The sequence below is a fragment of the Somniosus microcephalus genome, unplaced genomic scaffold (assembly GCF_052327205.1).
Source record: "Somniosus microcephalus isolate GS21.2 unplaced genomic scaffold, FLI_Smic_1.0 unresolved_chr1, whole genome shotgun sequence".
NCBI lineage: Eukaryota > Metazoa > Chordata > Chondrichthyes > Squaliformes > Somniosidae > Somniosus > Somniosus microcephalus.
This window is the reverse complement of record NW_028225179.1, coordinates 139128563-139200651: the sequence shown is the minus strand read 5'-3', so window position 1 is coordinate 139200651 and position 72089 is coordinate 139128563. Positions and strand designations below refer to the sequence as shown.

The 72089-nt window shown below is 45.4% G+C and overlaps 2 protein-coding genes and 1 pseudogene across 2 annotated transcripts in view; all 3 read right to left on the bottom strand.

Moving 5' to 3' along the window:
* LOC147096011 (uncharacterized) overlaps window positions 1–9676 on the bottom strand; it is a 13618-nt gene extending 3942 nt beyond the window's left edge. Inside the window, exons 1-3 of the mRNA XM_085973754.1 lie at window positions 9666–9676; window positions 8637–8710; window positions 3858–4127 (exon numbers count right to left, since the gene is read on the bottom strand). Coding sequence (XP_085829880.1) covers window positions 3858–4127; window positions 8637–8710; window positions 9666–9676 — 355 coding nt within the window. The remainder of the gene's footprint in view (window positions 1–3857; window positions 4128–8636; window positions 8711–9665) is intronic.
* Window positions 9677–26060: 16384 nt separating this feature from the next.
* LOC147096009 (natural cytotoxicity triggering receptor 3-like) lies at window positions 26061–47186 on the bottom strand. The gene is made up of 6 exons (XM_085973753.1): window positions 47111–47186; window positions 34610–34948; window positions 32589–32708; window positions 27385–27422; window positions 27247–27290; window positions 26061–26866 (listed from the first exon to the last, which is right to left on the bottom strand). Exons 1-6 carry the CDS (start codon window positions 47184–47186, stop codon window positions 26860–26862), a joined length of 624 nt encoding a protein of 207 aa, XP_085829879.1. The 3' UTR covers window positions 26061–26859.
* Window positions 33922–34032, bottom strand: LOC147096010 (U2 spliceosomal RNA; annotated as a pseudogene).
* Window positions 47187–72089: the final 24903 nt, after the last annotated feature.

Sequence of the window (72089 nt, the reverse complement as noted above, 5' to 3'; positions counted from 1 at the left end):
GCAGTCTCCCTTGCTGGCGGGCACTCTTCCCCATCGGATTTCCTGTACTCACCGGGAGTCATTTTAACTTTGAGCGAGATAGTAAAATGGGCGATATTGAAATTTGCGCCCAATTGCGCTCTGCCTGATTTTACCTTCTATTGACTTCAATGGAAAGGAGAATCAGCGGTTGTGTGTAATGGGCTGCTGCTTCGATATCGCCCATTTAACACTTTCGCCCAAAGTTAAAAGTAACCCCACCCTGCTTAGAACATCCAATACACCCTGTGGCATGAACATAAATGTCTACTCTACAGTATTGTAAACTGGAGGAGGAAATCCCACGGCTGTCCAACATAGAATGAGTGTTTGCAGCCCCAGGCAATGTTGTCAGAGAAATTAATAAACAGGTTACAGCTACTGCTGCACGGCGAAGTGTCAACTGAAGATCAGCTGCAAGTCAGCGTGGTGGGAGAGTGAACACGGTTATTTGAGAGGAAACGTTCTCCCAGAAAATAAAAGGAGCAGGAAGGAATTCTTGATGGTGGGATCATGTTGTATGTGCAGGAAATGTCATAGGCGAATCTTGCCAATGTGGAGGTTGAGGGTATGGAAGGTCAGACAAGGAGTGAAAGGAGGGACCAGGGATGATAGCAGAACAGTGACCGTAACATAATACGCTTTAAGATGATAATAGAGAAGGACATACGTATGACAAAAACCAGGTTAATAGATTGGAGACAAGCTGATTTTGAGGGGCTGAGAATAGAACTTGGGAAGATAAAATGGGCAACAATATTGGCAAACAATGATGTAGAACGACAATGGGAAACATTTAAAACGGTGTTCAACAGAGTGCTGGAAAAATATATTCTGCTAAAAGGAAAGAACAAACTAAACACTAATGAGACTCCATGGATGAATAAAGACATAAGGGAAAAATTGAGGGTAAGGAAAGAGCCATACATTAAGTACATAGACAGCAGGGGAGTGCATGATAAGAGAGAATATGAAGGGATTAGGAGAGAAGTAAAAAAAAACAATTCGGAAGGCAAAGAGAAACTATGCAATTAATTTATCAAGGAACATAAAACAAAATAGTAAAATACTTTACAGGCATATCAATAAAAAAAAGAAAGGTTGGGATGGGAATAGGGCCATTAAGGGATAGACAGGACAATACCACAGGTAACAATAGGGAGATGGCAGAAATATTAAATAATTATTTAGCTTCGGTATTTACCAGGGAGATAGAACAGGTGGACATGATATTGGATGATGAGATGAGTAATGAGATAAGTGCATTTAAAATTAAAAAGGGGATATATTAAATAAACTAATGAAACTCAAAGAGGATAAAACCCCCAGTCCGAATGGATTGCATCCCCATATTTTAAAAGAATCTAGGGAAGAGATAGCAGAGGCATTACTACACATCTTTAATAATTAGTTTGAAAAAGCTGTACTGCCAGGCGGATAGCTAACATAATACCTATATTTAAGAAGGGGGATAGAACATGTCCAGGGAACTATAGACCAGTCAGCTTAACATCGGTGGTAGGAAAAATAATGGAATCCCTACTAAAGGATAAAATAGAAGAACATCTAGAAACAAAAAGTATAATAATGAATAGTCAGCATGTATGTCAAAAGGGAAAATCTTGCTAGACCAATCTTATTGAATTTTTTGAAGAGTTAACAGAGAGGGTAGACAATGGTAATGCAGTAGATGTAATATATCTAGATTTTCAAAAGGCCTTTGATAAGGTACCCCGTAATAGACTGATGAACAAGGTCAGAGAATGTGGTGTCCGGGGACAAGTAGCAGAATGGATTGCTGGCTGGCTTCAAGACAGAAAGCAGAGAGCGGGAGTAAAGGGTAGCTATTCACAGTGGCAGAAGGAGGGTAGTGGTGTTCCACAAGGATCAGTGCTGGGACCACTGCTGTTCACAATTTACATTAACGATTTAGGCTTTGGAATCAAAAACAAAATGTCTAAATTCGCAAATGATTCCAAATTGGGGGGTGGGGGATAGTCAATACTGAGGAGGACTGCAACAAATTACAAGAGGACATTAATAAACTTGCAGAATGGGCAAATAATTGGCAAATGAAGTTCAACACAGATAAATGTGAGGTATTACATTTTGGTAGGAAGAATAGGGAGGTAACGTATCACTTGGAGGGTGCAAGTCTAGGTGGGGTAGAGGAAAAGGGATCTTGGGGTACAAATCACTAAAAGTTGCGATACAGGTCAGCAAGGCCATAAAAAAGCAAACCAAGTACTAGGGTTTATTTCTAGAGGGATAGAATTGAAAAGTAGAGAAGTTATGCTAAACCTGGATCGAACCTTGGTTTGACCACACTTAGAGTACTGTGTACAGTTCTGGTTGCCATATTATAAAAAGGATATAGAGGCACTGGAGAGGGTGCAGAGAAGATTTCCAAGGATGATACCAGAAATGCGAGGGTATAAATAGCAGGAAAGGATGAACAGGCTGGGTCTCTTTTCTTTTGAAAAAAGAAGGCTGAGGGGTGACCTAATGGAGGTCTTTAAAATTATGAAAAGCTTTCATAGAGTGGATACACAGAGAGAATGTTTCCACTTGTGGGGAAGAGCATAACTAGAGGCCATCAATATAAGATAGTCACCAAGAAATCCAATAGAGAATTCAGAGGAAACGTCTTTACCCAAAGAGTGGTGAGAATGTGGAACTCACTACCACAGAGAATGGTTGAAGCGAATAGTACAGATGCATTTAAGGGGAGGCTGGACTAGCATATGAGGGAGAAGGGAATAGAGGGTTACGCTGATAGATTTAGATGAGGCAAGACAGGAGGAGGCTCGAGTGGCGCATAAACGGCGACATGGACTGGTTGGCCGAATGGTCTGTTTCTGTGCTGTATATCCGATGTAATCCTATGTAACAATGAGAAAGAGGGTCAGCGCTAAGCCTCCACGTAAGAACTGAGACAACAGAGAAATATCAGTTCAGAGAGTGGTGGATGAGAATGAGTAAGGGGATTGTAAATACATAAACCACCGATGTCTTTGTGATAGTTATTGACGAAGAGATCCAGGGCAAGCAAAGCGGCAGAGAAAGAGGTCCAGGAGAATGGAGAAAAGACCTCCTCTTGCTCAAAGCTAGCGCAGCAGCAAAAGAATATCTCCGCATCAGATCCAGCTTGGAGTTCATTGAAACGTATCAGGATGAGAAAGGGTAACGTCAAAGGGAATGGTCAAACCCTGGTGAGCAGATGTCTTACTACAGTTAGATTAAATGGAGAGATATGTTTAGAAGAAAGTGAAGGGGAAGCGAGATGTTGGGGGGGGGGGCGGTGAAGGGGGGTGGGTGGTGTCAATTTCAAGAGCTGCTTCAATTTCTTGTACTTGACACCATTAACGTCTCTGCGATTGAAATAACAACAGGAAACGCTGAAAAACTCAGCAGGCCAGGCAGCGGTGGAGAGAGAAACAGAGGTAACGTTTCAGGTCGATGACCTTTCGTCAGAACTGGATAAAAAGCGATTGAAATGCTTCTTCACTCGCTTCTTTTTGTTCAATGCTATTACACGAGTTGATCATCTTTCGGGTTTCAGTGCCTTCACGTAAGAGGTTACCCTGTCCTTCCTCCTTACAGATGCTGACAGACCTCCTAGGTGCTTGCAGCAATTACTGTGTGTTTATTTTTTATTTTCTTGAGAAAATTGCTTGTTAATTGTCATCATTCAGCTACATAAAATAATAGTAACAATTAGAAATTGGAAACCAAATTTATTATGTGACCCATACATGGATAATAGCACGAAAAAATTCCAGTGACGCCCACATCCCATAAACAATTTTTTAAAATCATTATTTTCAATTACTACTTACATTTAATTTCTAGCGTGTTGCTATTGTCGACACTTTGCCTCTCTCCTGCTATGTGACAGTAATAGGTCTCTGAATCTTTCTCCGTCAAGCCAAAGTTTTGACTGCAAATTATTTCGTTGCCAAACGCCTCCTGGTCTGCTTTCTGCAAGCGCCCTTTATACATTGAATATTTGTCCAGATTTCCGTCAGTCGCTTGACCTCGTGTCCATTGTGTTACTTTGAACTTTCTCTCGGAATGCACGGAGCAACTTAGTGTTACCGACTGGGTCTCTGTTGGGGTTATAAAGGGAGAGAACTGAAAAATGTCACATGCCTCTAATGTTTAATTTTAAATGCCGCCAAGTCTATAATTTACATTAGCCAACTATATATCTATAATATGGGGATAGAAATATAGGAACATAGGAACGGGAGTAGGCCATTCAGCCCCTCGAGACTGTTCCGCAATTCAATGACATCGTGGCTGATCTGTAACCTAACTCCATATAGCCGCCTTTGCCCCATGTTCCTTAATACCTTTGGTTAACAAAAATCTCCGATTTAAAGTTAACAATTGACCCAGCATCAATTGCCATTTGCGAAAGAGAGTTCCAAACTTTCACCACCCTTTGTGTGTAGAACTGTTTCCTAACGTCACTCCTGAACAGTCTGGCTCTAATTTTTAGACTATGCCCCCTAGTCCTAGACTCCCCAACCAGAGGACATAGTTTCTCTCTATCTACCCTATCAGTTCCCCTTAATATCCTGAAAATTTCAATCAGATCACCCCTTAACCTTCTAAATTCTAGGGAATACAACCCTAATGTGTGTAATCTCACCTCCTAATTTAACCCTTGTAGTACGGGTATCATTGTGCTAAATCTACCCTGCACTCCCTCCAAAGGCCAATATTTCCGTCCCAAGGTGTGGTGCCCAGAACTGCCCACAGTACTCCAGGTGTGGTCTAACCAGGGTTTTGTATAGCTGCAGCATAACTTCTACCCACCTTGTATTCTAGTCCTCTAGATATAAAGGCCAGCATTCCATTATCCTTTTTTGATTATTTGCTGTACCTGTTCATGACATTTTAATGATCTATGTTTATTTATATATATGTATATTACGTGTATTATTAAAATAGCATCTATATATATAAATATATAAATGCTGTGCTAATAATCATCTACTATATATTAAAGTTCGGCTCTTCCCTGTCTGCCATGTTCAAGGCCGCTGACGCATATGTAAGGAAATTCTGCATCACTAGCCACCCTTTAATTGACTGAAATAGCTCAGCCCTGTCTGTTGAACCCGAGAGCTGCTGGAGCAGAAGCGTCGCGCCCCTCCTTCAAAATGTCACATTTTGTTACCAAAACAAAAACAATCTTACCAAACAATTTTACTTCGGAATTGGCCATGAATTGTCCTCAGACGTTTACACCAATTTACTGGATGTGGCTAGTCAGACAACTAGAATCACAGAACGATACAGCACAGCAGGGCACCATTCGGCCCATCGTGCTTTTGCCGGTTCTCTGAAAGAGCGATCCAATTAATCCCACACCCCTGCTCCTTCCATGTAGCCCTGCAAATTTCTCTCGTTCACGTATTTGTCCAATTCCCTTTCGAACGTTACCAGTGAATCTGCTTCCACCGCCCTTTCAGGCAGCGCGTTCCAGATCACAACAACTCGCTGCGTTAAAAGAAATTCTCCCTATTTACTCAATCAAATCCCCCCCCCCGCCATAATTTTGAACACCTCTATTAAATCTCCCCTTAACCTTCTCTGCCCTAAGAAGAGCAATCCCAGCTTCTCTAGTCACTCCACATGACTGAGGTTCCCAGTCCCAATACCCCTCAGGGATAATACAGTAGATGTGCTATAGAAACAGAAGTGTTAAATGCAGTTCCATCTTGGCACTAAACATCACAGTTGTGCTCCAGACTCCAGACTACCCTTAAACAACATCATCAAACTGTAATCTGTAAGCATCTTGCTCAGAATAAATAATTACAGGCGGGTTCTGCGCCTCTGCATATTGGCCGCAACAGAGCGCTCTCCAGTCGAATGGAGCGTACGGCAGCTGCTTAACTCAAATGTCGAAAACACATTCCGTTGGCTAATTGGGTGCAATTTACTTATATATTTGATTGATGTGACATTTTATAAATATTTATGCGTCTTAATGCTCTTCCTCCTCCCCTCATCAACTGAGGGTCGATATCAATATTCGTCACATTTTGCAGCCTCTCCTACTCAATCTTTCACCAGAAATTAAAACCGTGATATTCCTGACTTTCCACGGGTTCCCCCTTCCTCCTTCAATCAACGGACTGCCACGAACCAAGCTCGGCATCGCCAAATCATTATCAAATGATTTTTCTTCTCATTTCTCCTACCCGAATCTCTCCCATGATGTTCTGCACTAAAACCATTCGCCTTACAGCTCTCAAACAATTCTCGGATTCTCCAGTAATAGTTTGATGATTGGGAGGTGGGGGGATTATTTCTCGCGGCTGTGAGCAGCTTTTTACACTGGCGGCAATCCTCATTTCAGCCAGTACAGTAATAATATGGACAGTGTAAGAAGGATCTTCTAGAGTTTCTAGTACCTGAACTATAGCTTTCCCGGTAGGAACCTTTGAGAATAGAAGCATAGAAACATAGAAGATAGGAGCAGGAGTAGGCCATTCGGCCCCTCGAGCATGCTGCACCATTTAATGAGATCATGGCTGATCATCCAAATTCAGTACCCTGTCCCTGCTTTCTCCCCATATCCCTTGATCTCTTTAGCCTTAAGAAATATATCTAACTCCTTCTTGAATATATTTAATGAATTGGCCTCCACCGCCTTCTGTGGTAGAGAATTCCACAGGTTCACCACTCTCTGGGTGAAGAAATTCCTCCTCATCTCAGTCCTAAATGGCTTACCCCTTACCTTTAGACTGACCCCTGGTTCTGGACTCCCCCGCCGGGAACATCCTTCCTGCATCTAGTCTGTCTAGTCCTGTTAGAATTTTATAAGTTTCACTGAGATCCTCTCTCATTCTTCTAAACTCCAGCGAATATAAGCCTAATCGACCCAATCCCTCCTCATCCGTCATTCCTGCCATCCCAGGTATCAGTCTGGTTCCCAGGTATCAGAGAATGATTCCACGCACGCCACCCGCCCCCCCCCACCCCCCCCCCCCCCACCCCCACCCCCGCCCCTGGTCTCCGTGTTCCTACGTTTTACAATGTTACTAGAAATTCGACCTCAGGAGTCTTTTGGAACTGTTTACCGCAGAATAGAAATGAATGTTTTAGATATTCGCGCGCTTTAATGGTTAATATGGCGTCTCCTTTAAAATAGCGGATTGAGGAATGCCTTAAACCCTAATACCGCTCAGATTAATTTCAGGATTCCCTTCCCCGGGCGAATCCCAGTAAAGTACATTGTCAACAGACTCTGCGGGTGTCTCAGAAGAACACACATCATGATTGATCTATGTATGCATGTCACAGACGCGAATTGGATGAAATAGTTGTGGGTGCGTTCTTTTGTCAGCATCTACTCGACTTTGTGCACCGGTGCGACTTAGTGTTGTTATGCGGGATATATCGTGGGTTTCAGAAGACCCGCTGGAAGATTTCCACGTTCAGTGACAGAATGGAGATTTTTTTTCGCCTCCTACAGCTATCTGAAGCTACAGGTGAAGGATCCAATCCCCCACGCAGCATACCTGAATAGGATGGAGACTGAACTGTTCAAAGCTGAACCTCTCTAACGCATATCTATAAAATAAACCCAACACATTTATTATCAGGATGCTACCGTGGAATCCTAAAATGGTGGGACTTTCTCTATTTAAGCATTAAATGCAGGATGCTTTGGTAGAAGCTCCCATGCGACTATCCAACGCGAGGGTGGCTTATCGGGAAATCGCGGCTGTACTGCGCAGGATATTCCTAAAATTCGTGTCAATGGACCGACAAATCAGAGACCCCGAAATTGGCGCTCGAAAATATCCGCTCAGTGTTCCAAGGTAGATGTAGGGCTGGAAGGTTTTGATAGTGCTCCCCTGTTCGTGTTTATCCATCGCCGAACAGAAGTAATCGTACCCGGAGATCTATACTGAGGATTTATTTTGGCTATTATCTGCGTTGGAATTCTGCTGGCCAGAATTCGTCTTATGGCGATTCTGGTTAAATTTATGTCTGCATTAATGGCAGTAGCTTACTGTCAGAAAAAGTAAACGCTCGACATTTTTTTGTGGCCCACGTTTTTCGCATTTAGTGCCCGCTTCACCTGGTGCCACCCTCTGGTGTTTGGTTAAATTTGAGGAGGGGGGAGGAGGGCTCAAAATAGTACAAATGAAGATTTACTTGTAGTGCATTCATTACGGAATTCTAAACATATACTTCCGCATACGCTTATTTAAAAATGTTCAGCATTAGTAATGACAATAGTGCTGCATACATCTTAAACACAATGACATTATAGAAATGGTGCAGTTCAATTGCGAATCAACACAGGACTTACTGACATTGTGAACTGGTACAGGATGCCAATTTCTTGATGAAACTGACACTGAAGTCCACAGATGAAGCTCATCCCAGAAGCGGTCAAATCAAATATTTCCATGTTGGCATTTTTATATTCAATTAAGGTTAAAGTGCCAAAGCGATTTCCTGGCGAAATCGTCTCAACATTACCATAGGAGACTGCAAATAATTCCCAAATGGTTAAAACCTGCAATTGAAAGTTATTGTATTCGCTGCATTGTACAATTATAACCAAGGAGAATAAGTGAACTCACCAGTGCAGAGTGCAAAGGGAATCAGTTGCATAAAGGCAAATCGCTGGATGAATTTAATCTTCTTTGTGCACACTCTAAAGGTATGTAGGATGTGATGCAGCCCCCAGATGGACAATCTCAGTATAATAAGTGGGCGTGAATGGAATCATTTGCGGTCTCTCTATTTGGGTACACAGAGCTCCTGTTATTGTTCGATGCGATTGGAAAAGTTTAGACCCCAGGATGGCCAATATAAAAATAAACTCCAATGCCGTCTAAAAAAAAATGTTTAGAGACAATCTCCGTTGGCGCTTGTTTGGGAGTTCCGAGGGTAGAGGGAAGGTTACAATGCAAAATATGTCCTTATCAATATATAATCGAACAAATTGTGCGCTTTTGATGTACGCCAACGGCGAAAAACAGAAACATCGTTCACTCTCTGTTTTTAATGGACGGAAAACCACACATTCAGGGGGCGCGGAATTTCGCTGTATTCAGTCCAGACGGGCTACAGGAGCGCACTTTTTAAAAATTCGTTCATGGTATGTGGGCATCGCTGGCAAACCCGGCATTTATTGCCCAGCCCTAATTGCCCTTGAGAAGGTGGTGGTGAGCCACCTTCTTGAACCGCTGCAGTCCGTGTGGTGAATGTGCTCCCACAGTGCTGTTAGGAAGGGAGTCCCAGGATTTTGACCCAGTGACGATGAAGGAATGACCAATATATTTCCAAGTCAGGATGGCGTGTGATTTGGAGGGGAACTTGGAGGTGGTGTTGTTCCCATGCGCCTACTGCACGTCCTTCTAGGTGGTAGAGGTCGCGTCTATCGTGGACTCTGTGCTCATATTCTGCCGCCAAATAAAGAACACAGAGACAAGAATTACATTGCTTGCTATGCGTGCCTACATTCTTTTTAAATGCTTTTGAGGATCTCACTGCAGACAGCGCCCTAATCTCTGCAAATAGCTTCAAAGCAAAAACACATCACAGAAAGAAGCGATTGGATAGATTATACCCATGGCAGCCAACGCCATTAGCTATTGTCGTCATACGTTCCGTTCATGCTCTCTTGACCCTATTTCTGCTGAAGTGCTGACCACCCAACTTCCATTCCTAGCCCGCTCCTCAAAAAAAAATCCTTGACTCCTCTGTCCTTGAAGACCACCTCCCCATCTCCAAGACTAGGCAGTTCGGAATTTCAAATGATAGCAAAATACTGCGGATGCTGGAAATCCGAAAAAGCAACAGAAAAATTCAGCAGGCCAAGGCAGCATCCGTGCAGAGACGGAGTTAACTTTTCAGTCTCTGACCCTTCGTCAGAAATCGAAAAAAAGCAGGAAGAGGGATACATTTTAAAGCAAGTGGGGGCTGGGAAAAGGGGGCGGGGATGAAAGAACAAAAGGGAAGGTCAGAGATAGGATAGAAAGCAGGAGAGATTGAGAGGCATTGAGAGACATTAAGAGATATTCAAGGAACAAAGGATGGCTCTAGATGAAGTGTGAATGGTCCTGGCAGAATGAAGGACGGCTGCCATGTGGGAGGGAAGAAAAAAGCCTTTCGTCTGGAATTTGAAATGCCGTTGTAAGTGACTTGGCGAGTTTTTTTTCCAGCAAGTCAATAAAGAAAAACAACTCGATCAATCATCGCTCACGCTGCACTCAGACAGTTGACAGAAAAAGCAAAGTGCCTAAAATATAACCCGATGAAAGGAGACCTAATTGACTCCACAGCGTTTCAAAGTAAAAAATTCAACCGCATGTGTGAGAAATGTTCAAGCAAAGCTGTTTGCACCAGAGTGATCCAATTAGCAAAGGAAGCACGTTTGTTTGTTCCTGGTGAGGTTGAAACATGTTTCAAGCTTTAAAAAGATGTCCACGTGATACTAAATGTCATGAATGAGATACCAACCACAATCACAGTGCTTATAGAGTCATAGAGTCATAGAGTTATACAGCACAGAAAGAGGCCCTTCGGCCCATCGTGTCCGCGCCGGCCATCAAGCCCTGTCTATTCAAATCCCATTTTCCAGCACTTGGTCCGTATGCTATGGCGTTTCAAGTGCTCATCTAAATGCTTCTTGAATGTTGTGAGGGTTCCTGCCTCTACCACCCTTTCAGGCAGCGAGTTCCAGATTCCAACCACCCTCTGGGTGAAAAAGTTTTTCCTCAAATCCCCACTAAACCTCCTGCCCCTTACCTTGAATCTATGCCCCCTGGATATTGACCCCTCTACTAAGGGGAACAGTTCCTTTCTATCTACCCTATTTATGCTGCTCATAATTTTGTACACCTCAATCAGGTCCCCCCTCAGCCTTCTCTGCTCTAAGGAAAACAACCCCAGCCTGTCCAGTCTCTCTTCATAGCTGAAGCGCTCCAGCCCAGGTAACATCCTGGTGAATCTCCTCTGCACCTTCTCCAATTCAATCACATCTTTCCTATAGTGTGGCGACCAGAACTGCACACAGTATTCCAGCTGTGGCCTAACTAGCGTTTTGTACAGCTCCATCATAACCTCCCTGCTCTTATATTCTATACCACGGCTAATGAGTAGCCCATATGCCTTTATAAATAATTATCTACCTGTCCTGCTGCCTTCAGAGATCCATGTACATGCACACCAAGGTCCCCCTGATCCTCTGTCCTTCCCTTGCCTTGTTAGACCTCCCAAAATGCATCACCTCACACTTTTCAGGGTTAAATTCCATTTGCCACTGTTCTGCCCATCTAACCAACCCATCTATATCGTCCTGTAGCCTGAGGCTTCCCTCCTCGCTATTTACCACTCCACCAATTTTCGTGTCATCTGCAAATTTATTGATCATACCTCCTACATTCATATCTAAATCATTAATTACACTACAAACAGCAAAGGACCCAGCACCAATCCCATGCGGTACACCACTGGACACAGGCTTCCAGTCACAAAAACAACCTTCGACCATCACCCTCTGCCTCCTGCCACTAAGTCAATTTTGGATCCAATGTGCCAAATTGCCCTGGATCCCATGGGCTCTTACCTTCTTGACCAGTCTCCCATGTGGGACTTTGTCAAAAGCCTTACTGAAGTCCATGTAGACTACATCAATTGCACTACCCTCATCCACACACCTAGTCACCCCCTCGAAAAATTCAATCAAATTGGTTACACATGATCTCCCCCTGACAAAGCCATGCTGACTATCCTTGATTAATCCTTGCCTCTCCAAGTGGAGACTAATTCTGTCCCCCAGATTTTTTTGCAATAATTTCCCTACCACTGATGTTAGGCTCACTGGCCTGTAATTCTCTGGTTTATCCCTATTACCCTTCTTGAATAATGGTACTACGTTAGCTGTTCTCCAGTCCTCTGGCACCTCCCCTGTGGCCAGAGACGTTCTGAACATTTGTGTCAGAGCCCCTGCAATCTCCTCCCTTGCCTCACACAGCAGCCTGGGATACATCTCGTCTGGGCCTGGGGATTTATCTACTTTCAAGTCCGCTAAAACCGCTAGTACCTCCTCCCTCTCAATACTAATTTGTTCAAGTCTATCACAATCCCCCTGCCTGATTTCTATGCCTACATCATCCTTCTCCATAGTGAACACAGATGCAAAATATTCATTTAGAACCTCACCTACATCTTCTGGCTCTACACACTGATTGCCACTTTGGCCCCTAATGGGCCTTACTCTTTCCCTGGTTATGCTCTTGCCCTTAATATACTTATAAAACACCTTGGGATTTTCCTTTATTTTGCCTGTCAGTGTTTTTTCATGCCCCCTCTTCGCTCTCCTAATTTCTTTTTTAAGTACCCCCCTGCACTTTCTATACTCCTCTAGGGCTTCCACTGTTTTTAGTCCTTTGTAGCTCCCAAAAGCCTCCCTTTTTTTTCCTAATCCATTCTTGTATATCCCTTGACATCCAGGGTTCCCTGGGCTTGTTGGTCCCACCCTTGACCTTTACGGGAACATGTTGGCGTTGTAATCTCTCTATTTCCTTTCTGAAAGACGCCCACTGCTCTGATGTGGATTTTCCTACAAGTAGCTGATCCCAGTCCACTTTGGCCAGATCCTACCTTATCATATTAAAATCGGCCTTCCCCCAATTTAGAACCTTTATTTCCGGTCCATCTTTGTCCTTTTCCATGACTACCTTAAATCTCACTGAATTATGGTCACTGTCACCAAAATGCTCTCCTACTGACACTTCTACCACTTGCCCAGTTACATTCCCTAGAATTAGGTCCAGTACCACCCCCTCTCTTGTAGGACTTTCTAGATGCTGGCTCAAAAAGCTCTCCTGGATGCACTTTAAGAATTCTGCACCCTCTAAGCCTTTCACACTCGGACTATCCCAGTTACTATTGGGGAAGTAGAAATCCCCTACTATTATTACCCTATTTTTTCTAAACTTCTCTGAGATTTGCCTACATATCTGTTCCTCTATCTCCCCCTGACTGTTTGGGGGCCTACAGTACACTCCCAGCAAAGTGCCTGCCCCTTTTTTGCTTTTAAGTTCTACCCACATGGCCTCGTTAGAGGAACCTGCTAAGATATCATCCCTCCTTACTGCAGTAATTGACTCCTTGATTAATATTGCGACCCCCCCTCCTCTTTTACACCCCTCTCCATCTCGCCTGAAGATTCTATACCCCGGAATATTGAGCTGCCTGTCCTGCCCCTCCCTCAACCATGTCTCTGTGATAGCAACAATATCATACTCCCATGTGTTCATCAACACCTTCAATTCATCTGCCTTTCTCGCAAGAATCCTTGCATTAAAATCAATGCCATCCAGCCTTGCCATACTCTCTTGTGCCGTTACATATTTGCACTGCCTTCCAGGCTGACTTGTTTTTTTCTTCTATATTTGGCTGTGCATCACCCCCTACTATAGCACCACTCCATATACCGTCCCCCTGCCAAATTAGATTAACCCATCCCCCCTCAACAGCATGAGCATACCTCCCCGCTTCACCGGTGCATTCGGGTGCATGCTGTTGGCTTGATGAAATCTCTTCATTAGTGCAATTTTAAAAATGCATCCCTGTAGTTACATCTCTGTTATGTTGGTGTTTGTTTAATTCAGAGCCATGCCAGTTGCCCCTGCCATATGAAAAGTAGATTAGCACTGAGTCAAATGATGTCATTCGGAGATGTAAAATAATCATTTTGAGTACCATTCCTCAAATAATGAGCACCTCGCATTTTTTAATAATATTGCAGTATTAATTTTATAAGCTCTGCCATATGGACCATGATCTTCAGTATGTAAAGCGTGCACAGTCCATTTCATACATCCGTGACCTATGACATTATTGGCTTGTTTACTCGGTTTCCAAACATGGGTTTATAATCCTGTAATCCTCATAATAGGAATTTAAAAGTAGAAATTGTTGTATGTCATATGAATCTACAATTGCTTTGCGTGTATTTTATTCCTTTACCTTTTTTGTATTTGTTCATGGCTAGCAAGGCCGGCATTTATTGTCCATCCCTAGCTGCCCTTGAAAAGATGGAGCATTCTTCTTCAACTGCTGCAGTTCCTGTGGTGAAGGTAACCCCACAGTGCTGTTAGATAGGGAGCTCCAGGATTTTCACACACTGAAAATGAAGGAATGGCAATATATGTCCAAGTCAGGATGGTATGTAACTTGCAGGGGAACTTAGATGTGATGGTGTTCCCATGCGCCTGCTGCCCTTGTCTTTCTAGGTGGTAGAGGTCGCGGGTTTGGGATGTGCTGTCGAAGAAGCCTTGGCGAGTAACTGCAGTGCATCCTGTAGATGGTACACACTGCAGCCATGCTACGCCGGTGGTGGAGGGAGTCAAAGTTTAAGGTGGTGGATGGGGTGCCAATCAAGCAGGCTGCTTTGTCCTGGATGGTGTTGAGCTTCTTGAGTGTTGTTGGAGCTGCACTCATCCAGGCAAGTGGAGAGTATTCCATCACACTCCTGATTTGTGCATTATTGGTGGTGGTGGAGATGCTTTGGGGAGTTCAGAGGCTAGGCATTCACCACAGAATACTCTGCCCCTGACCTACGCTAGTAGCCATGGCATTTATGTGGCTAGTTCAATATTCTGTGCCAGAATATTGATAATGGGGGATTCAGTGATGGTCAAACCATTGAATGGAGGTGGTTCGGCACTGTCCTTTTGGAAATAGTGATTATCTGGCACTTGTCCTTGCTACTGATCAGCCCAAGCCTGGATGTTGTCCATGTCTTGCTGCATGTGGGCTCGGACTGCTTAATTACCTGAGGAGATGTGAATGCAACTTAACACTAAGCAATCATCAGGGAACAGACTCACTTCTAACCTTGTGATGGAGGCAAGGTCATTGATGAAGAAGCTGCAGGTAATTGGGCCTAGGACACTTTCTTGACGATTTCCTGCAGTGATGTTGTGGGCTGATATGATTGGCTGCTTACAACCACAACCATTTCCTTTGTGTCAAGTATGACTCCAGCCAATGAAAAGGTTTCCCCCTGATCCCCATTGACATCAGTTGTACAAAGGCTCCTTGGTGATACATTTGGTTGAATGATGCCTTATTGTCGAAGACAGTCATTCTCACCACCTCTGGAATTTAGCTCTTGTGCCTACATTGGTGATGAGGTCTGGAGGCAAGTGGTCCTGGCATAACCGAAACTGAGCAGGTTATTGGTGAATATGTATTGCTTGATTTTACTGTTGATGAATTGTTACATCACTTTGGTGATGGTTGAGAGTAGGCTGAAAGGGCAAATATTAACTCGAGTGTCCTCATCCTCGAGTTAATTTTCCTTCATGGCCTCGCTGCTCCCTATCTCTGTCACCTCCTTCAGCCCTATAACCCTCAAAGAGCTCTGTGTTCCTCCAACTCTGGCATTTTCATCTCCCACATCCATCGCCCCACCATTGACAGCTGTGTATTCCACCGTCTAGGCCATAATCTCTGGAATTCCCTCCCTAAACTTCTTGACCTCTATGCTTCTCTTTCCTCCTTTAAGACCCTCCCTAAAACCTATCTCTTTGGCCAAGTATTTAGATACCGTCTTAATGTCTCCTTCTTTGGCACTCTGTCAGTTTTTGTCTGAGGCATTGGGACCGATTCTGGGGAAGGTGGGATCCGTACAAGCTGGACGGGTTACACCTCAGCAGAAACGGGACCAATATCCTCGCGGGGGGTTTGCTAGTGCTGTTGGGAAGGATGTAAACTAGTTTGTCAGGGGGCTGGGAACCTAAGTGTGGGCCCAGAACGGGGAGAATCAAAGCTGGAAGTGCAAGTTAGAAAAGTAGTCAGCAAAACTAATAGGGAGCAGAAACAAAGGCCAATAGTAAAGAGGGTCAAAGCGCAGAAAAATATTAAACAGGCAAAGTTGAAGGCACTTTATCTAAATTTACGCAGCATTCGCAACAAGGTGGATGAATTAATGGCACGAATAGAAGTAAATGGGTATGATGTAATTACCATTACAGAGACATGGTTGCAGGGTAACCATAGCTGGGAATGAATTTTCCATGGTACTCAACATTTAGGAAGGACAGACAAAAAGAAAAATGAGGTGGCATAGCGCTGTTAATAAGGGATGAGATCGGTATGGTAGAGATAAAAGATCTTGGCTTGGCAGATCGTGATGTAGAACTGGAATCAGTTTGGGTGGAGCTAAGAATCAGCAAAGGGCAGAAAACATTGGTGGGAGTTGTGTATAGGCCACCAAACAGTAGTGGTAATGTAGGGCACAGTATCAATCAAGAAATTAGAAGTGCATGTAACAAGGGCAATACGGTAATCATGGGGGACTTTAATCTACAGCATGACTGGGCAAATCAAATTAGCACTAATGGTGTGGAGGACCAATTCTTGGAATGCATGCAAGATGGTTTCCTGGATCAGTATGTGGAGGAACCAACCAGGGAACAGGCTATTCTGGATCTGGTACTGTGTAATGAGAAAGGGCTAATCAATAATTTTGTGGTAAAGGGGCCGTTAAAGACAAGTGACCACAATATGATTGAATTTTACATTAAGTTTGAGAGTGCTGCTGTCCAATCTGAAACTAAGGTCTTCAATCTAAACAGAGGAAATTGCAAGGGTATGAGGGACAAGTTGGCCATGGTAGATTGGGACACTAAACTAAAAGGTATGAAGGCGGACGTACAATGGCTAACATTCAAGGAAATAATGCATAATTTGGGCGTAAAAACCCAAAAGGAAAAGTGATCCAACCATGGCTAACAAAATAAATTAAAGCTAGTATTATGTCAAAGGAGGAAGCTTATAAAGTTGCCAGAAAAAGCAGTCAGCCTGAGGATTGGGATCTTTTTAGAAATCAGCAAAGGGGGACCAAGAAATTGATAAAGAAAGGGAAAATGGAATGTGAGCACAAACTAGTGAAAAATATAAAAACGAATTGTAAAAGCTTCTATAGGTGTGTGAAAAGGAAAAGACTGGTGAAGGTAACTTTAAGTCCTTTACAGTCAGAGATGGGAGAATTTATAATGGGGAATGAGGAAATTGCAGAGAAATTAAATAAATACTTTGTTTCTGTCTTCACGGAGGAAGACACAAAAAACCTCCCAGAAGTACGAGAAAACCAAGGGTGTGGCGAGAATGAGGAACTTAAAGAAATTATTATTAGTAAAAAAACAGTACTAGCAAAATTAATGGGACTAAAAGTTGATAAATCCCAAGGACCAGGTGACCTACATCCCAGGGTTTTAAAAGCGATGGTCATTGGGATAGTGGATGCATTGGTTGTCATCTTCCAAAATTCTATAGATTCTGGAATGGTTCCTGCAGATTGGAGGATAGCAAATGTAACCCCGCTATTTAAGAAAGGAGGGGGAGAGAAAACAGGGAACTACAGACCTGTTAGCCTCACATCAGCAGTTGGGAAAATGCTGGAATCTAATATAAAGGATGCAATAACTGGGCACTTTGAAACTTATAGTAAGATTGGGCAGAGTCAACATAGATTTATGAAAGGGAAATCCTGTTTAACAAACCTATTGTGTTCTTTGAGGATATAACTAGTGGAGTAGACAAAGGGGAACCGGTAGATGTGGTGTATCTGTATTTTCAGAAGGCCTTCGATAAGGTCCCACACAAGAGGTTGGTGAAAAAAATTAGGGCACGTAGAATTGGGGGTAATATACTAGCATGGATTGAGAATTGGTTAACAGACAGAAAACAAAGAGTAGGGATAAATGGGTCTTTTTCTTGTTGGCAGGCTGTGATGAGTGTGATACCGCAAGGATTGGTGCTTAGGCCCCAGCTATTCACAACCTATATCAATGATTTGGATGAGGGGACTAAATGCAACATTTCCAAATTAGCTGATGATACAAAGCTAAGTGGCAGTGGCAGTTGTGAAGAGGATATGAAGAGGCTTCAAGGAGACCGCGACTGGCTCAGTGAGTGGGCGAGAACATGGCAGATGGAATATAATGTGGATAAATGTGAAGTTATCCACTTTGGTAGAAAAAACAGAAAGGCAGAGTGTTTCCTAAATAGTGAAAGATTGGGGAATGCAGATGCTCAAAGGGACCTGGGTCTCCATGTACATGAGTCACTGAAAGTGAATGTGCAGGTGCAGCAAGCCATTAGGAAGGCAAATGGTATGCTGGCCTTCATTACAAGAGGATTTGAGTACAGGAGTAAAGAAGTCTTACTCCAATTATATAGGGCCCTGGTGAGACCACACCTGGAGTACTGTGTACAATTTTGGTTTCCTTACCTAAGGAAGGATATACTTGCCATAGAGGGAGTGCAATGATGGTTCACGGGATTGATTCCTGGGTTGGCGGGACTGTCGTATGAGACGAAATTGAGTAAACTAGGCCTGTATTCTCTTGAATTCAGAAGAATGAGAGAGGATCTCACTGAAGCATACAAAATTATTACAGGGCTTGATAGGGTGGATGCTGGGATAATATTTCCCTTGCCTAGAACCAGGGGCCACAGCCTCAGGATAAAGGGTAGGCCATTCAGGTCAGAGATGAGAAGACATTTTTTCACACAGAGGGTGGTGAATCTTTGGAATTCTCTACTCCAGAGGGCTGTGGAGGTTCCGTCATTGGGTATATTCAAAAGAGAAGTCGATAGATTTCTGACTAGTAAGGGCATCAAGGGATATGGCGATAGGGCCAGTGAATGGAGTTGAGGCAGAAGATCAGCCATGATCTCATTGAATGGTGGAGCAGGCTCGAATGGCCGAATGGCCTACTCCTGCTTCTATTTCTCATGTTCTTATCTAGGCCATAATCTCTGGAATTCCCTCGCTAAACATCTTGACATCTACAGTTCTCTTTCTTCCTTTAAGACCCTCCCTAAAACCTACCTCTTTGACCAAGTGTTTAGATACCCGTCCTAATGTCTCCTTCTTTGGCACTCTGTCAGTTTACATCTGATTACACTCCTGTGAATAAGCTTGAGATGATGTCCTAAGTTAAAGGCGCCATATAAATGCAACTTGTTATTACTTTAATAGGGTCATGAGTTTCACAGGATGGTGCAGTGACTGATCGTTAAGGGTTAATTTCTTTAAATTATTTTGGCGTGAAAAGGCAGCCTTATTTTTGCTGAGCCTACGACCGATGGCATGGTAACCTTGAGACAATATTATGCACATGAAGTGCTCATTAGTGATTCATGTAAAGAAGTCTGACATATATAGAAACATTAAGGAGTGAAATTGGTCGTGGGCAGCATCCTAACTCGTACCAAGTCCCATTCATTCATCATCCCTGTGCTCGCTGACATACATTGGCTCCCAGTCCACCAACACCTCAATTTTAAAATTCTAATCCATCCATTCAATTCCCTCCATGACAAGGGTCCTCCCTATCACTGTAACCTATTAAAATAATAACCTTTAACAACCATGCACACGTCCACGTACTCTACATCCCTCCAAATCTGGCCACTTATTTATCTCCCCCTTCGTTCCACCCACCATTGGTGGCCATGCCTTCAGCTGCCTAAGCTCTAAGCTCTGGAACACCCTCTCCAGAACACTTCAACTCTTCACCTCTCCCGCTTCCTTTTACACCGTGAATGGTAGTGTAGTGGTGATATCACTGGGCTAGTAATCCAGATGAGCGGGCATCCAGAGAAGTGAGCTTAAATCCCACCACGCCAGCTGGAAAATTTAAATTCAGTTAATTAAAATAAAATCTGGAATAAAAAGCTAGTATTAATAATGATAACCATGCAACTATTGGATTGTCATACAAAACCCATCTGGTTCACTAATGTCCTTTAATGGAAGGGGACCTGCCTTTAGGAAAAGAAAATCCAGACCTTTGGACCCAATTAAGCGTCTTTAGGATTTGGCACTGGGCTAGTAATCCAGATGAGCAGGCATCCAGAGACGTGAGCTCAAATCCCACCACAGCAGCTGGAAAATTTAAATTCAGTTAATTAAAATAAAATCTGGAATAAAAAGCTAGTATTAATAATGATAACCATGCAACTATTGGATTGTCATACAAAACCCATCTGGCTCACTACTGTCCTTTAATGGACGGGGACCTGCCTTTAGGAAGAGAAAGTCCAGAACTTTGGACCCAATTAAGCGTCTTTAGGATTTGGCTACCACAAACGTTAGTTGAAAGTGAACGTCTGAGAAATATGCCTGATCTGGGGTAGCCCTAAAGGGGCTAGGACTAGTAATTATCCCTTCATTGGGACTGGCTATGGGCACGGCAATGGCGCACCCAGCCCAGTCAACCCTGCAAAGTCCTCCTCACCAACATCTGTCGACTTGTGACAAAATTGGGAGAGCTGTTCCACATACCAGTCAAGCAAAGTTATACTCACAGAATCATACCTTTCAGCCAATGTCCCAAACTCCTCCATCACCATCCCTGGGTATGTCCTGTCCCACCGGCAGGACAGACCCACCAGGGGTGGTGGCACAGTGGTATACAGTCGGGAAGGAGTGTCCCTGGGAGTCCTCAACATTGACTCCGGACCCCATGAAGTCTCATGGCGTCAGGTCAAGCATGGGCAAGGAAACCACCTGCTGATTGACACCTACTGCTTTCCCTCAGCTGACGAATCAGTACTCCTCCATGTTGAACGCACACAACACCAGGTTATAGTTTTAATTGAAATCACAAGCTTTTGGCGCGCTGCTCCTTCATCAGGTGAAGTGGAGAGATGCATAAAGACACAGCTTATAAAGTCAGAGAATAATGCCAGATGATTACAGGTAATCTTTCTAACTGCCATTTATCACACCCCGGCAGAGAGATAATCTCAGCAATCAAAGGTGTGAATGGTATCCAAACAGGTTCGTCAGGAAAACATACATCAAAGAACAATGAGGTGGGGTCACAAGGGCTCAAATGTTGCAGATGCTGGGGTCTGTATGAAAAACAAAAACAAATTTTTTTTTTGCTGGAAATCACAGCAGGTCCGGCCGCATCTGTGTAGAGAGAACAAGCCAATGACGACTCGAGTCTGGGTGACCCTATGTCAGGTGGGGTTACATGTAGTGTGACATGCACCCAAGATCCCGGTTGAGGCCATCCTCATGAGTGCGGAGCTTGGCTATCAGTTTCTGCTCTACGATTTTGCGTTGTCGTGTGTCTCGAAGGCCGCCTTGGAGAATGCTTACCCGCAGATCGGAGGCTGAATGTCCTTGACTGCTGAAGTGTTCCCCGACTGGGAGGGAACACTCCTGCCTGGCGATTGTTGTGCAGTGTCTGTTAATCCGTTGTCGCAGTGTCTGCATGGTCTCGCCGATGTACGCATGGTCTCGCCGATGTACCATGCTCTGGGGCATCCTTTCCTGCAACGTATGAGGTAGACAACGTTGGCCGAGTCACATGAGTATGTACCATGTACCTGGTGGGTGGTATCCTCACGTGTGATGATGGTATCTGTGTTGATGATCTGGCATGTCTTGCAGAGGTTGCCGTGGCAGGGTTGTGTGGTGTCGTGGTCACTGTTCTCCTGAAAGCTGGGTAATTTGCTGCGAACGATGGTCTGTTTGAGGTTAGGTGGCTGTCTGAAGGTGAGTAGTGGAGGCGTGCGAATGGCCTTAGCGAGGTGTTCATCATCATCAATGACATGTTGAAGGCTGTGAAGAACACGGCTTAGTTTCTCCGCTCCAGGGAAGTACTGGATGATGAAGGGTACTCTGTTGGTTGTGTCCCGTGTTTGTCTTCTGAGGAGGTCTATGCGATTTTTTGCTCTGGCCCGTCGGAACTGTCAATCGACGAGTTGAGCATCATATCCCGTTCTTAAGAGGGCATCTTTCAGTGTCTGTAGGTGTCCATCGCGTTCCCCCTGAAAAGACTACACGATGACATCAACAAGTTCCATCCCACCATCAAACTCACCATGGACTACTCCTCAGAATCGGTTTTATTCTTGGACACACGAATCTCCATCAAAGACGGACACCTCAGCACTTCACTCTACCGCAAGCCCACGGACAACCTCAGGATGCTCCACTTCTGCAGCTTCCACTCTAACCATATTAAAGAAGCCATCCGCTATGGACAAGCCCTGCGAATACACAGGATCTGCTCAGACGAGGAGGAACGCGATGGACACCTACAGACACTGAAAGATGCCCCCGTAAGAATGGGATATGACGCTCGACTCATCGATCGACAGTTCCGACGGGCCACAGCAAAAAATCGCATAGACCTCCTCAGAAGACAAACACAGGACACAACCAACAGAGTACCCTTCGTCGTCCAGTACTTCCCCGGAACGGAGAAACTACGCCATGTTCTTCGCAGCCTTCAACATGTCATCGATGATGATGAACACCTCGCTAAGGCCATCCCCACGCCTCCAGTACTCACCTTCAAACAGCTGCCTAACCTCAAACAGACCATCGTTCGCAGCAAATTACCCAGCTTTCAGGAGAACAGTGACCACGACACCACAAAACCCTGCCACGGCAACCTCTGCAAGACATGCCAGATCATCAACACAGATACCATCATCACACGTGAGGACACCACCCACCAGGTACATGGTTCATACTCATGTGACTCGGCCAACATTGTGTACCTCATACGTTGCAGGAAAGGATGCCCCAGAGCATGGTACATCAGCGAGACCATGCAGACACTGCGACAATGGATGAACGGACACCACGCAACAATCGCCAGGCAGGAGTGTTCCCTCCCAGTCGGGGAACACTTCAGCAGTCAAGGACATTCAGCCTCCGATCTTCGGGTAAGCATTCTCCAAGGCGGCCTTCGAGACACATGACAATGCAAAATCGTAGAGCAGAAACTGATAGTCAAGTTCCGCACTCATGAGGACGGCCTCAACCGGGATCTTGGGTTCATGTCACGCTACATGTAACCCGACCTGACGTAGGGTCACCCAGACTCGAGTCATTGTTGGTTTGTTCTCTCTACACAGATGTGGCCGGACCTGCTGTGATTTCCAGCAAAAAACATTTTTTTGTTTTGTTTTTCATACAGACCCCAGCATCTGCAACATTTGACCCCTTGTGAAACTACCTCGTTGTTCTTTGATGTAGTGTTTTCCTGACTAACCTGTTGGGACACCATTCACACCTTTGATTGCTGTGATTATCTCTCTGCCGGGGTGTGATAAATGGCAGTTAGAAAGATTACCTGTAATCATCTGGCATTATTCTCTGACTATATAAGCTGTGTCTTTATGCATCTCTCCACTTCACCTGATGAAGCAGCAGCGCGCCGAAAGCTTGTGATTTCAAATAAAACTGTTGGGCTATAACCTGGTGTTGTGTGACTTCTTACATTTGTCCTCCCCAGTCCAACACCGGCATCTCCACACCATGTTGAACACTGCTTGGATGAAGCACTGAGAGTAGAAAGGGCACATAATGTACTCTGGGTGGGGGACTTCAACGTCCATCACCAAGAGTGGCTCGGTAGCACCACTACTGACCGAGCTGGCCGAGTCCTGAAGGATATAACTGCCAGTCTGGGCCTGCGACAGGTGGTGAGTGAACCAACAAGAGGGAAAAACCTACTTGAGCTTGTCCTCACCAAATTACCTGTCGCAGATGCATCTGTCCATGACAACATTGGCAGCAGTGACCACCGCGCAGTCATTGTGGAGACGAAGTCCAGTCTTCACAATGAGAACACCCTCCATCGTGTTGTGTGGCACTACCACTGTGCTAAATGGGATAGATTCAGAACAGATCTAGCAGCTCAAAACTGGACATCCATGAGGCGCTGTGAGCCATCAGCAGCAGAATTGAATTCCACCACAATCTTTAACCTCGTGGCCCAGCATATCCCTCACTCTACCATTACCACCAAGCCAGGGGACCAGCCCTGGTTCAACAACGAGTGTAGAAGAGCATGCAAGGAACAGCACCAGGCGTACCTAAAAATGAGGTGCCAACCTGGGGAAGCTGCAACGCAGGACTGCATGCATGCTAAAAAGTGGAAGCAGCATGCTATAGACAGAGCTAAGCTAAGTGATCAACGGATCAGATCAAAGCTCTGCAGACCTGCCACATCCAGTTGTGAATGGTGGTGGACCATTAAACCACTAACAGGAGGAGCAGGCTCCAAGAATATCCCCATCCTCAATGATGGTGGAGCCCAGCACGTGAGTGCAAAAGACAAGGCTAAAGCGTTTGCAACCAACTTCAGCCAGAAGTGCCGAGTGGATGATCTATATCAGCCTACTCCCGAGGGCCCCACCATCACACAAGACATTCTTCAGCCAGTTCGATTCACTCCACGTGACATCAAGAAACGGCTGAATGCACTGGATACAGCAAAGGCTATGGGCCCCGATAACATCCCAGCTATCATGCTGAAGACTTGTGCTCCAGAACTAGCCACAGCTCTAACTAAGCTGTTCCAGTACAGCTACAACACTGGCATTTATCCGACAATGTGGAAAACTGCCCAGGTGTGTCCTGTCCACAAAAAGCAAGACAAATCCAACCCAGCCAATTACCGCCCCATCAGTCTACTCTCAATCATAAGCAAAGTGATGGAAGGTGGCATCTACAGTGCTATCAAGCAGCACTGATGCTCAGTTTGTGTTCTGCCAAGACCACTCGGCTCCCGATCTCATTGCAGCCTTGGTCCAAACATGGACAAAGGAGCTGAATTCCAGAGGTGAGGTAAGAGTGACTGCCCTTGGCATCAAGGCAGCATTTGACCGAGCCTGGCATCAAGGAGCCCTAGTAAAACTGAAGTCAATCTGAATCAGGGGGAAAATGCGCCACTGGCTAGAGTCATATCTAAAACAAAGGAAGATGGTTGTGGTGGTTGAAGGTCAATCATTGCTGCAGGGGTTCCTCAGGGCAGTGTCGTAGGCATAACCATCTTCAGCTGCTTCATCAATGACCTTCTCTCCAACATAAAGCCAGAAATGGGGATGTTCGCTGATGACTGCACAGTGTTCAGCACCATTCGCAACTCCACAGATAATGAAGCAGTCCATGCCCGCATGCAACAAGACCTGGACGACGTTCAGGCTTGAGCTGATAAGTGGCAGGTAACATTCGCACCACAGAAGTGTCAGGCAATGACTATCTCCAACAAGCGAGAGTCTAACCACCACCCCTTGACATTCAATGGCATTACCATCGCCGAATCCCCCACTATCAACATCCTGGGGGTCACCATTAACCAGAAACGTAACTGGACCCGCCACATAAATACTGTGGCAACAAGAGCAGGTCAGAGGCTAGGTATTCTGCGGCGAGTGTCTCACCTCCTGACTCCCCAAAGCCTTTCCACCATCTACAAGGCACAAGTAAGGAGTATGATGGAATACTCTCTACTTGCCTGGATGTGTGCAGCTCCAACAGCACTCAAGAAGCTCGACACCATCCAGGACAAAGCAGCCCGCTTGCTTGGCACCCCATTCACCACCTTAAATGGTCACTCCCTCCACCACCGGCATACCGTGGCTGCAGTGTGCACCATCGACAAGGTGCACTGCAGCAACTCGCCAAGGCTTCTTCGGCAGCACCCCTCAAACATGCAACCTCTTCCACCTAGAAGGACAAGGGCAGCAGGCGCATGGGAACACCACCACCTCCAAGTTCCCCTCCAAGTCACACACCATCCTGACTTAGAAGTATATCACCGATCCATCATCGTCGTTGGGGCAAAATCCTGGACCTCCCTCCCTAACAGCACTGTGGGAGTACCTTCACCACACGGACTGCAGGACTCAAAACTGAAAGCTCCTGCTCACCATCACCTTCTCAAGGGCAACTAGGGATGGGCAATAAATGCTGGCATTGCCAGCGACGCCCTGATCCCATGAACGAATAAAACATTTTTTTAAAACATATCTATTTGAACAAGCGTTTGATCAGCTGTCCTAATGTCTACTTCTTTGGATAGATGTCAATTTTTGGTTGATTAAGCTCATGTGAAACGCCTTGGGACGTTCTACTGCGTTAAAGTCGCTGTATAAATGTATAAATGAAACGTGTTGTTGTCATTTAATCCGTTTTTATTTTACAAGTAGCCCCTTTTTATTTCAAATCAATTCGACTTTTACCTGTAACATTAAACAACTATTTAAAAAAATAACATTTACCTATACGAAGCATATAGCTTAACTAATAGATAGTATAGAAGGCTTAGTTTGAAATATTTATATTTGTAAAGCATATTGTCAAACGGCTTGTAATATCTAAAACTTTAAAAATATTGCGAAACATCGTGTAATATTTAATTATTCTAAAATACATATTAAAACAGGAAACTCAGGGCATTTATTGTTTGACCTCTGAACATCCCCGAGAGAATGCACCCAGCACAGAAGGGATGGATTTCCTTCCCCCTTGGGACAGTAGGACTCAAAACTGAAAGCTACTGCTAAATATTTGTACTCTGCTGGAAGCGTATAGTGTCCTCGAACAAAATAGTCATAAAAACAAGGCAGCGATTCGGATTATTATTATTCGTTCGAAAATCTCCCGAGCAATTTACTTTCCCTGTTCGGCTCTGATTTACGGTTAAGGAGATACATTTTTTAAGTAAAAATAGTCCGGAAGTGATTCACAATCCCTCAAACTCCTTTTTGTTTTTCGTCTGGTTTTGAAGGCGCTGGGGCCTCGACCATCTCTGGGTGCATGTTACATTTAAACAAGGAAGGATGGCATCTACTCATTTAATCAAGACAGCAACCTCTTACTCTCAGTTTCCAGACACGTTTCCTGAATTCAAAGATTGCCTGATTGTTGACTGACTGAATCTTGGTGCTGTGGGAATATGCATTTGTTCTGTTATGTTCGTGACAAGCCAGTAACACTTCGATGGAGCAGCAATTCTGTCATTTCCTGTTGGAGCATGAGAAGTGGGAATACGATTAATAAATAGAATTGAACCTAGTCAATTGTTCGTGATTTTCGACTATGCCGTTTAATGAATAATTTTGCTTCAAAGTCGGTGTCTACCAGCCCTACTACCTCTAGACCATGCTGCTAGTGGATGACAGGGAATATTAAACCAAGTACCTCAGTTATATATTTTTAAAAATTTACTAAGCAAATTACTCTCAGCATAAACTCAGCTTTCCTGATGTCTGCCTTTAAAACAAATCACTTTAGCTCATACACTGTTCCCCTCGGAACATTGGTTGAGACATGCATCATATGAAGAGGCACCTTGTATTTCTTGGTATATGTTTGATTGCTTGCAGAGTTGTGCGAGACCGTACCTGGGCAGTTCACTGTAGGAGTCCACGCCTTTCAGCTCCACGCCCTTTTAAAAATACAACAAATCTGTATTATTTCAAACTCTTGTTTCAAAAAGGTGTATTTTAATTTATTCAGGGCATTCTGTTAATATATTTTACCATGTCAGTGTGATTGCCAGTTTCATTCTGGTTGACACCTGCAGCGAAAAAATAACACCAGATAACCTTGAATATATACATTCCCAAAGAATGTACTTAGACCAATAACCTTTACAATTTTACAAATACATCTACTTGTTAAGATTTCCGATTCTATGATCTGTCTTTTTCTCTGTCACCCTGTCTATCTCTCTGTCTGCTTTTCTATCTATCTATCTATCTATCTATCTATCTATCTATCTATCTATCTATCTATCTATCTATCCATCTACCTATCTATCTATATATCTATCTATCTATCTATCTATCTATCTGTCTGATTGTCTGTCTGCCTGTCTATCTGTCTGTCTATCTCTCTATCTTTCTATGTCTATCTATCTGTCTCTCTATCTATCTATCTATCCATCTATCTCTATTCCTATCTATCTGTCCAACTATCTATCTATCTATCTATCTATCTATCTATCTATATATCTCTATTTCTATCTATCTGTCCAACTATCTATCTAACTATCTATATATCCATGTATCTATCTATCTATCTATCTATCTGACTGCCTGTCTGATTATCTGTCTGTCTGTCTATCTGTCTGCTGTCTGTCTATCTATCTCTCTGTCTATCTCTCTATCTATCTGTCTATCTGTCTGTCTCTCTGTCTATCTATCTATCTCTATTTCAATCTATCTGTCCAACTATCTATCGATCTATCTATCTATCTACTATCTATTATACAAATTAGTGAGTGTTAACTATAAAATATGCCATGACATTTCTCAAAAATGAACTCTAAACCCAACAATGTGCGTCAAAGACCGTTTAAACTTCCATTGGCCGACAGCTACAACAACAATAACAACTTTTTAGCGCCTTTAACTTAGTGAAGCGTCCCAAGGCGCTTCACGGGAGTGTTATAAAACAAATTTGACACCGACCACAGAAGGAAAAATTAGGGCAGATGGAGGCAGGTTTTAATGGGTGTCTTAAAGGAGGAAAGAGAGGTAGCGAAGCAGCTAGATTTAGGCAGGGAATTACAGAGCTTAGTGCCTAGGCAACAGAAGCCACGGCCTCCAATGGTTGAGCGATTATAATCAGGGATGCTCAAGAGGGCAAAATTAGAGGAGCGCAGAGATCTCGGGGGTTGTGGGACTGGAGGAGATTACAGATATAGGGAGAGGCGAGGCCATGGAGCGATTTGAAAACAAGGATGAGATTTTTTAAATCGAGGCTTTGCTTAACCGAGAGTCAATATATCGAGCACAAGGGTGATGGGTGAACAGGGCTTGGTGTGAGTTAGGACACTGGCCCGAGAGTTTTGGATGACCTCAAGTTTACATAGGATAGAACGTGGGAGGGCAGCCAGGAGTGCATTGGAATAGTCCAGTCTAGAGGTAACAAAGGCATGGATGAGGGTTTCAGCAGTAGATGAGCTGAGGCGGGGTGGAGTAGAGCAATATTATGGAGGTGGAAAAAGGCGGTCTTAGTATGTGGTTGGAAGATCATTTCGGGGTCAAATATGACACCAAGGTTGCAAACAGTCTAGTTCAGCCTCATGAAGATGATAGGGAGAGGGATGGAGTCGGTGGCTAGGGAACAGAGTATGTGGCGAGGATCCAAGGCAATGACTTCAGTCTTCCCAGTATTTATTTGAAGGAAATTACTGCTCATCCAGAACTGGATGTCGGACAAGCAGTCTGACAATTTAGAAACAGTCGAGGTGTCAAAGGGAGTGGTGGCGAGGTAGATCTCGGTGTTGTCAGCACACATTTGGATGAGAAATAGGAGGGGGTCAAGGATAGATCCTTGGGGACACCACAGTTAACGATGTGGGAGCAGGAAGAGAAGCTGTTACAGGTGATTCTCTGGCTATGATTAGATAGATAAGAATGGAACCAGGCGAATGCAGTCCCACCCAGCTGGACAATGGTGGAGAGGCGTTGGAGGAGGATGGAATGATCAACCATGTCAAAGGCTGCAGACAGGCCAAGAAGGACGAGGAAGGATAGTTTACCTTTGTCACAGTCATTTAGGATATCATTTGTAACTTTGATGAGAGCCGTTGCGGTACTTTGGCAGGGGCGGTATCCTGATTGGAGGGATTCAAACATGAGGTGGCAACACGGTCAAGGACTTTGGAGAGGAAAGGGAGTTTGGAGATGGGGCAGTTGTTTGCAAGGACGGAGGGGCCAAGGGTTGTTTTTTTAGAGGAGGTGGTTGATGACGGCAGATTTGAAGCAGAGGGGTACAGAACCTGCAGAGAGAGAAGCTTTAACAATATCAGCTACCATGGGAGCCAGAAAAGGAAGTTGGGTGGTCAGCAGTTTAGTAGGAATAGGGTCAAGAGAGAAGGAAATGGGTCTCATAGACAAGATGAGCTCGGAGAGGGCATGAGGGGAGATCGAAGAGAAACTGGAGAAAGATGCAAGTCAGGGCTAGGGCAGGGGGGAACTTTAGAAGAAGTTTGGCCTGGTGGGCTAGGGGAAGGAAGGGAAGTGGCAGAGGCAGCTGATCAGATGATCTCAATCTTAGGGACAAAGAGGTCCATGAGCTCCTCACACTTGTTATTGGAGGTGAGAGTGGAGGAGGCTGAAGAGAGGGGTTTAAAAAGACGGTTTGCAGTAGAGAATAGAAGCCAAATGTTATCTTTGCATTCCAGAATGATCTTGGAACAGTGAGCAGTTTTGGCAAATGTGAGCAGGACCCGATAATGCTTATGTGGTCCAACCAGGTCTGGCCGTGAATGGCTAAACCAGTTCTCCGCCATATCCGTTTAAATCTGCATCTCTTGGACTTAAGGGAGCGTAGAGGGTTGTGCTGGGGGAACAGCCAGGGTGAGAGAGAGTAATGGTTTTAATAGGGACTCGGGCATCAAAGGTGGTGGTCAGCGTGTGGTTGAGCAGATCAATAGCTGCAGAAATGTCATAGTGAATGGAGGGCCAAAGGCTGGAAATTTGCGATTATGTAAGTGCAGTTGTTAGTACGGTTATTTGAAGTTGTAAGTGTGGACACATACTTGCTTATAGCAACATACTAGACGTAGTGTGAAGATTTACTGGGTTTGCGATTGCTAGCGTTGTGCTAGGGATGTTGTAAGTTTACAATTTCTACAGATATCACAATGGAGGAAAATGGTACTGGTCGTAATGTTTTGTGACATGCAAGGAGAGTCAAGATGGCGGCCGTGATGGTCCGGTGCTGAGCGTGCTCTCCCTGCTTCGGGCGGCCAGCTCTCGCCGCTCGCTCCCGCAACCGGAGCGAAGTGCTCGGCGAGTCGGGCAGAGGTAGCGCAGCACGGCAACCAGCAGCAGCGGCCACGTCGACCCGCTGGAGCACGTCGGCCGGCAGCTCCTCGGCGGGAAGGAATTCCGACTGGGAGGAGGGGAGCCAAGCATGGCGGCTAGAGACCAAACCGTGAGAGGGAGAAGCAGGCCCCGGGCTGTCAGACCGTGGAGCCGGCGACGGTGAGGAGGAGGCCGCAGCGACCGCAGCATTCACACCCCGACGATGTGTTCAGCAAGTCAGGCGGAGGCAGCGCAGCGAGCAGTAGCAGCAGCCATGACGACCCGCTGCAGCACGTCAGCTGGCAGCTCCATGGCGGGAAGCTCGCAGTCCGACTGGGAGGAGGGGAACCGGGCATGGCGGCCAGAAGTCGGATCGTGGACGGGAAAGCAGGCCACCACTTGGAGCCGGCAACAGTGAGGAGGAGGCCGCGGTGACGAGGAGGACGGAGCGGCTGAGGGACATCGTGCTCCCACTGCCACGGGAAGCCATTGTATTGACTTTCTGAACGCGGCGCTGTATGACTAGCTGACGCGTCCCTACGGGGAGTAAGCATTCCATTCTAATTGTACTTGTACTGGTTACATATGGCAAATAAAATTGAATTGAATTGAAAAATAAATTTAAAAAACACGGGGCATTGCAAATATTACAACCCTGTTCAACAAAGGGGAGAGGGATAAATCTGGTAATTACAGCCCAGTCAGCCGAACAACGAGTGGTGGGAAAACTACTAGAGACCATTGCCAAGGGCATAAATAATTCTCACTTGGAGAATATGGGACTGCGTGCATGGATTTCTTAAAGGCAAATCGTGTCTGACTAACCTGATTGAGTTATTTGTTGAAGTAACAGAGAGGGTTGATGATGGCAGCAGATGCTGTATTTGATAAAGACTGACTTGGAAAATAGAATCACATGGCATTAAAGGGATGGTGGTAACTTGGGTACATAATTGGCTACGGGATTGGAGGCAGAGAATAAGGTGAAGGGATTGTTTTTCTGACTGCAGAGAAGTATGCAGTTGGGTCCACCAGAGGTCGTTATTATGACGATTGCTTTTCTTGTTATATTCAAAGAGCCGACACAGACACGACGGGCCGTATGGCTTCCTTCTGGACTGTAAGGTTCTATGATTCGATGTTTATGATGCCGCTATACATAACAACCAGGGCAATTCTTCCCCCAGATGAAATCTCTCTGTTATGTTTCAGACTAAGTATTGGCGGCAGGGGGATTCTTCCTGCCTCGTGTCACCTTGACCAGTGAATGTCAGAGGGTGATGTTGATATACATTCCACAACAATAAATGATCATTTAAACTATTTCTGTCGAAAGTCAAAGAATTGTTGAACCTGATGACCAATGTCAAAAGTTAAACAAGCAAAAACTAAAACAATATTTACTCTGGTTTTAATACAACAATGCACTTTACAATCTTCTCTATAGATTCCAAGATATGCCATTGCAACACTTGAATATTGCATTTTTGCATTCGTCATTTCAGTTTTAGAGCATTATTCCCAACACTTAAGAACACTGTTTCCTTCCCTTAGTTTTCTTCAGGTCGCAAAGTGTAAAAACTCGAGTTCCAGTCACCCAGTGACTCTTTCTTCATGAACGTCTATCCCGTTGTAATCTTTTCAATTTATTTTCTTAATCAGCGAATCATAGAGTAGTACAGCACAGAAGGAGCCCATTCGGCCCATCGAGTCTGTGCCGGCTCTTTCGAAGAGCAATCCAGTAACACTCGCCTTTTTACAATGAATGATTCGTTAAGCCGTGCATAATTGCATTGTCAATTATGCTTGCAGCTTCATACTGTGTATCGGTGTTGGACATGATAATGATTTAAATGAACCATAATAGCGCGCATTATCGGAGAGTGGCCCTTAGATGGCGATATTCCATTTACAAAGATATTTACCATTGCATTTCCATTTCAGTTTGCAGGCTAGTATTATCATGATTACGACAGCCAGCGAGGCTAGTGCGCTCCACAGTACAGGTGCTAAACAAGTCTCCGGGCCCTGGAATTCTGTCCTTCCTGAAATAATGAAATGAAATCAGTGTTTTTGTTTCTATTCCCAGCTTAAAGCTTAGGAACGAAGGTGGCTGTCCTACAAAAGGCAGTACAAATATTTTCTAATGAATCTCTGTATAAACAGCAAGGTGTAAAAATATTGGCGAACGTGTTTTCATTTTTATTGTCTCTCTCACACACACACACGTCATTCACCTCTGTTCGAAAGGGCAGAAATATGAAAATAAACAGTTAGTTGTTCATTTTAACCCTCTACAACATTACAATGATTAGCCCAGAGACAGTAGCACCTTGTAACCAACAGTGATGTCTGTTACATTGAGACGATGTTTTTTGGAAAGCATTATTTCTAAAATCAACTCCTGCCTCATTTGCAGTTTGGTCTCATTCCCGTCCCTTTCACACTTTCCCCATTCCCTCATTGCGGCGGCTATAGGGACCTAAGCCTGTCCCTGTCCCATCAGAGGTTTTAGTAAGCGTTCTCCTAGTGTCAAACAAGTAAGCGAGTGGCTGCCCCCATCGCGGAGGGAATCGCATTTTAGCCTAACCCTGTCTTCAGCGATGTCCACTTTCTGCACTTTGCACCAGGTCTGTGAACCCTGCATGATCAACCCCTCCCCAACACTTGCGGTGCCCCAGCTGACAGCTCATTTAAAACAGACCCGAAGTCGAACGGGGGCTTTTCTTGCTCAGTATAACTCGGATACTGCACCCGTATTTGGAAAAATGTTTTTAACATGTTGAATAGTACGCTGCATGAAATGTTGGCGTGACGGAAAATATGAGAAGGAATGAGAATATAAAGTGAAAAAGAAAGACTTGCATTTCTACAGCGCCTTTCACGACCACCGGACGTCCCAAAGCGCTTTACAGCCAATGAAGTACTTATTGAAGTGGAGTCACTGTTGTAATGTAGGAAGCGCGGCAGTCAATTTGTGCTCAGCAAGCTCTCACAAACAGCAACGTGATAATGATCAGGTAATCAGCTTTATTTAGTGACGTTTATTGAAGTATAAATATTGACCAGGACACGGAGAGGACTCTCCTGCTCTTCTTCCAAAGAGTGCCGTGTTTTTTGTTACGTTCAGCTGAGAGAGCAGACGGGGTCTCATCCGAAAGACGGCACCCCCGATAGTGCAGCACTCCCTCAGCCTAGATGTTTGTGCTCATTGTACCTTGGAGTGGGATTTGAATCTACAACCTTCTAACTCACAGGTGAGAGTGCTACCCACTGAGCCACGACTGCCATGATAGCTAAGGGGCCTTATCAGATAACTGAGAAGAACAGATAATATTCTTGCTCTTAGCCAAAAGGCCGAGAAGCCAAATAGTATCGCAATATTTAAACCTTACACTTGAGTTGCTTAACACACTTAGAGCAATAAATGGATGTAAATGTATGAACTTGTCAGTGGTGTCCATGATGGTGATGTTTAGGCGGTTGTAAATACAGCTGTAATGTAGGAAAATGTATGAATTACTTAATGAACAGTCCCTCCACTTTGACTCTCTTGGGGTGAAAACACATGGCGCAATAATAACGCATGCCAGTTTAGGTACGAATTTCCTTAGCCCGCTATTGAAAGTCAGACATTTATTTATTTACAACAAATGAAATCCAATGTTAAAATTTGCGTTGGGGGTTGGCAAACTAATGTGCCAATATCTGATTTTGCCTCACCTGCTTTACTTCTTCTGTCACCCACACACAACACTATCTGTGCCGAGAGAGACGCGCCACTAGGCTGCAGCTTGTTGAGTATTATAAACAAAGCATTGCACTGGCATGCGCTAAACTAATACTACAGCAATTAAGACAGAGAAAAAGGAATCATACCAATCTTACAACTGTAAAGTTAGAACACATTTTTATTAATCAAGGACTGTTTGTTCTTGCAACTTACGCCTCACTTCCAATTTGGTGCCATTTCCGTCTCTCGCTCCTGCTTGCATTAAGTATATCCGGCAGTAATAGGTGTCTGAGTCTTTCTCAATCAAGTCGGAGATATTAATGAATATTCTGTTGTTGAAAAATGACTCGCTGTCCGACCTCTCTAGCCGCTCTCCATAAAACGGACTGTCGTCCAGTTTGTACCCATTTGGTTTACCCCGTGTCCAATGAGCGGTGCCGATCAGAGAAAGGTTTCCTTCAGAAGCCACGGCACAGTTCAGTGTCACTGACTCCCCCTCTGTTCCAGTTATAAAGGGAGGGAACTGGTAAACGGTGGCACTCACCTTCCCGCCTGCTGAACAATGAAATTTTAACTTTAAACTGGATAAATACTGCACTCGACACCTGTCTAACGCTGATCAGTTTTTTGACCTTAAATGTAATCAGTCGGTTCACATCATATAAATACAGAGATCAAAAGGGAAACTTGAAAATGCTGCAAATACACAAATGCTTTAAACTAAGGGGCACTTTGTAAATATACAAATAATCAGAGCAAGTAATTTGATCTAAAGGGGTAAACTAAAAAAAATAAGTTGAGGATACCAACATTAAAGGAATCCAAATTGCAAATAAAAATCATACACAAATAATTAAATAATAATTGGGAGTAAGGGGGATGCTAAACTAAAACATATATATATAATAAATAAATAGATAGATGTTTAAGTAAAATGATGTGCCAGCTGAGACCCGTTGCCTACAATTCCTGTGCCATGTGGGAATCCCAGGATGCTTGGTGTATCCTGGATAACCATGTGTACAGGAAGTGCCTCCAGTTGCTCGGTCTTGAGTTCAGGGTTTCTGAGTTTGAGAAGCGGCTGGAGTCAGTGGGCAGGGTACACGAGAATCTGATAATTTCCTGGCGCACACGTTCCAGGAGGTGATCACCTCGCAGCTGCAGAGAGTGAAGGAGAATAGTAAGTGGGCGGCCATCGGCAGGATAGGAAGAGGCAGAGAGTGCAGGAATCCTCCGGGAGTGTGGCCCTCTCAAACTGGTTTTCTGTGCTGAATAAATACTGTGGCAACAAGTGCAGGTCAGAGGCTAGGTATTCTGCGGCGAGTATCTCACCTCCTGACTCCCCAAAGCCTTTCCACCATCTACAAGGCACAAGGAAGGAGTGTGATGAATTACTCTCCGCTTGCCTGGATGAGTGCAACTCCAACAGCACTCAATAAGCTCGACACCATCCAGGACAAAGCAGCCCGCTTTATTGGCACCCCATCCACCACCATAAACATTCACTCCCTCCACCACCGGCGTACCTTGGCTGCAGTGTGTACCATCTACAAGATGCACTGCAGCAACTCACCACGGCTTCTTTGGCAGCACCTTCCAAATCCGTGACCTCGTTCCACCTAGAAGGACAAGGGCAGCAGGTGCATGGGAACACCACCACCTCCAAGTTCCCCTCCAAGTCACACACCACCCTGACTTAGAAATATATCGCCGATCCTTCATCGTCGCTGGGTCAAAATCCTGGAACTCCCTCCCTAACAGCACTGTGGGAGTACCTTCACCACACGGACTGCAGCGGTTCAAGAAGGTGGCTCACCAGCACCTTCTCAAGGGCAACTAGGGCTGGGCAATAAAATGCTGGCATTGCCAGCGATGCCCAGATCCCATAAACGATTAAAAACTTTTTTAAAAAACGGTGAGTGCAACAACACCTTGGGGGAGTGCAGTCTACAGCACATCCACGGCACTGTGGGGCAAGTGACTGTACAGGTGGGGTACCACAAAGTGGAGCAATGCAGTGGTCATAGGGGATTCGATAGTCAGGGGAATAGACAGGCATTTCCGCAACCGTCGACATAAGTCCCAATGGTGTGTTGCCTCCCTGGTGCCAGGACAAAGTAGATCACTTAGAGGGTGCGGAACATTTTGAGGGGGAAGGGCAACAGCCAGATGTTGTGGTCCATGTGGGAAGCGATGGCATAGGAAGGAAAAGAGTTGAGGTCCTGCAGTCAGAGTTTCGGGAGCTTGGGAGGAAATCAAAGAGCAGGTCCTCAAAGGTAGTAATCTCGGAATTACTCCCAGTGCCACGTGCTAGTGAGTATAGGAATAGTAGGGTAAGATAGGTTAACACGTGTCTGGAGAAATAGAGCAGGAGGGAGAGCTTCAGACATCTGCGATATTGGGACTAGTTCTTGGGGGGGGTGGTGAGGGGGCTGGACAAGCTGGAAGGATTGCATCTCAACAGAACTGGCAGCAATATCCACATGGGAAGGTTATCTAGTACTGTGGGGGAGGGTTTAAACTAAATTTGGCTGGGCGATTGGCATCAGGATGAAGCATTAGAGAGAAGAAAAAAGGTGCACATGGGGACTAGGAGAGGCAAATAGCATTAGAGTAAAGAATAGTTCATAAATAGAAGGGATCAGACAGGGGGGAAAGCTAGGCAGACTAAGATGGGTATGGAGTGCATGTGCGTAAGTGCACGTAACGTGGTACATAACGTCTATAAAAGGAAATAAGTGGTGCAAAGAGAGAGTATGAGAACAGATTAAAAGCTAACATAAAAGGGGACCCAAAAGTGTTTTATATACACATAAATTGTAAAAGGGTAGCTAAAAGAGGTGTGGGGCAGCTGGACCTAAATGTAGATATTCTTGTGGAGGCAGAGGGCAGGGCTGCATTAGTAAATGAGTACTTTGCAGCTGTCTTCACTAGAGAAGAGGATGGTGCCAAGTAAATGAGGAGGCAGTAGCAATATTGGATAAAGAGAAGGTACTTAAAAGGTTGGCAGTCGTAAAGGTAGAAAAGTTACCCGGTCCAGACAGGATGCACCCGAGGTTGCTGAGGGAAGTAAGGGACTAAATTGAGGAGGCTCTGGACAAAATCTTCCAATCCTCCTTAGATATATGGGAACGGTGGCAAAGTCTGGAGGATTGCAAATGTTACACCCTGTTTAAAAAAAGGGAGAGGGATAAACTCGGCAATTACAGGCCAGTCAGCCTAACGTCGGTAATGGGACAACATTTAGAGATTTATTAAAATGGAACAAATGAATTGGCATTTGGGAAAGTATGGGCTAATAAATGAAAGTCAGCATGGATTTGTTAAAGGCAAATTGCGTTTGACTAACTTAATCAAGTTCTTTCATGAAGTATCGTAGATGATTGATGGGTGTAGTTCAGTCGATGTGTATTTGGACTTTCAGAAGGCGTTTGACAAAGTTCAACATAATAGACCTGTTAGCGAAATTAATGCCCGTGGTATTAAAGGGGCAGTGGTAACATGGATACGAAATGGGCTAAGGAACAGAAAGCAGAGAGTAGTGGTGAACGGTATTCTTTAAGACTGGAGGGAGGTATACAGTGATGTTCCCCAGAGGTCAGTATTAGGACCACTGCTCTGTTTGATATATATTAATGACCTGGACTTGGGTATACAGGGCATAATTTCAAAGTCTGCAGATGACAGGAAACTCGGAAATGTAGTAAACAATGAGAAGTATAGTAACAGACTTCAGGAGTACATAGACAGACTGGTAAAATGGGCAGACACGTGGCAGATGCAATTTAACGCAGATAAATGTGAAGTGATACATTTTGGTAGGGAGAATTAGGAGTGGCAATATGAAGTAAATGGTACAATTTGAATGGGGGTGCAGGGAGAGAGAGACCTGCGAAGTCGGAATCGAGTCAGTCCGGAAATCAGTAATTCACAAAACGTTCGCCTAAATATGATTTAATCGGTCCTGCATTGTTTATGTAGTTATGTCAGGTCTATAATCTGTCTGAATTTAAGGTGTATTTTTCGAGCTGCGCTTCAATTACTTTACAATGAAAATACACAACATTAATCCCAACATAAGTATTACCAGCAACATACATGTTTTGTGAAATGCTTACAGTTTCTGCAGATGCCTGGGCAGTTTTGTTTAATTTCTTGTACCATTAGAGCGGATACCTGTGATAAGTGGCCGGTGTAACTGGCCCCATTAAAAAAAATATCAGAGAACAAAAGCTGCAGCCTTTAATAACAATGCAGTAAGAATTCTATCTGTTTGCAACATGGTTGAGTGCATTCAGAAAGATTTTTCAGAAACTGTGTAAGGTAAAATTAACTCTTTACGAACATGCTTACCATGTCGCTTACAATTAGTGTTCAGAGGAATTCCTGCTCTACAAATTTAGGAAACCCAATGGAATTAATTCAGATCAATGCCCAGCTATGAGGTGCCAAATAAAAAGAAAGCATAAACGGATCGAATATTATCTTTGGAGTGTACCGGGCATAAAGATAACTCAAAGCAAACAAGCTAACATCCATTTGAAAGCGACACAAATGATAAAAAAGAGAAAATCAGGAATGCTAAAATCCTGATAACTGTCTAAGCATAATGACACCATCACTTCACATTTTGCGAAATAACCTTACCCTTCTGTGTTACAGCGAAGTCCCTGTAAGATAAGATCGGATGGCACGTTTGCGACTATATCATCTTAATAGTACATTCACCGATCATTCCCAAAACTCTAATTGTGTGCAAAGGATTCCATTTATATTTATTTCAATATTATATTTAAAATTATATAGTACTGTATAGTAACGACGAGAATAAGTTAACTAGAGCATTACAGAGTAGCGGGTCCGCTAACTTAACTAGAATATCACATAGTACCGACTGGTACAAGTAGAGAATTCTATAATAACGAATAATATAAGTTTACTAACCAGTGCTTAGCGGAAAGAGAATCAGCTGTATAAAATGAATTTGTTGAATTAAAACCATCATCGATGTGCACACGGCAGGAGGAATTAGATGTGATGCTGCTCACAGACGAACACTGACAATACTTTAAGTGTTAACTAAACCAATGACATCATTTGTGGTCTTTGCATTGACGGCACAGCGAGCGCAGACTCCAGTGTTGCAGGTAATGAAGCGGGTGTTGGCCTTCCTTCAGCGCAGATTTTAAACATTTAACAAGTTGCATGAAAATTGTACAGGCGATGCTATGCTGTAAATTGAGAGCTGATACATGCAGAATGCTGCACGTTTCAATAATGACTCACTATACTGATGTATTTCCTGTTCTATGCTTGGAATATGGACGCCACACTGCCTCCATATCCACAGAACTGTTAGACCCGTCAGAATAGCTTCCATCTTGGCCATCACTGAATTAAGGGAACCCAAAAGGCAAATGGAGAATTGATAATTCAGCTGAGGAACATAGGAACAGCCCCTCGAGCCATTCCGACATTCTCTTTTAAATGTTCTGATAGTTGCTATACACCGCCCTGTAATTTTAGATATCCAGTCTAAAGAGATATTTATTTAATTTTGTATTTGAAAACTTGGAGAAGAATGAGACAGTAGAGGAGAGGGCAGCATGTGTATAGTAGCCCCAGTGGCCTAATGGATAAATGTAAGAAGTCACACAACACCAGGTTATAGTCCAACAGCTATAACCTGGTGTTGTGTGACTTCTTACATTTGTCCACTAATGGATAAGGCATTGGCCTTCTAAGCCAGGGATTCTGGGTTCGAATCCCAGCTGGGACTGTGAGCTTATAGTATCAGCCGTGGCTTAATGGGCAGCACTCTCACTTTTGGGTCAGAATGTTGTTTGTTGGTCCCACTCCATGAACTGCAGCACAAAAATCTCACCTGTAGCTTCAGAGTTTCATAGGAACAGGAGTAGGCCATTTAGCCCCTTGACCCACTTCCACCATTCAATGAGATCATGCCTGCCCTGCGATCTAACTCCATGTACCCGCCTTTGGCCCCTATCCCTTAATAGCTTTGGTTATCAGAAAACTATCAATCTCCAATTTAAAAATAACAATTGACCCAGCATCAATTGTTCTTTGCAGAAGAGAGTTCCAAACTTCTACTACCCTTTGTGTGTAGAACTGTTTCCTAATTTCACTCCTGAAAGGCCTGGCTCTAATTTTTAAATTCCCAACCAGTGAAAATAGTTTCTCTCTATCTACCCTATCTGTTCTCCTTAATATCGTGAAAACTGCGATCAGATCACCTTCTAAATTCTAGGGAATACAACCCTAATTTGTGTAATCTCTCCTCATAACTTAACCCTTGAAGCTTACATTTTAAATGCAGCTTAAATTGTATCTTTCAGATGAAATGATAACACAAACTATGAACAAGCACTGAAGGTACTGAGAATGAGATAGCAAGGTTTAGTGAAAAAGCACGGTATATTCTTGGATAAGGGTACAAGGGTGCAGCCCAAACATCTTAACAAAAGATAATGTTGCCGTGTAATGTACAACTGCCTAACATTTGCTGAATTAGTGTTGTTAGTGCCTTGGCAGCGGCGTTGGACTCGTAACAAAGAGCAAGTAGTAGGCTGTATTGATGCCTGTCTTGGAACTGCCATTAAGCAATAAAGAGAGTGAATCTCAGGGTCGTTATCCAGCCTGTTCTAATCTCAACTGAAGCATTTAGGGAGGTCAAATAGATCCCTGATGAACCTCATGGTTCTCGTGCCCCTGCTTTTCAAAATGAACAACGACTTCTTGAGCGAAGCAGTGTGGGACGATAGTCAATCACCATTGAAACACTTGGAATATAGGAATTGCTGGATGCAAAAATGTAAGAAGTCACACAACACCAGGTTATAGTCCAACAGCTTTATTTGAAATCACAAGCTTTCGGAGCGCTGCTCCTTCTTCAGGTGAAGTGGAGAAATGCATAAAGACACAGCTTATATAGTCAGAGAATCATGTCAGATGTTTACAGGTAACCTTTCCAACTGCCATTTATCACACCTCGGCAGAGAGATAATCACAGCAGTCAAAGGTGTGAATGGCGTCCAAACAGGTCAGTCAGGGAAACATTACATCAAAGAACAATGAGGTGGGGTCACAAGGGGTCAAATATTGCAGATGCTGGGGTCTGTATGAAAAACAAAAAAACAGACAAAAAACATTTTTTTTGGCTGGAAATCACAGCAGGTGCGGCCGCATCTGTGTAGAGAGAACAAGCCAATGTCGACTCGAGTCTGGATGACACTGCATCAGGTGGGGTTACATGTAGCATGACATGAACCCAAGATCTCGGTTGAGGCCGTCCTCATGGGTGCGGAACTTGGCTATCAGTTTCTGCTCGACGATTTTGCGTTGTCGTGTGTCTCGAAGGCCACCTTGGAGAATGCTTACCCGAAGATCGGAGGCTGAATGTCCTTGACTGCTGAAGTGTTCCCCGACTGGGAGGGAACACTCCTGCCTGGTGATTGTTGCGCGGTGTCCATTCATCCGTTGTCGCAGTGTCTGCATGGTCTCGCCAATGTACCATGCTCCGGGGCATCCTTTCCTGCAACGTATGAGGTAGACAACGTTGGCCGAGTCACATGAGTATGTACCATGTACCTGGTGGGTGGTGTCCTCACGTGTGATGATGGTATCTGTGTTGATGATCTGGCATGTCTTGCAGAGGTTGCTGTGGCAGGGTTGTGTGGTGTCGTGGTCGCTGTTCTCCTGAAAGCTGGGTAATTTGCTGCGAACGGTGGTCTGTTTGAGGTTAGGCGGCTGTTTGAAAGTGAGTAGTGGAGGCGTGGAGATGGCCTTAGCGAGGTGTTCGTCATCATCGATGACATGTTGAAGGCTGTGAAGAACATGGCGTAGTTTCTCCGCTCCGGGGAAGTACTGGACGACGAAGGGTACTCTGTTGGTGGTGTCCCATGTTTGTCTTCTGAGGAGGTCTAGGCGATTTTTCGCTGTGGCCCGTCGGAACTGTCGATCGACGAGTCGAGCGTCATATCCCGTTCTTACAAGGGCATCTTTCAGCGTCTGTAGGTGTCCATCGTGTTCCTCCTCGTCTGAGCAGATCCTATGTATTCGCAGGGCTTGTCCATAGGGGATGGCTTCTTTAACGTGGTTAGGGTGGAAGCTGGAGAAGTGAAGCATCGTGAGGTTGTCCGTGGGCTTGCGGTAGAGTGAAGTGCTGAGGTGTCCGTCTTTGATGGAGATTCGTGTGTCCAGGAATGAGACTGATTCTGAGGAGTAGTCCATGGTGAGTTTGATGGTGGGATGGAACTTGTTGATGTTATCGTGTAGTCTTTTCAGTGATTCTTTGCCGTGGGTCCATAGGAAGAAAATGTCGTCGATGTATCTGGTGTATAGTGTTGGTTGGAGATCCTGTGCAGCGAAGAAGTCTTGCTCGAACTTGTGCATGAAGATGTTTGCATATTGGGGTGCGAATTTGGTCCCCATGGCTGTTCCGTGTGTTTGGGTAAAGAACTGGTTGGCGAAGGTGAAGACATTGTGGTCAAGGATGAAGCGGATGAGTTGTAGGATGGCGTCTGGAGATTGGCTGTTGTTGGTGTTGAGTACTGAGGCTGTCGCAGTGATGCCGTCATCGTGGGGGATACTGGTGTAGAGTGCCGAGACGTCCATCGTGGCGAGGAGTGTTCCTGGTTCAACTGGTCCATGGGTGCTGAGCTTCTGTAAGAAGTCTGTAGTGTCACGACAGAAGCTGGGGGTTCCCTGTACGATGGGTTTCAGGATGCCCTCGACATATCCAGAGAGGTTCTCACACAGGGTTCCGTTGCCTGATGCGATAGGACGTCCAGGTGTGTTGGCTTTGTGTATCTTTGAGAGGCAGTAGAAGTCTCCCACGCGGGGAGTACGTGGGATGAGAGCATGTAGGATGCTTTGAAGGTCTGGATCGAAGGTTTTGATCAGTCTGTTGAGTTGGCGGGTGTGTTCTTTGGTCGGATCTGCGGGTAACTGTCTGTAGTGTTCCGCGCATATCGACACAGACATCAAGTTTCTACAGAGATGCAAGAAGGCAGACAAGACCCCGAAAGGACTACAGATCACTAGCCCACTCAAGTCAACCTACAACACAGACTACGCTGAGAGACTCTGCCGTCGTACCTCTCGCACACTCCTCAACCATCTCGTACACCAGCTCTACAGCAGACGCCGCAACCTCGAAACCGAGATGGAGTCCATGTTCTCAGCCTGTGCTCAGGACACAGCAGACCAGCTAGGAGACACCGCCAAACAAACAAGGCAACGGAACTACGCTACCTACATGCACACCAAGAACAGGAAGCTTGAGAAACTTGGCATCACCAGCAGCAGCAACCAAGCCTCCCCCGGTACCACGGTTGAAACCACAGGGAAATCCATTGTCAACCTGTCTGACCACACCCTTCAACCAGACGAAATTGAAGTTCTCAGCCAAGGGCTCAATTTCTGCCCCACCACCAAAATGGACCCCATCGGTCTCACGGCAGACACAGAGGAATTCATCAGGAGAATGAGGCTCCAGGAATTCTTCCACAAATCCCAAGATGTCAGCAGCGAACCCAATGAGGCAATCAATGATCCGGAACAGCAGACAGAGGGATCCGCAGTGCAGCAACCGAAGAAGAAAGAGTCAAATTGGACCGCTCCGGAGGGTCGTTGCCCTAAGCTTGACATGTATGCTCAAGCTGTCAGGAGATGCATCAACGCCAGATTCATCAGCCGCACTCACAAGACAGTCCAGAATGTCACCCGAGTACAACGCAACACCATCCACGCTCTCAAGACCAACCGCAACATCGTCATCAAACCAGCAGACAAAGGAGGTGCCATCATCATACAGAACAGAACGGACTATTGCAAAGAAGTATACCGACAACTGGACAACCAGGAACACTACAGACAGTTACCCGCAGATCCAACCAAAGAACACACCCGCCAACTCAACAGACTGATCAAAACCTTCAATCCAGACCTTCAAAGCATCCTACATGCTCTCATCCCACGTACTCCCCGCGTGGGAGACTTCTACTGCCTCCCAAAGATACACAAAGCCAACACACCTGGACGTCCTATCACATCAGGCAACGGAACCCTGTGTGAGAACCTCTCTGGATATGTCGAGGGCATCCTGAAACCCATCGTACAGGGAACCCCCAGCTTCTGTCGCGACACTACAGACTTCTTACAGAAGCTCAGCACCCACGGACCAGTTGAACCAGGAACACTCCTCGCCACGATGGACGTCTCGGCACTCTACACCAGTATCCCCCACGATGACGGCATCACTGCGACAGCCTCAGTACTCAACACCAACAACAGCCAATCTCCAGACACCATCCTACAACTCATCTGCTTCATCCTTGACCACAATGTCTTCACCTTCGCCAACCAGTTCTTTACCCAAACACACGGAACAGCCATGGGGACCAAATTCGCACCCCAATATGCAAACATCTTCATGCACAAGTTCGAGCAAGACTTCTTCGCTGCACAGGATCTCCAACCAACGCTATACACCAGATACATCGACGACATTTTCTTCCTATGGACCCACGGCGAAGAATCACTGAAAAGACTACACGATAACATCAACAAGTTCCATCCCACCATCAAACTCACCATGGACTACTCCTCAGAATCAGTCTCATTCCTGGACACACGAATCTCCATCAAAGACGGATACCTCAGCACTTCACTCTACCGCAAGCCCACGGACAACCTCACGATGCTTCACTTCTCCAGCTTCCACCCTAACCACGTTAAAGAAGCCATCCCCTATGGACAAGCCCTGCGAATACACGGGATCTGCTCAGACGAGGAGGAACGCGATGGACACCTACAGACACTGAAAGACGCCCTTGTAAGAACGGGATATGACGCTCGACTCGTCGATCGACAGTTCCGACGGGCCACAGCGAAAAATCGCATAGACCTCCTCAGAAGACAAACACGGGACACAACCAACAGAGTACCCTTCATCGTCCAGTACTTCCCCGGAGCGGAGAAACTATGCCATGTTCTTCGCAGCCTTCAACATGTCATTGATGACGACGAACACCTCGCTAAGGCCATCCCCACGCCTCCACTACTCGCTTTCAAACAGCCGCCTAACCTCAAACAGACCATCGTTCGCAGCAAATTACCCAGCTTTCAGGAGAACAGCGACCACGACACCACACCACCCCGCCACAGCAACCTCTGCAAGACATGCCAGATCATCAACACAGATACCATCATCACACGTGAGGACACCACCCACCAGGTACATGGTACATACTCATGTGACTCGGCCAACGTTGTCTACCTCATACGTTGCAGGAAAGGATTCCCCGGAGCATGGTACATAGGCGAGACCATGCAGACACTGTGACAACAGATGAATGGACACCGCGCAACAATCACCAGGCAGGATTGTTCCCTCCCAGTTGGGGAACACTTCAGCAGTCAAGGACATTCAGCCTCCGATCTTCGGGTAAGCATTCTCTAAGGTGGCCTTCGAGACACACGACAAAGCAAAATCGTCGAGCAGAAACTGATAGCCAAGTTCCGCACCCATGAGGATGGCCTCAACCGAGATCTTGGGTTCATGTCACGCTACATGTAACCCCACCTGATGCAGGGTCATCCAGACTCGAGTCGACATTGGCTTGTTCTCTCTACATAGATGCGGCCGGACCTGCTGTGATTTCCAGCCAAAAAAAATGTTTTTTGTCTTTTTTTGTTTTTCCTACAGACCCCAGCATCTGCAATATTTGACCCCTTGTGACCCCACCTCATTGTTCTTTGATGTAATGTTTCCCTGACTGACCTGTTTGGACACCAGTCACACCTTTGACTGCTGTGATTATCTCTCTGCCAAGGTGTGATAAATGGCAGTTGGAAAGGTTACCTGTAAACATCTGACATGATTCTCTGACTATATAAGCTGTGTCTTTATGCATTTCTCCACTTCACCTGAAGAAGGAGCAGCGCTCCGAAAGCTTGTGATTTCAAATAAAGCTGTTGGACTATAACCTGGTGTTGTGTGACTTCTTACATTTGTCCACCCCAGTCCAACTCTGGCATCTCCACACCATAGATGCAAAAAGACCAAGGTCCATCTAATTCGCCTTCTGCCACCCTGGTAGTCGCATGATACAAAGATAATGGAGTTTTTGACTAGTCATAGCCATCCATGTCCAGGTATTAGTCTACAACAGACCCAGACATGACACGAGGAAAACCCCAGTGGTGGAGAGATTTGGGAGCCATAGATCCAAACTCCAAAGTTATTATTTTCCTCCCAAGCCTTACACTAACCACACGTCATCTCTCCAATTACACAAATACTGTATCCCAAAATGTAATTTTGTGAAATAAATCTCACTAATATGTATTTTCATGAGTCAATACTAACTGCTTTCACCATATCCTAGGGAGTCTGTTCCATAGATTGAACACTCGTTCACTGAAATGTTAAGTTTGAGTTTAACCGCAGGCCATGTCCTCTGGTTCTACTGTGCTGGACAAGATATAATAGCTTATTATGCTCTAAATTGTCTGATCTCTTTAGAATCTTAAAAACAGCCATCTTTTCAGCCCACAACCTTTTATTTTTCAATTTACATGTCGCTCCTCATAATCCAATCTTTCCAACTCCTCAATCATTCTGGTTGCTCTCTTCTGCACCCTTTCAAAGGCTGCAATATCCTTCTTGCAGTCTTTTTTCATTATGCTTACCTGAGTGCATCTGCTGTAATGGGATGAAAGCACCATTGAGCCGAGCATAATGTAGTGTATAGAACAATGTACACATTTCCATAAGAACATAAGAACCAGGAGCAGGAGTAGGCCAACAGCCCTTTGAGCCTGCTCTGTCATTCAATAAGATCATGGCTGATCTTCTACCTCCTCTCCACTTTCCTGCACTATCCGCATATCCCTTAATTCAAAAATCTATCGACCACTGTCCTGCGAGAGTTTGGAGCTACTAAAGCAGTGGGAGCCCAGGAGAATGCGAGACCTCGGTGCTACTAAAAGCAGTGGGAGCCCAGGAGAGCTCGATAGTTTGGCGGTGCTAAAAGCTGCAGGAGCCCAGCAGAGCGTGAGAGTTCAGTGGTACTAAAAGCAGCGGGAGCCCAGGAGAGCACAAGACCTCAGCATTATAAAAGATGTAATAGCAGAGCACTTGGAAAGCAGTGACAGGATCAGAGAAAGTCAACATGGATTTACAAAAGGTAAATCATGCTTGACTGACCTACTGGAATTTTTTGAGGATGTAACTGGTAAAATAGATAAGGGAGAACCAGTGGATGTGGTGTATTTGGACTTTCAGAAAGCTTTCGATAAGGTCCCACATAAGAGATTAGCGTGCAAAATTAAGGCACATGGGATTGGGGGCAAGGTATTGGCTTGGATAGAGAACTGGTTGGCGGACAGAAAGCAAAGAGTTGGAATAAACGGGTCATTTTCTGAGTGGCAGGCAGTGACTAGTGGGGTACTGCAAAGATCGGTCCTAGGACCCCAGCTGTTCACAATATATATTAATGATCTGGACGAGGGAATTGGATGTAATATCTCCAAATTTGCAGACGACACAAAGCTGGGTGGGAGGGTATGCTGTGAGGAGGATGTCGTGAAACTCCAGTATGATTTGGACAGGTTGGGTGATTGGGCAGAAACATGGCAAATGCACTATAATGTGGATAAATGTGAGGTTATCCACTTTGGTGGCAAAAACAGGAAGGCAGATTATTATTTGAATGGCAATAGATTGGGAGAAGGGGAAGTGCAAAGAGACCTGGGTGTTCTTGTGCACCAGTCGCTGAAGGTAAGCATGCAGGTGCAGCAGGTGGTTAAGAAGGCAAATGGTATGTTGGCCTTCGTAGCAAGAGGGTTCGAGTACAGGAACAAGGATGTCTTGCTACAGTTGTACAGGGCCTCGGTGAGACCGCACCTTGAGTATTGTGTGCAGTTTTGGTCGCCTTACCTGAGGAAGGACGTTCTTGCCATGGAAGGAGTGCAGCGAAGATTCACCAGGCTGATACCTGGAATGGCAGGACTGACGTATGAGGAGAGATTGTGTCGATTGGGCTTATACTCACTGGAGTTTAGAAGATTGAGAGGTGATCTCATCGAAACCTATAAAATTCTGTCAGGCCTGGACAGACAAGATGCAGGAAGGATGTTTCTGATGGCCGGGGAGTCCAGAACCAGGGGTGATTCTTTAAGGATAAGGAGTAAACCATTTAGGACTGAAATGAGGAGCAATTTCTTCACCCAGAGAGTGGTGAACCTGTGGAATTCACTGCCACAGAGGGTGGTGGGGGCCTGTTCATTAAATATATTCAAGAAAGTGTTGGATATATTTCTTGAGGCTAAAGGGATCAAGGGATATGGGGAGAAGGCAGGGACAGGGTACTGAATTTGGATGATCAGCCATGATCTCATTGAATGGTGGAGCAGGCTCGAGGGGCTGAATAACCTACTCCTGCTCCTGTCTTCTATGTTTCTATGTTTCTATGGAACTTACAGCAGCGGGAGCCCGCGAGAGCGTGAAACCTCGGCGGTACTTAAAGCAGCGGGAGCCCAGGAGAGCGCGAGACCTCGGCTGTACTTAAAGCAGAGGCAGCCCAGGAGAGCGAGAGACCTCGGCAGTACTTAAAGCAGCGGAAGCCCAGGAGAGCATGAGATCTCAGCGGTACTTAAAGCAGCGGGGGCCCAGGAGAGCACGAGACCTCGGCGGTAACTAAAGCAGCGGGAGCCCAGGAGAGCGCAAGACCTCGGCGGTACTTAAAGCAGCGGCAGCCCAGGAGAGCACGAGACCTCGGCGGTACTTAAAGCAGCAGCAGCCCAGGAGAGCATGAGATCTCAGTGGTACTTACAGCAGCGGGAGCCCAGGAGAGCGCGATATCTCGGCGGTACATAAAGCAGCGGGAGCCCAGGAGAGCGTGAGACCTTGGCGGTACTTAAAGCAGCGGGAGCCCAGGAGAGCGTGAGATCTCGTCGGTACTTAAAGCAGTGGGAGCCCAGGAGAGCGCAAGACCTCGGCGGTACTTAAAGCAGCGGGAGTCCAGGAGAGCGCGAGATCTCAGCGGTAATTAAAGCAGTGGGAGCCCAGGAGAGCGCGTTATCTCGGCAGTACTTAAAGCAGTGGGAACCCAGGAGAGCGTGAGATCTTGGCGGTAGTTAAAGCAGCGGAAGCCCGGGAGAGTGCGAGACCTCGGCGGTACTAAAAGCAGCAGGAGCCCAGGCGAGCGCAATATCTCAGCGGTAATTAAAGCAGCGGGAGCCCAGGAGAGCGCGAGATCTCAGCGGTACTTAAAGCAGTGGCAGCCCAGGAGAGCGTGAGATCTCGGTGGTACTTAAAGCAGCGGGAGCCCAGGAGAGTGCGATATCTCGGTGGTACTTAAAGTAGCGGGAGCCCAGGAGAGCGTGAGATCTTGGCGGTACTAAAAGCAGTGGGAGCCCAGGAGAGCTAGAGAGTTTGGTGGTGCTAAAAGCAGCAGGAGCCCAGGAGAGCGCAAGACCTCGGCAATACTAAAAGCAGCGGGAGCCCAGGAGAGCGCGAGACCTCGGCAATACTAAAAGCAGCGGAAGCCCAGGAGAGTGCGAGATCTCGGCGGTACTTAAAGCAGCAAGAGCCCAGGAGAGCGCGAGACCTCATGGTACTTAAAGCAGCGGGGGCCCAGGAGAGCGCCAGACCTCGGCGGTAATTAAAGCAGCGGGAGCCCAGGAGAGTGCGAGACCTCGGTGGTAATTAAAGCAGCGGGAGCCCAGGAGAGCGTGAGACCTCGGCGGTACTTAAAGCAGCGGGAGCCCAGGAGAGCACGAGAGCTCAGCGGTACTTAAAGCAGCGGGAGCCCAGGAGAGCACGAGACCTCGGCGATAGTTAAAGCAGCGGGAATCTAGGAGAGTGCGAGACCTCGGTGGTACTTAAAGCAGCGGGAGCCCAGGAAAGCGCGAGACCTCGGCGGTAGTTAAAGCAGCGGGTGTCTAGGAGAGCGTGAGACCTCAGCGGTACTCAAAGTGTGACATCGCCAGAAAGCAGGTAAGTGAATGGTTGGTGAGTATTTCTATATTTCCTGCTTTCTTTTCCCAAACATGGGCATCTAAATTTAAGTGCCTTGGTATAGATTAAAAGATATACGTGTTCCAAATTTTAAAACTAATTAATTAATTAATTGAGATGGGAGACAAGGCAATGTGTTGTTGTTGCATGTTGGAGCTGGTGGACACCATTGAGGTCCAAGGCGAACGCATCTGCAGCAAATGTTGGCTGCTCAAGGTTCTTCGGCTCAGAGTTGATGAGCTGGAGTCCGAGCTTCAGACACTGCGGCACATTAGGGAGATGCAACGTTACTCGGACACTAAGACTGGAGACAGTCTCACCCACTAGAGTAATTACTTCCAAATTGGCTCATGGTCAGGGACAGGAGGGTGTGAATACAATTGAGGCAGGTATTGGGATCCAGGAGGTAGTGATGGAGGAGCCTCAGCAAATTTGGCCTTGTCCAACAGGTACGAGATTCTTGCTCCCTGCGTGGACAAGGGCAGGGACTGCAGGGAGGATGAGCAATCTGACCAAAGCACCGTGGTACAGGGAGACATTCAAGTGGGGGGAGGAAAAATAAATGTTGTAGTGATAGGTGACAGTATTGTTAGGGGGATAGATACTGTTCTCTGCAGCCGAGAGCGTGAGTCCTGAACGCTGTGTTGCCTGCCGGTGCCAGGATTAAGGACATCTCCTCTGCGCTGGAGAGAAACTTGGAGTGGGAGTGGGAGGATCCAGTTGTCATGGTCCATGTAGGCACCAATGAAATAACTAGGCCAAGAAAGAGGTTCTACTGAGAGATAATGAGCAACTAGTGGCTAAAATAAAAAGCAGAACCACAAAGGTAATAATCTCTGGATTACTACCTGAGACATGAGCGAATTTGCATAGGGTAAATAATATCAGAGAAATGAATGAGTGGCTCAGGTAGTAATCCAGAGACTGTTGTGGGAGAAATGGGTTTCGATTTGTGGGGCACTGGCACCAGCACAGGAATAAGAGGGAGCTTTTCCATTTGGACGGGATTCACTTGAACCATGCTGGGGCTAGAGTCCTGTCGAATTGAATAACTAAGGCTGTAAAGAGGGCAATAAACTAAATAGTGGCGGGGGGGGGAGCATCCAGGTGAGCGGGCATTCAAAAAGTCAACGAGAAATGAGAAAGCGATAGAGCAGGATAGAGATGGGGCAAATAACAACCAGAGTGTGACAGGAAGGGACAGAATGTTTAAAAATAAGAGTGGAACAGAAAATGGGGCCAAACAAGGAGAAATGGTAAAAAGACAAAGTTAAATGCTTTATATCTGAATGCATGCAGCATTCGTAACAAGATAGATGAGTTGAAGCCACAAATAGATACAAATGATCTGATCAGCATTACAGAGACGTGGTTGCAAGGTGATCAGAGCTGGGAACTGAATATTCCAGGGTATTTGACAATTCGGAAAGGATAGACAGAAAGGAAAGGGAGGTGGGTGGCTTTGTTGGTAAAGGATGGGATTAGTGCAGTGGTGAGAAGTGATATTGGCTCAGAAGATCAAGATGTAGAATTGGTTTGGGTGGAGATAAAAAATAATAAAGGGAAAAAGTCTCTGGTGGGCGTAGCCTACAGGCCCACAAACAGTAGCAATACTGTTGGACAGAGTATAAATCAACAAATAATGGAGGCCTATAAGAAAGGTACAGTAATAATCATGGGTGATTTTAATCTCCACATTGATTTGACAAATCAAATTGTCCATGATAGCCTTGAGGATGAGTTGATAGAGTGCATCCAGTATGGTTTTCTAGAACAGTATGTAATGGAGCCAACCTGGGAGCAGGCAATCTTGGACCTGGTACTGTGTAATGAGACAGAATTAATAAATGATCTCATAGTAAAGGAACCTCTAGGAAAGAGTGATCATAACATGGTTGAATTTCAAATTCAGTTGGAGAGTGAGAAAGTAATATCTCAAACCAATGTCCTGATCTTAAACAAAGGCATTTACGATGGCATGAGGGCAGAACTGGCTAAAGCGGACTGGAAAGAAAAATTAAAGGGTAAGACAGTTGAAATGCAGTGGCAGACATTTAAGGAGATAATTCATAACTCTCAACAAAAATATATTCCAGTGAGAAAGAAAGATCTTAAGAGAAGGGAGCACCATCCGTGCCTAACTAAGGAGGTAAAGGATGGTATCAAATGGAAAACGAAGGCATACAATGTTGCCAAGATTGGTGTGAGACCAGCGGATTGGGAAATGTTTAAAAACTAGCAAAGGATGACTAAAAAAACAATAAAGAGAGAGAAGATGAATTATGAGATTAAACTGCAAAGAAAAATTAAAACAGATAGTAAGAGCTTCTACGGGTATATAAAAAGGAAGAGAGAAGTTAAAGTAAACGTTGGTCCCTTAGAGGATGAGACTGGGGAATTAATAATGGGGAACAGGGAAATGGCAGAGACTCTGAACAAATATTTTGTATCTGTCTTCACGGAAGAAGACACTAGCAACATCCCAATAATGGATAATCAAGGGGCCACAGGGTGGGGGGAACTAAAGACAACCATTATCACTAAGGAAATAGTACTTGGTAAAATAATGGGACTAAAAGATGACAAGTCCCCTGGACCAGATGGCCTGCATCCCAGGGTCTTAAAAAAAGTGGCTGCAAAGATAGTGGATGCATTTTTGCAATATACCAAAATTCCCTGGACTCTGGAGAGGTCCCAGCGGATTGGAAACGTGCAAATGTAACATCCCTATTTAAGAAAGGAGGGAGACTATAGACCAGTTAGCCTAACATCTGTCATTGGGAAAATGCTGGAGTCCTTCATTAAGAAAGCATTAGCAGGGCATTTGGAATATCATAAAGCAGTCAAGCAGAATCAGCATGGTTGTATGAAAGGGAAATCATGTTTAACAAATTTGCTGGAATTCTTTGAGGAGGTGACGAGCAGGGTGGACAAAGATGAGCCAGTAGATCTGGCATATTTGGATTTCCAGAAGGCATTCGATAAGGTGCCACATAAAAGGATATTACATAAGACAAGAGCTTATGGAACTGGGGGTAATATATTAGCATGGATAGAGTATTGGCTAACTAACAGAAAGCAGAGAGCTGGGATAAATGGGTCATTTTCCGGTTGGCAAACGGTAATTAGTGGGATGCCACAGGGATCAGTGCTGGGGCCTCAACTATTTACAATCTGCATTAATGACTTGGATGAAGGGTCCATGTGTAATGTAGCCAAGTTTGCAGATGATACAAAGATGGGTGGAAAAGCAAGTTGTGCAGAGGACTCAAAGAACCTGCAAAGGGATATAGACAGACTAAGTGAGTGGGCAAACATTTGGCAGATGGTGTATAATGTGGGAAAGTGCGGTGTAATAAACTTTGGCAGGAAAATTAAAAAAGCAAATTATTATTTAAATGGAGAGAGATTACAAAAGGTTAGCATGCAGGTACAACAAGTAATCAAAAAGGCAAATGGAATGTTGGCCTTTATTTCAAAGGGGTTGAAATATAAAAGCAGGGATGTCTTGCTACAACAGCACGGTGGCATAGTGGTTAGCACTGTTGCCTCACAGCACCAGGGACCCGGGTTCGAATCCGGCCTCGGGTGACTGTCTGTGTGGAGTTTGCACATTCTCCCCGTGTTTGTGTGGGTTTTCTCTGGGTGCTCCGGTTTCCTCCCACAGTCCAAAGATGTGCGGGTTAGGTTGATTAGCTATGATAAATTGACCCTTAGTGTTAGGGGGATTAAATACGTGGGGTTACGGGGAATCGGGTGGGATTGTGTCGGTGCAGGCTCGATGGGCTGAAATGGCCTCTATCTGCACTGTGGGGTTGCTGTGATTCTGTGAACTGTACAGGGTATTGGTGCGACTACTCCTTGAATACTGCATGCGGTTTTGGTCTCCTTATTTAAGGAAGGATATACTTGCATTGGAGGCAGTTCAGAGACGAATCACTAGGTTAATTCCAGAGATGAGGGGGTTGACTTATGAGGAAAGGTTGAGCAGGCTGGACCTATACTCATTGGAATTTAGAAGAATGCGAGGTGATCTTGTTGAAGCATATAAGATACTGAGGGGGGCATGACAAGAAAGATGCAGAGAGGATGTTTCCCCTCGTGGAGGCTCGGTCATTAAATACTTTTAAGGTGAAGATAGACAAATCTTGGCAAGATAAGGTAGTGAAGGGTTATGGTGAGCGGGCAGGGAAGTGGCTTTGAGCCCAAGCTTAGCCACGATCTTAATGAATGGCAGAGCAGGCTCGAGGGGCCAAGTGGCCTATTCCAGCTCCTATTTCTTAGGTATATTCAACATAAGAACATAACGACTGAACCTCCACAGCCCTCTGGGGTAGAGAATTCCAAAGATTCGCCAGCCTCTGAGTAAAGGAATTTCTCCTCATCTCAGTCCTAAATGGCCTAAATTCTGAGACTGTGACCCCCTGGTTCTAGACTCCCCAGCCAGGGGGACACATCCTCCCTGCATCTACCCTGTCATGCCCTGTAAGAATTTTGCATATTTCATATGGGATAAGCAGTTGCTGAATTAGGTAAACTGATGATAATATATTTTTTTTAATTCTATTTTAGTCTTTAGCGTCACAACAAAACAACATTTTCTCAACAATTTTCGACTGTGGACACAACAGCTATGTCATGATGAGCTCAATTGATTATTTTGCCCCCTCTAACTCAGGGAGCAAGACGAAAGGCAATGGCCTAGAAATTCATTGACGCCACTTTTGGGGCGCTAAAGTGGGGCGTCCGCTAAAGTTAGCGTCCGCCTCCAAATCTAGGCCACTTCTCCGATATTCATTAGCTTCGCCCTACTAGTTCGGGCGAGCGCTAAAACTGCTGTTGGACGCCTCTCTCTGGGCGCTAAGCCAGAGGTGGTGATCGATAGCGCCTAGGCCAGGCGCAGCGCAGGTGCGGCCATCTCGTGACTGACAGCAGACACCCTGGCGCCGGCCAGCTCTTAAGGGGGAAGGGTCGACTGTGTCTGCTGCCACGCCCTGGATAGTGGAGCCCTCCAGCTAGGCCTGAACACTGCTGCTGGACCCAAATAGCACCTGAAGACATGGAGAAGGCCCGTGAACGTGCGCAGCGCTTCTCAGAGCGTGATCTGAGTGTGCTGTTTGCTGCTGTGGAGAAGAGGCGCCATGTTTTGTACCCGGACAATGGCAAGAAGGCGACGGTCCGTGTCTACAGGAGAGCCTGGAGGCATGTCGCCAGCAAGCTGTCAGCCAACAGCGACGTCCCCAGGACCGGTGCCCAATGCCGCAAAAAGATAAATGACCTCACACGCATTGTCAGGGTGAGTACCCTTTCCAATGACCTCCTCATCCTTGCATGTGCACCTCACATTATGGGCAAAGGGACCTGAAAGCTCTAATGGCCAGCCTTCATCCAGCAGCTATGGCACAGGCATGAGCATCAATTGCACATTCTGCACTGAACACACTGGCCAAGCTATTCCACCATGGGAGGCAGTGCACAGCAGATCATGGCGACACACTGGCCAGGCTATTCCACCATGGGAGGCAGTGCACAGCAGATCATGGCGACACACTGGCCAGGCTATTCCACCATGGGAGGCAGTGCACACAAGATCACGGCGACACACTGTACTTAGAGGCCGTCCTTTCTCTTGCAGGCCAAGCTGGCGAATAATCGCAGGAGCCGGACTGTGACCGGGGGAGGACGACCCCATTTCCAGCCACTCACCGACCTGCAACATCACGTGGAGCGCCTCATGGGTCGCCGGGTGATTGGGCCCGTTGCATGTGGAGATGCCGACCCTGTTCTGGGAAGTAATGGTAAGGACATCACCTTTTGCACCTCTCTCGTCCCACTTGCGCATCAGATCTACATCCTTTGCCACTGTCCGACCAATGCGCTGAATGCCACCACTCATGCATCCCGCACTGACGCCCTCTCCTCACTCTAAAGCTACTCTTGTGCCTTCCTGCTTTCAGATGGTCAAGAGGAGGTCCCTCAACTTGCCAGTGACAGACCCTCCGAGGAGGAGCAGGAGGAGGAGCAAGAGGAAGGTGGCCCATCAGGGGTACCCTCAGCCGCAGCCACCCAGGCCAATGTAGGGGACACGTCTTCCCTGGAGGGCAGCGTGGCGGAAGTGTCGAAGGGGAGGGGTGCTCCTGGGACCTGCATGCTGCAGAAAGGCGGGAGGGGGGTGGAAGCTCGGCGGCCTTCTCCCCAGAGGGGGGATGCATTGGAGGGGAGTCCAATTGCTGGGCCCAGCGGCCTCCAGCAACGCAGGAAGGGTCGGCCAGCTCGGCGGCCTTCTCCCCAGAGGGAGAGTCCGGCCTCCAGTCAGGAGATGCTCTTCGCCGAGGAGATGGAAGGCCTCGAAGACTTGTCCGCGGACTCGGAGCGCTGGCACACGGAGCTCATGGCGGTAGTGTCACGGTTGCCTGAGTCCATCGATTCCCTCTCTCGGAGTGTGGCCGAGTTCGGGCCCTTAGAGGCCACCAGTCGGGCGGAATACCGGGCAGATCTTGCAGCGACTGGCCAGGTGATTAGTGGTGCCGTCCAGTCACTGGCTGCTCTGCTGCGGGCAGTGAACAGGTCAACACGGGCACTCCCTGCTGCCACACTCACTGTGTCAGCCAGGCATCGCCAGGGCACCCGGCGCGCTGCAGCAGCACATTGGTCTGTCCCTCGGCAGATTGGTGTGCACGCTGCAGTGCTGGCCCGGGCGAGTGCCAGTGTCTCAGGTGACCAGCGAGCGCCTGCCATCCGCCAGCTTGCCGCCATTCCTCCAGCCACCACTGCCACTCCCCCAGTGGAGCTGCCAAGAGCTGCTGCAGCGACTGATGCTGGCCAGCCACAGCTGCAGCAATCAACAGCCGGCCGCTCGACGCCCAGACCTTGACTAGGCCGACTCCCAAGGGCATCTGCCATCACGACATGTGCCCCTCAGTAGCCTGCCCCCAGCCTTGCAGCAGCCAATGGCCTTACTTTGAGGTGGAGCAGCAGGGCGGGCAGGGGCCAGCCAAAGATGGCCAAGGAATCGCCCTAGCGGGCCAAATATTCGAATGTATGGCCATTTGTGTTTGTTTCTTGAGGCCGAGAATTGGATGTTAGTTTTTTGAAGGCCGATGATGTGATGTTTGTTTTGGATGAAGGCCGACAATGACGGCCATTTTAGTTGCCCTATTTTGTTAATCCTCCCCAGGTTGTGGGAGCGAGTAATGTGTTTGAGTGTTTTTTGTGGGTTTCCTCTGTTTTTGGTTTTCATGTGGGAAGGGCCCAGAGTTTGTACAATAAAGCATTTTATTTATTCACATTGTCCATGTTTGATCTTTGAAGTGTTTGTTGCCTTAACTGGCTGCGGGCTTGCGGAGCGGCTGCAATCATGTTCTATCATTGGCGCAAGCCATTCCCTGACAGGGGGCCTAGAAGTGACGTTCAATAAGCCGACGACGGGTGGCCCTTGGACCTTGTGCGTCCCTCCTGGGCTGGTGCTCCTCGTCCTCGTCATCCTTATGCTCCTCCTCCTGATGTGGTGGTCCAACATGAGGTGGCAGTGCCTGAGTCCTGCGGATAGCCAGGTTATGCAGCATGCAGCAAACGACGACGAATTGGGAGACTCGATCCTGCGAATACTGGAGGGCTCCCCCGGAGCGATCGAGACAGCGGAACCATTGCTTGAGCACGCCGATTGTTTGTTCTATGAGGTTCCTCATCGCTTGATGGCTCTCGTTGTATGCCTCTTCAGCAGGGGTCGTGGGCGCGCGGAGCGGGGTCATGAGCCAGGTAAACAAAGGATAGCCTTTGTCCCCGATAAGCCATCCTCTTGGGGGAGGCTGTGCCTGGAACATGTCAGCCACAGTTGTCTGTCGCAGGATAAAGGCATCGTGGCTGCTGCCTGGAAAGCGGGCATTGACAGCTAGGATGCACTGCCTGTGGTCACACACCAGCTGTACATTGAGGGAATGGTAGCCCTTCCGGTTGCGGTAATCCTCGGCATGCTCAAGAGGTGCCCGCAAAGCCACATGCGTGCAGTCAATGGCGCCCTGCACCATGGGGAAGCCCGCTATTCTTGCAAACCCCAGTGCACGCTGCTGCTGCTTGTCCAGGGTCATGGGGAAGGAGATGAATTGATGTCTCCTTCTGAAAAGGGCTTCGGTCACCTGGCAGATGCAGCAATGCACGGCAAACTGGGAGATGTTAGTGATGTCCCCAGTACCGGATTGGAAGGAGCCGGAGGCATAGAAGTTGAGAGCCACCGTCACCTTCACTGCCACCGACAGAGACATCCTGTGCATCAGCTGTGGCTGCAGATCTCTCTGAAGCAGCCGGCAGATGTCTGCAACCACCTCCCTTCGGAATCGCAGCCTCCTAACACACATCGCGGCAGACATGGTCAGATAGGAGGTCTGCTGGCGGTATACCCTGCATGGGTAAGGCCTCAGTTGGCGACGCCTGTTGCCCCCTCTGCATCTAGCCAGGGCTGCCACTCTCTCACGGCGTCTGTAAGCCCTTCTGGCATAAGGCTGAAATTCAGCGTTGCCACCCAATGCAGCCCCCATTATATGCTGGCAAACACTGAGCTCTGAATGAAGGCTAAGATAATTGGTAAGCTCTGGCCTGAGCCAAAAATACCTGTCCAAGTGTTGGTCCAAACCAGTAAACTCTCCTCCTTGGTCTCTGTCCAAAAATCCGTTGCACAAGAGTGAATGCTGCAAAATGGCTGGCCTTTATACTGCTGGGTAAGTGCCCTTTAATTAGCGCTCCCCCCGGCCCGGCTGGCCTGTGTACCGTTCCACTTCACAGTCGCTCGGGACGCCCGGCGCACAATGGGCCGGCACGAGTGAAGTTCCGGTTTGGGGCGCACAAAGGACGTTGCACTATTATATGACGTCATGATCTGCGCGCGCAGCAGGACGTGCGCTAAGACTTTGCGCCAGCGCTAAATGTGTCCTGAAGTTGGGGAGAGGCGCAGATCGCGCTGCGCCCGGGCGATAAGCGCCTAGCGCTCGAGATCTACTCCCCCTAAGGCGCTAACGGCTGGCGCGCCCAACTGAATTTCTAGGCCAATATCTCCACTTAAACGCTTGTTGCTGTCAGAGTCTGCACAGCCATCCCAACAGCCTCAGGGGGTGAAACCGGATCCGCAGACTGTGTTACACCCTGCCGGTTTCTTTTCTTATTTTATCTTAAAGGGGGTGAAACACGGACTGTCTGCTTTGCGCTACGACCCAAGACCAATTTAAGCCCCCGTGTCAACAATCTCCACTTCCGCAAACACAGGAGGCGAATGTGAATTGTTGTCTTTACTTAGCTGGGTGGTAATATGGCCGAGTGAATTGCCCGGCTGTTGTAGAACTCGCCTGATTTACATTCCATTGAAATCCATAGGATGAAAATCAGACCAGCTCCATAAAGGGGGCGGGTGGCGATCAGATTTAATTTCAGGCGGTGAAGATGAACTTCTGTTACGGGGGAGATTAAAATGTACATGTGGATGCGTATATGTAAGCTTTTGAAAATTAAATAAACACGTGGAATTCGAACTTTATCACATTGCCTAAAACTTATTAGCACTATACCCCATGTGTATTAAAGACAATCTGCCCCTCAATAATGTTCGCCAGAGAGTTCACTAAATTGAAATGCTGGAGATGTTTAAATCTCCCTTTATAGCACACATCTGTTCTGAGCTTAACTATACCCGGAAGTCTTGACAATAGACCTTTCTATAAGTACGTGTCAATATTAGGCCTGCTACGTGACTCAACGCACATTAAAACCAAACCTGCGAAAAACACTATTTGGGTCCGTACATATTTTAAGATTTTTCGCCGACAATGCGTTGTGCGCCTGCCCCTGGTTCCATTAATAACTAAAGAAAGCGCAGTAGCAAGTATTGAACTTTAATAAACGCGTGTGAATCACATTGTACAGCATGTTCAGCCGTCGCTTAACGGATGGTGCAGATTGCTGTTAATTGCATAGAGGCTGAATATCTAAAAACGTCCTTTCATTCTTCAACATTTCTCACTTGTTAACCGCTGTTACAACAACGTTGTTATTGCAGAGCACACTTTTTACCGTTCGGTGCAATTACACGCCTCTTTCTATAGAACAGCAGCCACAGATCAGAAACTGCAAAGTGTTCAGTGTGGCCTTCCAATTCAACTTAAACGATTCTAACAGAGAATCCGCTCAATGAGCTTCTGCAACATGCAAAATGGGTTATATTTCAAGGAAGCCTGTTTGTGATTACATTAAAATTGTATCTCGGGCCTCCAGAGGGGGAAGAGCATTGGGAATTGAAGCATTCTTTAAAGGATGCGATGCAAACAAACACGCACACTTCCCGCAAATGCACACACACACACAAATAACACAGACACCACACGGACACGCACAGAGACACATGCATACACACAGACACACAGGCACACACACTAACACACAGGCATGTCCTTCATTAAAGCGCTATATAACTGGACAAAATGTCCCATTGTGTCAGATTCACCATAACCCTCCGGCTAATAAAATACCTCAGACGACCATTAATGGTCTGTTTTTGTCTGGATATTCGGGATCATCCCAATATCGAACTGATTTTGATTTGGCTCCACACTGTCTCCAAACATCTTCAGTTAAATGAATTTAGTGCTTCCTCGGATGGCGTCCCAGTACTTGAGTTGGGTAAAGTGTTCAACTGTTTAGCAGATTACGCACAGTCTTGAGCAAGTTCCAATATTATCAACAGAAAATGCTGGAAAAACTCAGCAGGCCAGGCAACATCCGTGGAGAGAAATAAGAGTCGACGTTTCGGGTCTAACCCTTTTTGAAAAAGGGTTAGACCCGAAACGTCGACTCTAATTTCTCTCCACGGATGTTGCCTGGCCTGCTGAGTTTTTCCAGCATTTTCTGTTGTTATTTCGGCTTTCCAGCATCTGCAGTATTTTGTTATCGTTACAATATTATCATTTGGATATTTGAATGTTTTGCTTTCCCTTCAATGCCAAACTAAGAAATTGCAAAAATCGAAGTAGTGCACTTTACCAAGAGTCCTATATCTTCATACTGGGAGGGCTTCATCAAGTATATGCACATTTCACCGAGAGAGGCAGTCACCGGAAATAACACACAGTGATGGATTTTATATAAAAATTAAATGCTGGGGCATAAGTTTCAATGTTTTAATGTTGCAATAGACACACTAAACCGATGTAATAATACCAAGAAACAATTAGTCGCAATATTTAGGACCCCTTTCTGTAAATATATAGCAAGTCCGCTCACAGAGTCCATTCAGTCAAACTGATTTTTTTTTAATGAAATGGAAAGGAAATACACGTTTGAAGAATTTATTAATTAAAAGACTGTTTCCTTAGATGTAAAAAATCAACATCACATAATAACAAAGCACGCTACAAAAGTAAATAGAGCACAATATTTAATAATGTTAAAACAAGTAGTGAAATGGCAAGCTCGGGTGTTTCAGGTTGGGGATAGTGGTCCCAGTAGCCTAATGGATAAGGCATTGGTTTCCTAAATTCTAGGTTCGAGTCCCAGCTGGGGTGATGTGAAATTTTAGTGTCAATGGTTAGCACTCTCAGGTCTTGGTCGGAAGGCTGTTGGACCCACTCCACAAACTTGAACATCAAAATCACGGCAGCAGTTTCACAGAATCACAGAATCCCCACAGTGCAGATAGAGGCCATTTCGGCCCATCGAGCCTGCACCGACACATATCCCACCCTATCCCTGTAACCCCATGCATTTAATCCCCTAACACGAAGGGTCAATTTATCATAGCCAAATCAACCTAACCTGCACATCTTTGGACTGTGGGAGGAAACCGGAGCACCCGGAGGAAACCCACGCAGACACGGGGAGAATGTGCAAACTCCACACAGACAGTCGCCGGAGGCCGGATTTGAACCCGGGTCCCTGGTGCTGTGAGGCAACAGTGCTAACCACTATGCCATATGGAACAGGAGTCAGCTTTAGAGCCCCTCGAGCCTGTTCCGCCATTCAATGAGATCATGGCTGATCTGTGACCTCACTCCATATACCCACCTTTGGCCCATATCCCTTTATACCTTTCGTTAACAAAAAACTATCAATCTCTGATTTAAAATCAACAATTCATCTAGCATCAATTGCCGTTTGTGGAAGAGAGTTCCAAACTTTCACCACTCTTTGTGTGTAGAAGTGTTTCCTAATTCCACTCCTGAAAGGTCCAGCTCTAATTTTTAGACTATGCCCCCTAGTCCTAGAATCTTTTTCAATAATTTTCCCACCACCGAGGTTAGGCTGACTGGCCTGTAATTACATGGTCTATCCCTTTCTCCTTTTTTAAACAATGGTACCACGTTAGCAGTCCTCCAGCATCATACCTGTATTCCGAGATAATTGGAAAATGATGGTCAGAGCCGCTGCTATTTCCTCTCTTACTTCTCTTAATAGTCTGGGATACATTTCATCCGGGCCTGGGAATTTATCCACTTTCAAAGATGCTTAACACCTTAATATTTCCTCTTTCACTATGTTAATTTCAACTAATATTTCACACTCTTCCTCCCTGATTATAATTTCTGCATTGCCCCTCTCTATTGGGAACACAGACACAAAGTATTCATTAAGAAACATACCCATGTCTTCCACCTCCACACACGGGCTACCTTTACGACCCCTAATAGGCCCCACTCTTACTTTAGTTATCCTCTTGCTCTTAATGTATTTATAAAACATCTTTGAGTTTTCCTTGATTTTACTATTCTCCCTGTGTCTGCGTGGGTTTTCTCCGGGTGCTCCGGTTTCCTCCCACAGTCCAAAGATGTGCGGGTTAGGTTGATTTGGCTATGATAAATTGACCCTTAGTGTTAGGGGGATTAAATGCGTGGGGTTATGGGGATAGGGTGGGATATGTGTCGGTGCAGGCTCAATGGGCCGAAATGGCCTCTATCTGCACTGTGGGGATTCTGTGTGTGTGTGTGAATATTTGTTTATGCCTAATTTCCTTTTAATTTCCCCCTGCACTTTCTATACTCCTTTAGGGTTTCTGCAGTATTGGGCCCTCGTTAACAGTCATAAGCTTCCCTTTTTTTCTTTATCCTTCCCAGTATGCCCTTTGACATCCAGGGAGCTCTAGATTTGTTTGTCGCAACCTTTTTCATTAAGGGAACATACTACCACCTCCTTGAATGCCTCCTACTGCTCTGATACTGATTTACTTTCAAGTTTCTGTCTCCAGTCCACTTTGGCTAAATCACATCTCAGCTTAGTAAAATTAGCTTTTCCCCAATTGAGAGCTTTTATTCCTGGTCTAAACTTGTCCTTATCCATAACTACGCTAAATCAAACTGAATTATGATCAATGCCAGCAATATGCTCTCCCACTGATACCCTTTCCACCTGCCCAGCTTCATTCCCTAAAACTAGGCCCAGATCGATGCACTCTCTTGTTGGGTTTGCTACGTACTGGCTAAAAAAGATCTCCTGAATGCATTTTAAGAATTCTGCTCCCTCTATACTATTCACACTAATTTTATCCCAGTTAATATTAGGGAATTTGAAATCCCATAATATTACTGCCCTAATTTTGCACTTCTCGGAAAATTGCCTACATTGTTTTGCTTTTTTTGAAATATATAAATGACCTGGATATTGGAATACAGAGTAGAATCTCTAAATTTCTAAATCATCCTTGTAAATTTTCTCTGCACCATATCCAGTGTCTCTATATCCTTTTTATAATATGGCGAACAAAACTGTACACAGTACTCCAAGTGTGGCCTAACCAAGGTTCGATACAAGTTCAGCATAACTTCCCCAACTTTTCAATTCTATCCCTCTAGAAGTAAACCCAAGTGCTATGGTTTGCTTTGTTATGGCCTGTGTCCCAACTTTTAGCAACGTTAGAATCACCCGCCTTTGTCCTTTATTGGTGCAACAAAGAGTTCTTGTGGTTACCCACTCCACCAACTAGCCAGGAGATTTTTAAAAGTGGATCAGCTCGCCCAAGCCCTTTTCAAAGAGGAAATCCAGTAATGACAAATTGTCACCATTACCGATATAATTTGGGAAATGGTAGGTCGCTGCAGTGAATTGGGAGATTGCAATCCAACAGCAAAATTCAGATTCCTTGTAAAGCAAGGCAGCGAAGTGGCCGTGATTTGTTTCTCGACTCAGTTCCTGGATGGAATTCACGTGCAACCATCGAGTGAATAAATAATTCAAGAATTATGTATTTCAATTTATGTTAATCACGGTGTGCAGACCGTGTTCAATCTGTACGCGTTTCTATTGGGGTAGCATGGGCCGCAATACAATGGGTTTATTGAGGTTACTGTAAACAAACCTATGTTGAGCCGATAAACTATAATTCAACGTGGACGAACTGACAAATTCAATGCAGCAATGTGTTATTGTTGGTTTCCATACATCTTTGTGGATTTCAGAGATTCGCTGACTGGTGGCAGAATCCCGATTGCCGTGCAGTGCAAGCATGTGTTTGGTCACGCTAGTGCTTAGTCAGGTACACCTCGATACCCTTTACTTCCTGTTTCAACATTAGAAGCGAGGTAGACGTTCAGATATATAACAATATCAATGAACAGAATTGATACCTATCAATCGCTTATGGTTTCCTGACAATCTTTTGTCTATTGTTATTCCAATTAGGTTAGCCTTGGTTAATTACTACTAGCTCAGTAAGTTTAACAGGCAGGAAGAAGCAGTCCCTAACATTGTTGATGAACACCAAACTTAAAACAATATTATGCATTGCCACTCGAAATACTAATCTTTCTCAGTCAGCTGCTGACCGAAACAGAATTTTCTCTACTTACGAAATATATATATATATACCGTTGCCAAAATTTCTTCAAAAGCAAAACACTGCGGATGCTGGAAATCTGCAATAAAGACAAGAAGTGCTGGAAATGCTCAGCAGGTCAGGCAGCGTCTGTGGAGAGAGAAACAGAGTTATCGTTTCAGGTCGTTGACCTTTCGTCAGAACTGGAAAAAGTTAGAGATGTAACCGATTTTAAGCAAGTGTAGGGGTAGGGAAAGGGGAGGGGAGGAAAGAACAAAATGGAAGGTCTGTGATAGGGTGGAAGGCGGGAGAAATTAAAAGACAAAAGGGATGATGGTGCAAGGCAAAAGGAGATGGTAATGAGACAAGTAAAGAAGCCGTAAATGGAATGGTAGAATCATCAAATGCTGCTATGTGAAAAATAGGGACAGAGGTTATGGAATGGAATTGTTGATCTCCTCCGCATTGCGGTTGTCTACTTTGCAGTAGCTTCGAGTTCATTAAATTTGGACCTAACCTCTGCCAGTGTTTAAGGTATTTTCTGTTTAAAATACAAAATGTCTTATTTGTCCATACAATTTCTAAATCTATAAGAATCCCATGTAAATAATTCAGTTGAACACCCGTGTTGTAGTGATTCTACAATATAAAGCCATACAATGCTTTGTGTCCAGGTGTGGCGCAGGCATATCGTAGCGCCCAGATAGCCTGAAGGATAAGGCACTGGCTTCCTACGCCAAAGATTCTTGGCTCGAGTCCCAGCTGGGGTGTGAAATTTTAGTGTCGGCCGTGTGTCAATGGATCAACACTCTCACGTCTGGCTCAGAAGGATGTTAGTCCCACTCCAGAAACTTGAGCACAAAAATCTCAGCAGCAGATTCAGGATTCGGAGTTTCATCAGAACTGGAGTCAGCCTTTCAGCTCCTCGAGCCTGTTCCACCATTCTGTGAGTGACCTCACTCCATATACACACGTTTGGCCCATATCCCTTAATGCCTTTGGTTCACGAAACTATCAATCTCCAATTTAAAATTATCAATTGATCCACCATCAATTGCTGTTTGCGGAAGAGAGTTCCAAACTTCTAACATCCTTTGTGTGTTGAAGTGTTCCTAATTTCACTCCAGAAAGATCTGGCTTTAATTTTTAGACAATGCCCCCTAGTCCTAGAATTACTTCCAATAATTTACCCACCACCGAGGTTAGGCTGACTGGCCTGTAATTACTCGGTCTATCCAATTCTCCCTTTTTAAACAAGGGCACCACGTTAGCAGCACTCCAGTCACCTGGCACCACAGCTGTAGCCGGAGAGGATTGGAATTTGAGGGTCAGAGCCTCTGCTATTTCCACTCTTACTTCACTTAACAGTCTGGGACACATTTCATCCGGGCCTGGAAATATATCCACTTTCAAAGATGCTTAACCCCTTAATACTTCCTCTTCCACTATGTTTATTTCATCTAATATTTCACTCACCTCCTCCCTGATTGTAATTTCTGCATCGCCCCTCTCTTTTGGGAATACAGACGCAAAGTATTCTTTATGAACCATATCCATGACTTCTGCCTCCACACACGGGTTACCTTTATGGTCCCTAATAGACCCTACTCTTACTTTAGTTATCCTCTTGCTCTAAATATATTTATAAAACATCTTTGTGTTTTCCTTGATTTTACTTGCCAATACCTTTCAATGCCCTATCTTTGTTATCCAATTTTCCGTTTTAATTTCCCTCTGCACTTTCTATACTCCTCTAGGGTTTCTGCAGTATTGGGCCCTATTTATCTGTCATAAGCTTCCCTTTTGTTCTTTATAAAAAAATAAACAAGAAAGACTTTTATTTATATCGTCTTGCATTTACATTTATCCTTCCCTGCTCTGAAACTGATTTACCTTCAAGTTTCTGTCTCCAGTCCACTTTGGCTAAATCACACCTCAGCTTAGTAAAATTAGCTTTTCCCTATTTGAGAACTTTTATTCCTGGTCTATCCTTGTCTTTTTCCATAACTAAGCTCATTCTAACTGAATTATGATTACTACCACCAATATGCTCTCTCAATGATACCCTTTCCACCTGCCCAGCTTCATTCCATAAAACAAGGTCCAGAAGAGGGTTGGGCCGAGGACACTGCCCTGAGGAACACCTGCAGCTATGTCCTGGGGCTGTGATGATTGACCTTCAACCAATGAATATTTTACATCAGTCTTTACAGTAGAAGACACTAAGAATATCCCAACACTGGACAAACAGGGGGCTAAAGGGGGGGAGGAGCTAAACACGATCAAAATCACTAAGGAAGTGGTACTCGGTAAAATAATGGGACTCAAGGCGGATAAATCACCTGGACCTGATGGCTTACATCCTAGGGTCTTGAGGGAAGTGGCGGTAGGGATTGTGGATGCATTGGTAATAATTTTCCAAATCTCCCTGGACTCGGCAATGGTCCTGGCAGACTGGAAAACTGCTAATGTAACACCCTTATTTAAAAAGGGCATTAGACAGAAGGCTGGAAACTATAGACCGGTTAGCCTAACATCTGTAGTAGGTAAAATTTTGGAGTCCATTATTAAGGAGACAGTAACAGGACATTTGGATAATCATAATTTAATAGGACAAAGTCAGCATGGTTTTACGAAGGGGAAGTCATGTTTGACAAATTTGCTGGAGTTCTTTGAGGAAGTAACGTATAGGGTGGATAAAGGGGAACCAGTGGACGTAGTGTATTTAGACTTCCAAAAGGCATTTGACAAGGTGCCACACAAAAGATTATTGCTTAAGATAAAAAGTCACGGGATTGGGGGTAATATTCTGGCATGGATAGAAGATTGGCTATCTAACAGAAGGCAGAGAGTTGGGGTAAATGGTTCATTCTCAGACTGGCAATCAGTAACTAGTGGTGTTCCGCAGGGGTCAGTGCTGGGTCCCCAACTCTTTACAATCTATATTAACGATTTGGAGGAGGGGACCGAGTGTAACATATCAAAGTTTGCAGATGATACTAAGATGGGGGGGGAAAGTAGTGAGTGAGGAGGACATAAAAAACCTTCAAGGGGACATAGACAGGCTAAGTAAGTGGGCAGAGATTTGGCAGATGGAATACAATACTGGAAAGTGTGAGGTTATGCACTTTGGCAGGAAAAATCGTAGAGCAAGTTATTATCTTAATGGCAAGAAACTGGAAAGTTCTGAAGTACAAAGGGATCTGGGGGTCCTGGTGCACGAAACTCAAAAGGTTAGTATGCAGGTGCAGCAAGTGATTAAGAAGGCCAATGGAATGTTGGCTTTCATTGCTAGGGGGATAGAATATAAAAATAGGGAGGTATTGCTTCAGTTGTACAAGGTATTGGTGAGACTGCACCTGGAATACTGCGTACAGTTTTGGTGTCCATACTTAAGAAAGGACATACTTGCTCTCGAGTCAGTACAAAGAAGGTTCACTCGGTTAATCCCGGGGATGAGGGGATGGACATATGAGGAGAGGTTGAGTAGATTGGGACTCTACTCATTGGAGTTCAGAAGAATGAGAGGCGATCTTATTGAAACATATAAGATTGTGAAGGGGTTGGATCGGGTGGATGCAGGGAAGATGTTCCCAGTGATGGGTGAAACTAGAACTAGGGGGCATAGTCTTAGAATAAGGGGCTGCTCTTTCAAAACTGAGATGAGGAGGAACTACTTCACTCAGAGGGTGGTAGGTCCATGGAATATGCTGCCCCAAAAAGCTGTAGAAGCTACATCATTACATAAATTTAAAACAGAAATAGACAGTTTCCTAGAAGTAAAGGGAATTAAGGGTTATGGGGAGCGGGCAGGAATTTGGACATGAGTCTAGGTTTGGATCGGTCATGGCCCTGTGGGTAGCGGAGCGGGCCCAGGGGCCGTGTAGCCTGATCCTGCTCCTATTTCGTGTGTCTAATTCTGTTAGATTCAGGAGATGGTTCTGTGATAGTGGTTTGGCGGTTAGGATCAGATCAGCCATGATCTTATGGAATGGCGGAGCAGGCTCGAGGGGCCGATTGGCCTACTCCTGCTCCTATTTCTTATGTTCTTATGTACCACAACCATCTTCCTTTCTGCTCCGTATGACTCCAGCCAGTGGAGAGTTTTCCCCTCCATTCCCATTGACTTCAGTTTTACTTGGGCACCTTGATGCCAAACCCAGTCAAATGCTGACTTGATATCAAGGGCAGTCACTCTCACCTCACCTCTGAATTTCAGCTCCTATGTCCATGTTTGGACCAAGGCTGTAATGAGGTTGGGAGACGAGTGGTAATGGTGGAACCCAAACTGGGCATCAGTGAGCAGGTTATTGGTAAGTAAGTGCCACTTGATAGCACTGTCGATGACAACTATCATCACTTTGCTGATGATTGAGAGTAGACTGATGGGGCAGTAATTGGCTGGATTGTATTTGTCCTGATTTTTATGGACTGGACGTACCTGGGCATTTAGCACAGCCAAACTTCATTGTTGTCTATTTTCTAGACTTTGTATCCTTTGCCTTCCAAACTTGCTAACTAATTTTCTGCCTTCCATTTCCAGCTTGGCTTCTCTCCCTACTGAATCTACTCTCAGGTTCCCATCCCCCTGCCAAGCTGTTTTAAACCTTCCCCAACAGCACTAGCAATTACCCCCACCCCGCGGGAGGATATTGGTCCTGGTCCTGTTAACATGCAACCCGTAAGGCTTGTAAAGGTCCCACCTCCCCCAGAAACGGTCCTAATGCCTCAGGAATCTAAAACCCTCCCTCTGGCACCATCTCTCCAGCCATGCATTCACCTGCTCTGTCCTCCTATTCCTGTACGCACTAGCACATGGCACCAGGAGTAATCTGGAGATTACTACCTTTCAGGTCCTGCTTTTTAATTTCTTTCCTAGCGCCCTAAAATGTGCCTGCAAGACCTCATCCCTCTTTCTACCTATGAGGTTGGGACCACGACCTCTGGCTGTTCACCCTCCCCCCTCAGAATGGCTTATATTTGATGTTTTCAGTAACTTCCAGTTCAACAGTTTCAGACCATAACCTCCGCCAGGATATCCAGCAATTTCTGTTTTAATGCCAAAATGTCTTATTTGTCCATATATTTTGTAAATTTATAATAATGCCAAGTAAATAATTCACTTGAACGCCTGTGTTGCACTAATTCTATAATATAAAACCATATTGTGCTTTGTGTCCAGGGTGGAGAATGTGTTGCATTTTTGCATCTGAAGTGAGCAGCGAAGTTACAGAGTTACTGAAAAGCTTACAACGTCAGTGCAGAGGAAGCCGCATTCAACCAGTTCAGCTCGCCCTCCATTCCAGGTTCCTGTGAAAGACAGTTTTCGTTGCCTTGCCCTTAAGTCGACAAACGCTCCAGTTACTCTGCCAATGGTCCTGGAGCCTCTCTTCTAACTTTGTTAACTTTGAACGAGTTGCCCATTTGGTTGCATTTGCCTCTTGCTTCCTTCCATTAAGATTACATAGGATTACATAGCATATACGGCACAGAAACAGACGATTTGGCCCAACCACTCTATACCAGCGTTTATGCTCCACACGGGCGTCCTCCCGTTTATCCTCATCTAAATCTATCAGCATAACCCTCTATTCCCTTCTCCCTCATATGCTTGTCTAGCCTCCCCTTAAATGCATCTGTACTATTCGCGGCAACCACTCCCTGTGGTAGCGAGTTCCACATTCCACTCTTTGGGTAAAGAAGTTTCTTCTGGATTCCCTATTGGATTTCTTGGTGACTATCTTGTATTGATGGCCTCCAGTTATGCTCTTCCCCACAAGTGGAAACATTCTCTCTGTATCCACTCTATCAACATTTTTCATAATTTTAAAGACCTCTATTAGGTCACCCCTCAGCCTTCTTTTTTCAAGAGAAAAGAGATCCAGCTTGTTCATCCTTTCCTGATATGTGTACACTCGCATTTCTGGTATCATCACTGGGAATCTTCTCTGCACACTCTCCAGTGCCTCTATATCTTGTTTATAATATGGCTATCAGAACTGCACGCAGTACTCTAAGTGTGGTCTAACCAAGGTTCGATTATTGTTTAGCATAACTTTCCTACTTTTCAATTCTATCCCTCTAGAAATAAACCCCCGTGCTTGGTTTGCTTTTTAAAGCCTGTGTCGCAACTGTGAACTAAATTAGCATCAGCCGCCTTTGTCTATTATTGGTGCAACAAAAAGTTCTTGTAGTTAACCACTCCACCAATTAGCCAGTAGATATTTAAAAAGTGGATCAGCTCGCCCAAGCGCGTTTCCAAGAGGAATTCCAATAATGACAAATAGTCACTATTACCGATATAATTTGGGAACTGGTCAGTCGCTGTAGTGATTTTGGGAGATGGCAATCTAACAGCAAAATTTAGAATCCTTGTAAAGCAAGGCAGCGAAGTGGACATGATTTGTTTCTCGACACAGCTCCTAGATGGAATTCACGTGCAACCAGCGAGTGAATAAATAATTCAAGAATGATGTATTTCGATTTATTTTAATCACAGTGTACAGGCCGTGTTCAATCTGTGCGCATTTCTATTGAAGTGGTATGGGCCTCAATACAATGGGTTTAATTGTGAGGAAATAAGCCATAATTCAGAAAAATACACCATCCTATGAAGATTTCTGATACATGAGAAACTGTGTTTAAAAGTCTGGAAAGCCTCGGAGACACGGGCTTCTGAGATGGGATGGTTTGATAACAAAGTTGTAATAACCAAACAAGCTTTGAAATGGGAATTAGTTAAATATACTAAAAGAATTACCCTACTGAAATGGCAGTTTGGCGCTTCCGAAAGTTCTGGAGTTTGGGAATAACACAATGGAAGACCCAGTTTAAGGTGTTATAAGTTAACATGTTGAACAGAAACA

Excerpts from the sequence above, each read along its gene's own strand:
- LOC147096009 (XM_085973753.1), bottom strand. The coding sequence starts at position 47,186 with ATGTGTACATTGTTCTATACACTACATTATGCTCGGCTCAATGGTGCT. Across the intron at positions 32,709-34,609 it reads CACCAAATTGGAAGTGAGGC|GAAGGACAGAATTCCAGGGC; the intron begins GTAAGTTGCAAG and ends TCATTATTTCAG. Across the intron at positions 27,291-27,384 it reads CTGGCAATCACACTGACATG|GGCGTGGAGCTGAAAGGCGT; the intron begins GTAAAATATATT and ends TATTTTTAAAAG.